The sequence below is a fragment of the Cydia pomonella genome, chromosome 16 (genome assembly GCF_033807575.1).
Source record: "Cydia pomonella isolate Wapato2018A chromosome 16, ilCydPomo1, whole genome shotgun sequence".
Lineage (NCBI taxonomy): Eukaryota > Metazoa > Arthropoda > Insecta > Lepidoptera > Tortricidae > Cydia > Cydia pomonella.
Genome location: NC_084718.1, coordinates 79,695 through 151,783, shown reverse-complemented (window position 1 = coordinate 151,783; position 72,089 = coordinate 79,695). Strand labels below are relative to the sequence as shown.

Below are 72,089 nucleotides of genomic sequence, written 5' to 3'. Positions count from 1 at the left end.
AAAGCAATAACGATTTTTATTGTTTTTTTATTGTTGTTTGTATTTTTCCTTTAATATAATAGCTTGTAGAGTCTGTTCGGAAAGAGAAGAGTCGTGGGCCCCATACAATCCACGACTCTTCTGCTAGATAAAAAATAGTTTAGTGCACGATTGTTCTTGTGTGTGCGGATCTCCATATGATTAAAAAGCACATAGCTCATGCTGAGCGAACTTATCGCGATAATAAATATGCTTTATCATGACACGCGGCGGCGGCGGCCTCCAAAACACGTCGCTCAGCGGTATCAGGAGATTCTGCAGCCTAACCTAACCTAGAGATTACATGACGGATATGGAGACTAGGATGTGTCTGTGGTATCCTGTGTATGTACCTATCTAGCATAGACTGAGATAATTCGAATATGATGGTTGGCTGCTTAAGGACCGCACGCAAATCATTTGAGTTATGTCGTGTTAGCTGTGCTAATCATTTACTCGTAAGGTACAATCAGCGTCGAAACATTTCCTGCTACATACATTTATCTTTCGATAATGCGTTCATAAACCGCAAATTGAAGCCAGTGTAAAGATAAACTGTTCTGATACAATAAATTACTTAGCCCACTTGCACCATTCCACTAACCCCGGGTTAACCGGTTAAACCTGGAGTTACCATGGTTACCAGTACAATTTGACACTGGGTTAACGGTTTAACCGGTTAGGCCGGGTTAGTGGGATGGTGCGAGTGGCCCTTATCTGTGAACATGTCATTATTATTATTATGCGTAATAATAACGTCGTTCGTTATCCATTTAATAATGACATTCGAACATCTCTGAAAAACAAATTAATTTGTTTTGACCTCATTTCTATAAAATATCAGTCCAGATGGCGTCTTATTGAGTTTGTTAGACAAAATCTTCATTATATCAACTCATGTTCATTTTAACTTATTCATTGCGGTTAAATCTTAGTATTATCAAATTTTGGAGGCGTTAATGTTACAAAAGTGCCAACACATTCCAGAAAAGTATCGATCACGTGAACGCTATTTTGTTAATACTTTTGATGAACCTAAGAAATTAAGAATGCCCCAGGAAAGTAATTTAATTTTCCATCCAATAGAGATCTGCTAGTGCGAGTTACCATGGGCTATATAAATAAATACCCCGCAATTAAGGTGATTGACTAAAAAAAGTAAGAAGGTAAAGTGAAGTTATGAGTTCAATTTGTTATCAACGTATCGATAATCTATGCAAATTGATTAAGCTGTCCGATAATACCCTGAGTCAAGGTCGGACGGCTCCTTAATTGTGGCGTAATACAACCCGGATACGAGGATTATAGGATTGAGTGTATTGACGCCTTTGATAATACAACGAATATTTTTGATACTGATAACCACAAATTGAAACGAGACGTAAAAAGATTTTTGAGGTATGATTTTGAAAAAAAAGCGGCCAAGTGCGAGTCGGACTCGCCCATGAAGGGTTCCGTACCATTTATGACGTATTAAAAAAAAACTACTTATTAGATCTGGTTCAAACCACAATTTTCGGTGGAATTTTGCATGGTAATGTATATCATATATTTTTTTTTGATCTTTCATTCTGTTAGTTTAGAAGTTACAGGGGGGGGGGGACACATTTTTCACTTTGGAAGTGTCTCTCGCGCAAACTATTCAGTTTAGAAAAAAATGATATTAGAAACCTAAATATCATTTTTGAAGACCTATCCCTAGATACCCCACACGTATGGGTTTGATGAAAAAAATTTTTTTTTAAATTTTTTATGACGTATTAAAAAAAACTATTTACTAGATATCGTTCGAACCAATTTTCGGTGGAAGTTTGCATGGCAATGTATATCATATATTTTTTTTAGATTTTTCATTCTGTTATTTTAGAAGTTAGGGGGGGGGGGGGGGGGGGGACACTTCTTACCACTTTAGAAGTGTCTCTCGCGCAAACTATTCAGTTTAGAAAAAAATGATATGAGAAATTTAAATATCATTTTTGAAAACCTATCCGTAGATACCCCACACGTATGGGTTTGATGAAAAAATGTATGACGAATACATGACGAATCTATAAGGGTTCCGTTTTTTGCCATTTGGCTTTTTAAGTAATTAAATCTTAAGTACCACAAATAACTACCAGAGCGTAATAAAATTGTTAATATACGTAGTCATAAATTGTGATGGTTATGACGACGTGTCGTGAAATATATTCTTTTTGGCCTTAGCATTTTTATCGATGGAGCCATCAAAAATATCGTAAAGTCGAATATTTTTAGTAAAAAAGATCAAATTGTTCATTAACGGTAGTAAACTAGCCTTTGAATATGCGATCATATCAAAAATTGGCGCTATAGAAGGAGGATTACTTAATTATTTTCATTTTATTCTTCTTCTCCCTAGCCTTAATCCCATCTACTTGGGGTCGGCTCTCCTAATACGTCGTCTCCAAGAAAATCTATCCTGGGTCGTCTGCGTCGATATTTGGGCATTTATTTATAAACTACTTTTACTCGTACACCTAATATAATATGTAATTTGGGTGACAATGACAACGCAATATTATGAGACCATCGAGCTGATCTGATAATGAATGCAGGAAGGTAGGAATTCTGAGAAAAACAACGCAACTTAATTGTGTTTGGGTTTGTTAGAATTGTCTCGATGAGTATTAATTTCCTCTTAAAATAAAAGTACAGTCAGCAATGAAACCTTGTATCAAAAATGAAATTTTCGACAACCAACTTATTTCAGGTACATGTGTAGTGTTTTTGATACAAGAACACTCTCGCGGTTTTGATTAGAAACAGATAATAAGCGAAGCCGCAAGTCACATGTACGAGGGGGCTTATCAGTTGTCACCTGTCGCAAACTTCCGCACAGCTGCGTCGCCGTCGCTCTTCGTGTTTGTTTATCTGTGTTGCTACCTGTACCTACCTGCCTAATGTTTATCGAATCTTTCTCGTTTTAGAAATGTACATAGTAAATAATTAATTTGCTTTTAGAGTTGTTGGTGATTGTTGTTAAGTATAGTAGTTAGTAGATTCCATAATTCTAGTGCGCTCTCTACACACATGCCTGGTAGATTTTTGTTAAGAATACCTTATTATGGTTCAATTAAACTGCATTAATATTGATGATGAAGATCCTTCCGGTCGATTTCGACCATGGCGACCACTTCGACTCCTAGTTAGCTCGGCGCTCATGCACCCGAAGATGGCTGACGTAGCCGATCTTGGAGGTGAACCCCCGTGCACATTGAGGGCACGTGAGGACACCAGCTACGTAATGGTGGTGAATGGACGCAGGCTGGCGTGTTTTCAGCTCGTCGCGTTTAGCGTCGAGGTCAGCTTTACGCTGCTCCTCGAAATCGCGCACATTGCCCTGCACCAGCCTGCGCCACTCAGGACGATGTGCTGCCAAACCTTCCCACTGAGAGGGCTCAAGTCGCATCTTTCGTATTATTTTATCATCAATACATCAACACTACAAGTTGCTTAATACTTCGATAATCTTATCTTGTCTCACTTCACTTATGACTCGCAGGCCAATTCGACATACAGTGATATCCGAATGACATCTAACTGATGTCTTTCAGTTATCGTGCATGTCGCTCATACTTGTTCGTTAATGTATTGGTGGGGAAAATCTTTCGATTCTGAATGCATTTCCCCTCATCTATTCCAAGATAACTCAATAGTTTTCAAAAAGTTTACCGTATGGAATCTGGGGCTCATTATTAACGAAGTTAAGATTTCCTTAAAAAAACAAAATTATGAGATACAGTCATCATCTGAGAATAAATATTTTATTCATAACTATATAACCCATGTGGCTAGCTGTCCCAGAATAAAGTTATGTATATACAGCTACCCATTTTAAACAAGGCATACAGATACACGCCCGCGCCATAAGGGTACAGTGAGCCTGGATTATCCTGGATTAGTAGGGCTAGCAGTCGTTACATCCAATCAAATGTCAAACAATTTGTGAGATCGGTATGATGTCCTCATCTTATTTATCAAGATATATCTGTCCTTACCGAGTAAGTATACTCTAGCAGCCTAACTATTATATCTATACAATAATGATCTGATCGATGCACTTAAAGCAAATTTTTAGTACTCACTAGTAGCATTTTTCGTCACTCATGCGACATGTTCCGGATAGCCTACACAGTAGGTGCGTGGCACGTGGCTATCGTGACTGCAACTCATGCACTGTTGGTGCTTGAAAATGGAGACCCTTTCCCAAACATATCGAACAGATGACTAAAACACGTGAGTTAGTTATGCACTTGGCTGAATTTGGCCAAATATTTGTCACATTAGGCCAACCTTGTCATTGCCTCCCTGTCTGTCTTGTTCTTTAGAGTCACGTCGTGGGTAGACACCCAGAGACTGAGGACAATCTGACGGCCTCGAGGAAGCGATCAACGTATTAACGGTGTCTCCGTCGTAAACTTGCCGGCGCCGCGGCTGAAGCCGATGTTCTGACCGGGTGCGCGAGCTCTGGCGGCTCAAGATTCAAGATTCAAAATATTCTTTATTCATGTAAGCCCAGCCCAGCAACAATCACTTAAGAAACATTTATGGTGGTCAAATAACGAAACCTGGAAAGCAGCTGTGTTCATACTCACACACAGTAGTACCTATGTTGGAACTTGGCCTTGGCCTTTTTAATTGTGATACTCGTATGATAAGCTGGCAGAGAATAGGATTACTTCGATTGGCCTAGTCATAAAGTATCAGAAGTGTAAGACTCTAGTTACATACATCGGACCTATTATCCTGCTAAATTCCCAAAGGTGCAGTGCAAAAAACTTTCTCAAAATATGTGTTCAGAGGGACGTTTACAGACGGAGACGGCCTGTAACACATAGTTAACTAGTATGTGATGCAAATACTTCAAACAAAGTGTAAATACCAAGTCCCGGTGGAAAGTGAAAGGTGTTTTGTTAGTAAGCTCATTTGGTGGTTATGCCGCGAATCGAGAACGGCTTCCGTAAAAAAAGGCTGAACTCGCCGGACTCCACCGGGATTTGGTAATTACACTTTGTTTTAAGTATTTGTAATACGTACTAGTTAAGTATGTGTTACAGGCCACAGGCATTATGATTAGTGTTCCCGAATGACGCGCGCTACAAATTATCTTAAAAGGAGTATTCAACACCACTGTATTAACCAGAGCATATTATATGAATAAATAATATTTATGATATTTGATATTTGAAATCACCCTACAGTAGGCAGCTTCTGTCGCAGAAGCCAGTTTGTGTATGCCGTTTTTCGCCGAGACTAGGTAAGCGAGTGTAATGGAGCGAGCTGCGACCACCCGGACTGTAAACTTCCGGCACACTCGTTAATCCACTCAATGACCACTTTATGACCGGAGACAATATTGCACAGTCTAAGAGAGATCACTTCACGATCAGAAGAGTAGTGTAATTTTGATTAAGATCTGGGAACAAAGTGTGACTGCGTTGCAATGTGGCTACTTCAAAATAAATGTCTAAACTGCATTTAGGATTTTTTAACAGTAGTGTAGATACCTATACAATGTTACAGTTTGTCCGGTGTGTTTTAATAGTCTTATAACAATCGATAAGAATAAATATATTATCGGAAGATGTTACATACCAGTAGGGCTAATATGGTGAGCTTTTTATCATTTGTCACCATGCTTGTCACGTTCTAACAAGTATATAAGTGCAAAAGTGACGGGCATAGTAATAAGCGATAAAAATGGAACCATGATGCTACCGCAGTATTAATTGAGCTTCAATAAATCGATAAAGGATCGAAATATCAGAACAAATAACAAAAGCAAGGCACACGGCAAAGTCCCGTTTTGGTTTAAATAATATAATTCATTCCCTCCGATTTGGTTATATTATTAAAGAATTAAAAGGCTCATCCGGTTTGTCCTAGCCCTAAGTACCTAGTCAATTACATATATTGTATGTTAGGTTTTTATGTAGGTAATTGCTTAAATATTAATTTTTATTATGTATGTTACCGACACATATATGGGTTATGCCTGAAATATATTATTATTTTATTATTATACATATAATTAAAAATCCATCGTTGTTGTTGTTGTCCTAAAGCACCCCAGAGGTGCAAGGGGCCTTCACCAGCTCGCGCCACGCCTAGATAGATAGGAATCTTTAGCTCGCTTTCTGGCCTCGCTCCAGCTCAACCCGACCGCTCGTAGCTCTCTTAGGACGGACGGTTGCCAAGAGTGTCCAGGACGCCCGGAGCCACGGCTTCCATCCGGCGGTTTCCATTTCCACGCGAAAGCTATGGAAGCATTATTCGTTTCACCCTCTTCGAATAGTATGTCCTATCCATCTCCATTTCCGTGTCGCAATTTCTTCGTCAATGGGTGTTTGCCGGCATTGCTATTGAGTAATAGGTCTTCATTTCGATTGATTTTGGCCAGAAAACGCGAAGGATCAACCTGAGGGACTTGCTGACGAAGACCTGAAGTTTATTGGTTACGCCTTTAGTCACTCCACGTTTCGCAGTCAAAAAGCAACACAGATTTCACAGTGGATTCGAAGAGGGAAAGTTTAACCCGTCGCGTGAGCACATTCGACCCCCAAACCGCCTTTAACTGAGCGATCGCAGCCTTCGCCTTCTTTATCCTGTTGTCGATGTCTTCATTCGCTCCACCTTTGCAGGATAGTACGCTCCCCAAGTACACAAACTTCTACTGACACTGAGTCTAGGTTCTCACCCCCCAGCGACAGCGGATCCGTTGTACTTGACTTAACTCGCATACTAACTGTCTTACGTCTGTTGATTCGCAGGCCCATTCTATCAGCCTCTTCTTTAAGACGTTCTAGATGAGCAAGAAAATCCATCGTGCTTACAGCTAATATAGATGTTATAGTAAATAGAAAATAGAAAACTTATGGACATAAACATGGTCAAAATATTGAGTGGACGTTTTGGAAGCATAAGATGTTAGCGCAATCCATCGATAGTCGATGACTTTATCAGTATATATGTTATCGTAATCCGCGGACACGCGGTGGCAACACGCCGTGTCAATGTCACGCGATTATCGATAAGATTACCGCGATTAACAAAATTTAATTACATACACACACGTATACTACGACCACATACCTATTATTTCATAGATGATATAACAGGAAATAATGTGGGATTTATTTAACTTTTATTGCATAATAAAAAATAAGTATAAATGGCGTGGCGGACTTAATGCCTTAAGACATTCTCTACCAGTTACCCATAGGGCAAAACAGAAATTCTTTAATTTGAATTATCTGGATTTCACTATTTTTTGTAGTCCATCCCCTAATTGAAAGGAAGGGGGGTGATTTAGTAAAAATTCTTAAATACGTGTTTTATTAATAAAGTATATGACCTTTGCAACTAAAACTTTTTTTTTTTAATAGGTCTACTATTGACATCATTTCCCGAGAATCTTGTTTACTTGGGATAATCTAAACCCAAGTTATGAGGGTTCAAAAAAACGATGAAGCGCTTCGACAAGAGGTAGGTAGTGCCCTTGTGCTTCTCTTCTTCTTGGCGGGGTCACTACCGTGTTCCCAGAAAAAAATACATACTAGATAAAGCTTATATGTACTGCAATAGATATAAAAAGATCCCCGTGAAATTATCGTGTTGTCTATCTAGGTTAAATTATCATTCCGACGACTCTAACAGCAAAAGTCTTTGCATTTCAAAGCGTAGATTGAGTTACTAAAGCAAAAGGCGAACTCGGTGAAAAATGTCGCCATCATTAATTATATTTAATTACTCTTCCCTCCCTTGCGCGATTTTTAAAAGGCGCTCAGGAAAGAAGTGTGATTATTGACTTAATTATTCTCTGAAATGGAGTCTGAAAGCCAACCGGCGGCGGCGGCGGCTCCGGGCCTCTTTGTGCTGACTGATGTAACAAGAGCAACGAGACGCTTTCTTGACGTATCAGCATTACAAGTTGTTTTACCAACCGCGACATGAAACGGGAGAATACACGTAGTACTTTTGGAATGGTGCTTTAATAAGGTGTAGGTAATTTGGTTCTGCGCACTTTTTTTTAGATACATTAAGCTTAATATTGACAAAATTCCAATGGCCCAAAATTTTAACTTAATCGACCACTTTTTTACGTGGGTTTACAAACATAAAAAAAAAATAGATTTATCCTAGGTCTCATAGTAAGATAGTAGAAAATATGAAAACCCTTCACCGCCGTCGAAAGTAATTATCAATCGTCACGGTCAAAAACACCTCATGGTGTAATTTGTACGGTATGTGTTCGCATAATAATGGCACTTGACCGTGTCTGTCGGTCGCGCGGTGTCACATGATACGTAAGATACTCTTACGTCTGTTACATCAATAATAGCGTCCATCACAACATGCTGAATGCGGAATGGTGGCCGCTTCCGGATGAAAGAAGCGTTAGCGCCTGGCGTCCGTTGGGTGGACGACATTCGGAAGATTATGGATCACTTCTGGATGAGATTAGCTTAGGACCGAGACAAGTAGATTACAAGAAGAGAAGCCTATGCTGAGCATTGGGCGATAAAGAACTGATAAGATGCTATCTAGGCTAAATATAGATATCATCTCGTATAAAATGTGTACACGACCTCATTGCCTAGACTTTAAGATTAAGAGAGACCGTACGTCTTGCTGGAGCCAATACATGAACGGACAAGTACGAATGATAACTAAAGGAATCACTTTGTTTTCAAAATGTGCATTTGAATTGGCCGCTTTGACTGTACATTGTACAATGCGATACGACATACGCGACAAACGGCTTTTCACAACTGCCGCTCGCCCCGCACGAGTCACACGTGCTCCCATTATCCCGCAACTCGCAAAACATGAAATTACCGCCGCTCGGCTCAAGAGGTGCTCGTGACGTCACGGCCGCTTTGACGTCGCCTAACGAGCATCTTCTTAATAACCGCCCTCCCTTTCCCCCCACGCGGGGAAAGATCAACAACATGCGAACTTTGTTAATATAACGTCTTTAAACGTTTTCGGTGTAAGTACGTATCTTTCCATTTAGCGTGTACAAGTTTGCAGTTGGTTTGGAACAAGATGCAAAGTAATTATGGAACATGTTGAACATCAATGAGTGAAGTGCATTAGATCAGGGAAAATATCCGTAGAGGTGTGATACTGAGGAGATAAACCTATTTGTTCAGCTGAATAGCAATACTCAATGAATTCCTTTCTACTTGAATAGGAACTTGTGGATGTTGTCCTGCTTTTTTTGCTCGTCCTCCGCCAGGGCTTGCCTTGTTCACTTTTACACGCTTTTCTATTTTTACGGCACCCACTTCGTAACTACAAGCTATGTTAGCCCACATAGATACATGCGACTTCAACAATCAATCACACTTTTTGAACACACGCTTGTGGTTCAATTTTACAATCTTTCGCTTGGTCGTGTATCAATATCCCTTACAAGGGGTGAACAACAACTTTGCCCCCTTGTAAAACAAATAACTATTTCTACATTTAGTTTTTAAGCAAATGCTGCTACAACACGAACGACAAGTGTGACACTTACCTTGTGATTAATAGGTAACTAGTAATCACAGCTTCTAACCAATCCAAGATGGATAGATAAGTACGGTATACTTCCTTCATTGTCGTACTTACTTGCACTTACTTAGCTACTGTCCTCCTTACTGGCACAGGAAAGCCGACAGCTGAAGCGAGGCGCCCGATCGCACCCGACGTTTTACACGTGTGTTACCTCGCTAGGACAAAAGGACATAAACATGCGTTATTACCATGGGACTTACCTCGTTCTTCCCGAGACAGATTAAGCCTAAGCTAGCTCAGAGCTAAGATAAAACTATTGTGCAGTTTACCGTAGGAATCACTTTACAAGCTCACAGTATGGCTTCTTCATTTGTGTAGTTGGTTTATTTATACAAAATTATAAAAAAAAAAAAAAAAAAGTAGTTGGTTTTTTTATACAAAATGCATTCAGGTGTACTCTTCTAGTACAGTCTTCGCAATACATTTTTCAGTGGTCATGAAAGATGCACTGCAGTATTGTGGTGACCGTATTCAGCTATATGTCAGAACTCAGAAGGGTGTGTTTGACATTTCGAGGTTTAGAGCGAAGTTCAAAGTTCAAAGGATCTTCATTTTGGAGATTCTTTACGCTGATGACATATGCCTCATGTCCGACAGCATGGCGTATCTCCAAGGCTACGTTGACGCACTACATCACTCATGTCAACAGTTTGGTCTCGTTATTAGTGCTTCCAAGACTCTAATTCTCAAGCAAACGCCAAGAGGAGGAGAGGCTGACCCAGCGGTACTGAATCTAGATGGGAGACCTCTGGATGAGGTCTCACACTTTAAATATCTTGGGAGCACTATCCGGCGTGATAACACCCTGGCCTCGGAGATACCTTCACGTATCGCCAATGCCGCTGCTAATTTCGGACGACTCACAGATCGCGTCTGGAGCTCCCATGATCTCAAGTTCGAGACAAAAATAAGCATCTACAGGGCGCTAAGTATCCCTGTCCTGTTATATGGAGCAGAGACATGGTGCCTCTACAAAACAGACATAAAGAAACTGGACGGCATCTGAGCGCTTGCGCCATCGACCCTGAGCGTTGGGAGGAGCTTGCTGGAAGAAGGTCTTCTTGGCGTTCTACCATCCATAACGGTGTCAAAACATTTGAAGATAACCGCCTCACTAGCCTAGACATAAAACGCCAGTCACGGAAAGAGAGACCTAAGCCCTCCTACGTGTACACGTTCAACGCAGCTGGCCAACTTTATTGTCATGTGTGCAATAGAGTATTTAAGAGCAAGTTCGGCCTGGCCAGCCACATTAGGGCTCACGCTAGACAACGCCCATAATGTTTATTTAGGGTCGCCGTCATCAAAAACGATGAGGAGGACTATACTAGTACAGTCACCTGCAATAATATGTTACTCTTCGAAGGCCGCAAAAATATGTGACACGCTCTTATGGCTCTACAAATAAGATCGTGTCAGATATTTATGCGGCCTTCGTTGTGCAACATATTATTGCAGGTGACTGTACACCATTACCACAGAATAAATATAGTGTCTACATTAAGTTTCCATTTACTAAAGTTAGTTATAAAAGGTATTGAGATGAGAATTCTAAACTTAGAATGACAGTAATGACATGTCACATTCACAAAATGTCTGAACAAAGCTTTTAATTTAATTATCAAGGCATTAAAGTGTTCAATTATATTTAAGCACCTCGGCCGCTCCGTAATATCGGATGGCAACCGAACGACCGTGATCATAAAACGTTCTAATAAAATTTAATCTGTGTTTTCAAACTATAAATAATTTGTTTACACGATTTGAATTTGGTTACCTGTTTGTTTTGTTTCGTATCACCAAACATCTAAATTAGGCGTACAGGTGCCCACTTAATAGTTTCAATATGTGTTGGCAATAAAGTGCCGTATTTGGTAAGTCGTAAAGAGGGTCGTTAAGCTTGTAATGTTGTAAATACAAACGGGAGTGGCTGACGGTCTGTGTGACCGTATAGTTGCTTCCGGCGCTTGTGATACTGAGCTAACATGGATCTGACATCATTTCAATATGAGATGGTTCCAGTCTCCTTACCTGTTCTCTCCAATCTCCTCCTGCTGAATTGCGCGTTATGTAAATCTTCAACCAAAAACGTCACCTTTGGCAGTGACAGATCAGTATCATATGGGAATGAGATTTAATAACTTAAACTCAAATTAGCCTGTCAGACTCCATTATGTCGAACCAAAGACGTTCACTGGCGTGTACGTGTAAAAGTGACAAACGGCCCGATTCGAACTTTAAGATATGTCAAATATTAGGTCTAGATACGACACGTAATTATTAGGTCTAAATACGATATTGACGGGATATGTCAGTGTCAAAAGTGACATTTCTTCAAACAAAAACGTCACTTTTGATACTGACATAGTATCCGAATAAATGATGTCAGTCGCGCGTGCAAGGCCTTTCGTCCAAGTCGCACGGGCAACTGACTACATTTGGATGTCATTTCGATGTCACAATGAAAGTTTGGATTGGCCTCGCCATCGTTTTACAGGCTCTGGAATTGTATCGAGCACATGTTGAGCACTTAATAGAACTTTGCCAATTTGAAGTGAGAAGAAGTTTGCTTCAGTGGTGTTTAACATTGTTGCAGCCGCTCGCTCAACACATCACGCAGGGCAGACGGCGGGGACGGAACGGAGAACAAATGCTTGTTCTCTGCAGTTCTGAAATACTACTTTAAAACGGTTATTGCGACCAGTTTGCTTCTCAGAATTTTAACAAAAAATATCCCTAATTAGAGCATAAGTATTATCAGTTTGCTTATTTACGCATTTTTCATAAATAAGTAAATATTTATTATGGTTCGATTATCATTCTAAGGTCAGTGAATCAACAAGTCTTCGACTTTGAATATGGTATCACGCAGACATTTACACCTTGCCTGTCTTCTCTTCGGTGTTATAAATTGCAAGTCACCCATGTATCTTCACTCGAAAATTAATATTTCTTCTTTTCACACTCGACACGGCACAAGATCTACTCGACGTTGCCTTTTAGAAGTACATCCTCATAGGACAATTGCCTTTACCGGTTGTTTCCGTTATCTTGCGACCAAATGCTGGAATGATATACCCCCGCCTTTGAGAGAGCTGAAGTCCAAAAAATCATTTAAACATAGTTTTAAAAAGATCCTCCTCGATAAACAAACCGCTGGTATTCCATACGGCTTTTTGGTCGCAGATTTCAGAATCTAACATGGTGGAGATGGCAGGCAGACACACTGTACACACTGTTCACACCCTTGCTGACTTATTTATTATCACATACGACTTATATATTATAAACATGTAACACACACATACCCTCATTTTATACATCTGCTGTGACCTGGGTTCCGGCAGAAAACCAGTGCTTTACTCGAAAGAGTGAAGAGTATCACTGAGCCGTGACCCTTTTGTCCTGCTGCAACGCACACAGTATGTAGGTAGGTACTTTTATTTTATTTTATTGTTTATTAATTATGCCTATTTTGTTGTCTCAATTTTCTTTTGTGCTATTTTTATTTTGTTCCTGTAATAATTTGTGTTCTTTATGATGATTTAAACTATATATTGTGTGTTTTTGCAGCTGCCAAATAAATTATTTATCTATCTATCTATCTATCTATCTAATTGGCCTGTAAATCTGCACACTAATTGCTAAGTTAAGCGCGACGCCGCAATACATTTCCACGGACACTTCGGTGCAAACTTTGCATAGACGGAGACGGGTTTTAGCAAGCCTATCTTTTTTTGATACTATTGGATGTCTTACTCGTAACAATGTCATATCAAATCTTATAACATAAACACTCTCAGAAAACTGGTTGAAAAACCGTTCGTACTTTTTAAGTGACACTCTGAGGGAATGTTCTGCGTGTCACGTAATCTTATTTTTCCCCAAATATAATTGCCTTCTCAAGCTACCCGGCTGACTATATTCTTTCCCCTTCATCATTAATCAACTTTTGGCCGCCAGCCCGAACACGAGACATTATTTGTCAATATTTCTGACTCGTAAAAAAACGGATCCGTTATCTATCATGAAGAGGAAAAGCTAAAAGAAAAAGTAAATTTTGTCAGGATCTTTTCAAGAAAATTGGCGTCCCTCCTCGTCATTTGGGCAGGTCTTGCGTCTCGCTCGCACTCGCGCTACTCATTAACCGTCTTTTGCCTCGCAGTCACTAATTAGGGTTGTTAAGTCAAAGAATAATGTCGTGCGATGATAAAGACGTGTCATTTGTAACATTTTTTTAAGGAAATCGTGTTGCTGTACGCGCTGAGCGGCTTCGTTGTTCAGTTTCAGCTTCGTTAATCAAAAAAAATTATGAACAACAGCTACTTAACTTTTTAGTATATAAATAGGTATGTACCTAGTTACCACGACGGGATTTCCATAGGTCAAATTCTAAGTTTAATTCCTAATTATCCTGTCGTGCTAATTTCCGAGTAATTGTAGCAATTCGATATACATTCACCTAAACGCCAATATGAAAGTAAACTGACGTCAGAATGACATTGACACATGACACATGTCATTCAGTTACCGTGCATTTCTCTGGTACTTTTTCGTACATGTGTTGGCGTGGGCGAGACGCACGATAACTAAATAACATTATTTAAACTTAATTCTGATGTCAGTGTATACGTTCGAATTGGCCTGATACTCGGAATCTCCAAACGAGACTACTTAAGCACCACATGCCATGTGAGAGGATTTTCTGTCTGAAAACTGAAGGGTTGAAAATACTTGAAATAAAACAAATTGTCATAGTCATGTTTTATTGAGAAATGTCAAGTTTGTTAACATTAGTTAAATATAAATTCAGTTGCTAGCGCACTCTACACAACCTGCACTATCCAGTCTTCCCGCGGCCCGCACCCCCCTACCCTCACCCCCACTCAACTAATATCTGCTACCCTTTCATTTGCTATTAATATCATAATATCTCGTAGACTAACCGACGTGGAACAATGTTGGCGTCCGCACTCGTTATTTTGGTTATGATAATTATAAAATGTCATGTAATTTTTCGATTAGCTTGTAGCTCGGCATTCGTTTCACTTTTGCTATTAAAGTAATTTTTGTTTTTATGGTTTATATTAAATAGTAAAAAATGTGTCAAAAGTTTATTTCATACTGCAGATTAAAAGCAGCAACACTACGATTATGAGAGTAATCATCTGAAAATCTGGGAAATCCTCGCCTACCTTTACAAGTACAAATTCAATTGTGTTCATGAAATCGGAATCATTCTTAATTACAGAATATACACACACAAAGGTGTTTTCTGCGAGGCATCTTCGTTATTAAAAATAGATAAAATAGAACTCTCTTTCCTGTATGTTTCTATTCTTATTCGATGTCGATAACATGTGTTACGATACCGAATACATAACAGATCAATATTTATTACAGAAAACTTGAAAAATATAAATTCCTATGGATCATCAATTATTAATGATCAGTTCACCCTTTTTTATTTAAAGAACATTTAAGAAATAAGTTAGGAGTCGTTATAGTTTCTATACAATATGCGGTCTCTTGCGGCCGCGGGCCGCTCGTTTCACTAACCGCTCTACGCTATATAATATAATTAACTATAATAAATATATTACACGTTCGATCACCTGTGGTTGCACTCTTATTGCTATGTCGAGTTCATGTACACTTGGACAGTCGTAAACCTCTGTATCAAAATATTACAACACCCGCCTATGTACACCCTAGCCTAGCAGCTACCCTCCCCTCCGAATCGAGCGCACCTATTTACATAGTATAAATGACTAGAAATAAGTTATATTTGGCTGAGTCTTAGGCTAATATAGTGTATTTGAATAAAAAATTAACAACTATTTATAAGACCTGTTTTGTAATTCGTTTAGTTGCGCGTCGCGCCGGTTTGTTTTATGGTATATTTCCAATTCGCACTGCAAGCGGCAGCAACTCATACTTCAAATTGAGCTTTTTACCCATACTAGTAGTCATTACCATTATCATACGAGTATTATGGTTCAATTCAATCCAGCGGCGTGATTATAATGATTGCAATTCGCCCAAGACGCGCGATTGGAATTGGAATTATACTTTTAATTACTAGACATTTCACTATGATCACATTTAATACAATTTCACTAGTGTTCATAGCGATTTATTCTAATAAGTATATTAAGAACCAAGTTTCAATTTATTTTACATATTTTGATGTACAAAGAAAATTGATAAAAATAAAATGAAAGCAGTATAAAAGAAGGCTCCGCCGGAGCGCTGCCAGTGGACGGACACACACACGGACAGAGTTACATCTACATACATAAGTACAGAAATACACAGTATTCAATTCACTTAACACGTTTGTAATAAAATTTAACAAATGATCTATCTCACTCATCCGACCATTGCACGGGGGCTCTGACGAAACATTATAATTACGAAAGGTTTACTTAAAAAAGTTTTCAGTTTGTTTTGTGAAAATTCACCAGTCCACCACGCAGGCGTCATTGTTATACTTAAAGGTATGTCATGCCAAGTATTTGTAACTGATCGGTAACGTATATGCAACAAATTTTACTTTCTTGTAGTAACAAAACGTTGAAAAATATGGCATAAATAGCCAAGATGACAACTGTTCATCGACAAATGACAATCGAAAAGTAAAAATGTATTGGTAATGTCGTATGACAGATGCGACAAAATGTCACCTTAATAATTTAGTTTCGGTTAGCATCTCCTATATATTATGTTCAGTAGGCCCCTCGCTTTAATCGATTTAAGAAAATTTGGCAGTGCTAGTTCAAGGTAGGTTGGAGTAGAGATGCGACGTAGCAGCCAGTCGCGCGCCGAGAGGTTGGTACTCCTTGCCTGACCGTGGTCTCAGCACGCTTGCACATTGCCGTCCCGCTCTGTAAAATACAATAGATATTTTAAATAATGCTGACAATGCCTGGATTGTTTACGAGTTGCGCTGGTTGCATTTTTTCCTCAGTATGTTAAACAAAAGTGCAGCAGCAACGCAAGACGCTAACAAAGCGAAGTTCGTTTCAAATGTTTTGACGACCGGTCTGGCCTCGTGGGTAGTGACCCTGCCTATGAAGCCGATGGTCCCGGGTTCAAATCCTGGTAAGGGCATTTATTCGTGTGATGAGCATAGATATTTGTTCCTGAGTCATGGGTGTTTTATATGTATTTAAGTATTTATAAATATTTATATATTATATATATCGTTGTCTAAGTACCCTCAACACAAGCCTTATTGAGCTTACTGTGGGACTTAGTCAATTTGTGTAATAATGTCCTATAATATTTATTTATTTATTATTTATTAAATGTACTACCATCACGCTTACGCGCAAGATTTTAGGCTAACTTCAGTTGATACTGCGTTGATGAAGTTTTAACTTATTTTGTTATTGTAGTGTATAGAGGTTTCGAGCGCTTACGTCATGGTGACGTCACTGACCGTTATAGTCAGTCGATGTTAGACCGCCGAGCAGAGCTTTCTTACCGCGTGATGTTGGTGTTGCCGAACCGTTGGAAATACATTATATCGTATGAATTACTGAGGTATTTACAGTACATTACAGTTATAAAAATGTTACCAAATTTAATGGCCCATATTGAAACAGCTATTTACTACCGTAGCAATGCATATTTACGTGAATTCAAATCCTGTACAGATCGCATGACATAAAAAAACTCACCGCATTGTGACCGGTGTGTCACTGGACGAGTGAGAAGAGCAGATGGAGAGCGTCTCAATGTAGTCCGACATGTCGGATGCACCGCTCGACGAGCTGTGCGTGTCCAGCACTCCTGTCAACAAATACTGACTAAAATCTTCTGCGGTTAAAATACGACATATGTTATTGACACGAGTAAAAGTAAAAACGTATTTTGAAAGTAAGCACTGTATAATACGTACCTCTAAGTGCCTTAAGAGATAACAGCGGCACCTCGGCTTCTGCCGACGACGACTTATGCGTAGGGTCGGCCGCGCCGAGTCGCGGCGCGTCGGAGGAGCGCGCACGGCGCGGCGGCGCAGTGCCGGCCGGCAGCGCGGCGCGTCGCGCTGAGCGGTAATGTCGCCGCGCCGCTGCCGTCGTGAGCGGCAACTCGAACTCGCCTGCTCGACTGCTGCTGCTTACACCTGAACACATATTAATAAATTACAAATATAATTACCCAATAATAAGACATAGGTATGTATTAGCATAGAGAAATAAGAAGAAATACTTCTTATTTCTCTATGGTATTAGTGAGATACCGAAAAGTAATAATTAACCTGAGTCGTTGCTGCTAGACGAATCTCTGTTGCCGGCCGCCCCCGGCGCCGCCGCTCGCGCCTTCGACGCCTCTGAACTATCAGCGTCAGATAGTTTGTGGCAGCCACAAGGCGACGCAGCGCGCGCTCTCAGCGTCTCCACTGATGAGGAAGACCCTCGACTGCCAGCGCTGCCTTCGAACTCCTTGACGTCTTCCAGGAATCGCGAGGAGTCGGCAGAGCTTGAACGCTTGCGGTATTCTACCCGTGCACGTTCGGTTCGCGTGGTCACTTGTGCTTCGCCTGTGCGTAGCGCTGCACGTGCGGCAGGACATAACGCGGGATTGCTGGCGGACTTCTCCTCGCCGAGGTTCCTCGCGGCACGCGCTGGGAGCCGCAGCGTATGAAAAGCGAACCCGCCGATGGGCGACATCGGCGTGTAGCCCGAAGGTGCTTTAAGCTTGCCGGGCTCAATACCGGGCTCCATGAGGAGGTATTCTGACGTAGGTTGGTGACAGGCACTGCAGGCGCAGCTTCGCGCTGGTAATCCAATAGGCCTCAAGTTTGCGCTGATAGCATCCAGTTCAGCCTGCGTTACGCCGGCTTTTCGTAACAACGCACGTGCGTTCTCGTAATGTTCTAAAGATAATGCGAAGCTCAAATTCTCGTAGTTGGCAAGAGGTCCATTGTCTACTTCGACGTTCCGCGCGTCGCCACCTAGTGAAGCTTTCCGTTTCGTCTTTCGAGAAACGTCTATAGTAGCATACAGCGCTGTCCGATCGCTGTTCGGCTTCACATTCTCTTTATTCGGTACTGACGCCTCGGTGGGTGTCGTAGCTTTCCTGCAGTAGGGCAGTTTTATCCAGCTGTGTGCCCAGTCTGTGACTCGCCGACATGGACAATTCGCTGGTTCCAGACCCTCCTCGGTCTCCACTACTGTTGCCTCTCTTCGTCGTTTGCCGAACTTAAGGAGACATCCGCAAGGTTTCTTTAAAATAATAGCGTTTGATGTTGAGCTCTTGGTTATTCTAAATAGCTCTTCGTTTAGACATTCCTTTAGTCTTTTAGGAGTATCGTAATATTCCCCTTCCACCTGGTAACAAAAAAAAGTATGATTAATTATAAGTATAAGTAATAGTAAGTATAAGTAATTTAATCGAATTAGTATTTTAAATTTAATTTAATTAGTAATTTTATTTTAATATAATTGATATTTAAATTTAATTTAATTCATTTATATGTAATACAATACCATACAAATCCAAAATGATGTTATTGTTACATTTGTTATTGATTACAATAGCTATATTATCAAAAAACTAAGCCTAAATTAGCCAGAGACATTGTTCCCAGGACACTGGCCGCGTTCCCTCTCTGCACAGTGAGGCTAAGTTTTTGTGCGAAAAAAGCGCCAGCTCGTAGGTCGCCAGACACCCAGACTAGTTTAGTAGAAATTTCTTTTACTAGTTTCTTGGTGTCGGACGACCAAGGACCGAAAGTTTCAATCGAAAGTGCCGCAAATACATAATTACTTTTTAAAAATGCATATTTGCGACACTTGGCAATTTGGGCGTCGTCTGCTGCCGTCCCCGGCTTCCTGGCAGAGCGCCGGACATGAGATGGGGCCAGCGTATGAACGCATGTTACATCCCACGCCAGGGGCCGCCCCAGGAACCAAGGTACGAGCGAGCAGCCGTCGGGCCTTTTGCCATCTGCCGCTGATAAACCAACTGGCTCCAGGGTTGCTGGTATGGAGACGGTACCGAGTGCTCTGCGGATTAGGTCGTTTAGGGCCGAGTGTCTATAAAATCGGCCGGCGCTTGACTGGCAGTGGAGTCCGTGGTGCCCATAAGCGTCAACAAGGCTTCCACAGCGGGAGCAAGCGTGTGGCTCGCAGGCTATGTAAACATTTAAATTTTCTGTTGTTTTGTATCTTGTCCGAAATAAAAGCTATTTTTTATCAATAAGAAAGTGCCGATAGAGAATGCAATTTTTTGCTTCACCGTATCATCATCATCAAATCGCAAATATTTTGTATCGAAAAGTTAATTAAAATCCAAAAATAAATGAGTCTCACCTCAGCAGGGTGAACTTTAGGCACGTCATAATTTTCATAAGGGCCGACTTTGGAGTCGTCTTGCTGACAGCAAGCATTGGGCGGCGGAGCTGGTGGACGCCCGAGCTCCAACCGCAAGGGCTCGGGCGGCCGCCCGGGCTCCAAGCGCATGGGCTTGGGCGGCCGCGGCGGGGCGTCACTCTCTTGCAGCGCGTCCATGGTCCACGCGGGGTTGAACGTCCCAGGCGTGGCGGCGGTGGATGAGCGAGATAGCGCGCCCAGCTTTGACATGCAGCTCATGCAACGCTCTAACGCTACACCAGGCGCCCACTCCCCGTGAACCGAAGCTGTATCGCCGTCTCGCTCAACCGAGCCCCAGGGTGAACCTGCTCCCCTGGTAGTTGATGTATCTTCTAGCCGCAAGTCTGCAGGGAGCGAGCGCTCACCAGCATTGAGCTCTGACAACCGCGTATCTGGTCGAAACGCCTTGGTAGACTTCGGGCTTTCGGCTCCTGAATAGAATGTTTCACATTAAATAATGCAGACTAACTGTTATACATTTATCTGAACATGATGGATTAAAACTTAAGTATGTTTGCAGCTGTAAGTATAAATGTTTGTACCGTCAGCTTTTGCAGCCTGCGGCCGCCGCCGCGGCGACAACCGGCCCTGAGCAGCTAACTCGAAGTCCCTCGCCAACGCCGCCGCTTGATCCGTCGTCAGCACGAAGAGACCCTCACCCGCTCCGCAATGAGAACCACCCTCGAAGCAGAACTTGCCTTCCACTACACCATACCGCCTGCAGAGATTTTAATATTATCCAAACAGTAGAAAAGCATCAAATAAATAGCACACGGGGAAAATTTTAAATTACATATATATATACTTTTAACAGGTTTATACACTTTTTTAACAGGTTTTACCGGGTTCGATGTGACTGATGTACTGTCTCGTATTTAAAATTTTCTTTAAAATCTTTTTCTGGTCTCGAAAATAAGCCTGGCGATTTTAAAGGACAAATTGTATGTACTCATAGTGTCTGGTTTTCCTTCTCTGGCTTATTTCAATTGAACATATTTTTTTAAAGCCGCCGTGCCGGTCCCCGCGCTCAACACCACCACGAGTAAAGTTGGTTACCTGAGGTGTTGCAGCTGCCACTCGCCCAGCAGCCGCGGCGGCACGCCGGCGGTGAGCGCGCAGCGGCGCTCGTGCAAAAGCAGCCGCGCCGGGCCCGCCGGCAGCCGCTTGCCGCCGCCCGACCCGGCTCCGGCACCTAGGACTACCAGGTATTGCCGCGCCTCGCCTAGGTGCAGATTCACTTTCACCTGCACAGAATATTAGAATACCGTTTCCAAAATATCCAGCACGGCACAATATTTAATTAATGCCCGGGAAAGGCTTCAATGCCTTTGAAGTGTATTAAAGTGATCTAAGTATCAAAGGCATTTGACTATGTAAAGCACGAGCATTTATTACAAGTTAGTAGATTAAAAAACAGTACCTACCTTTGACAGTGCCTCATTATCAAGTAAAACTTAGCGAGTAACTCGTTAATAATAAGTTAGTTTAGTTTAGTAAGTATTTTAAGAGTAAATAAGCATTATTCATGAAGCAGTTTGGATTACCTAATTCGAGGCTCCTTTCGCCTTAAGGTAAAAATATTTTTTTCGCTTAAAACATGTGTTAAATGTAGTTACTAGATTAAAAATACATTTTTCTGTGTATTTTGCTAAAACAAATAATTACCTGCCACTGTATGAGCCGCTCCCTGGTCTCGAAGGCGAGGATGGCGACGAGGTCGCGGCAGATGAGCGCCAGTGTGTTGGAGTGCTTGTCGAGCGTGAAGCCCGCCTCGGCGCCCAGGAACTGTTGTAGCGAGAGCGCCGCCTTCACGGCGCCCGCCGCGCCGGTGTAGCGCGAGCGCGCGTCGCGGTACAGCTGCAGGTGCACGCAGTCTGTCGGGGAAACACAAGGTTCATCATTTGTTTACACATGCACTAGCATTTGAGGAGTTAAAAAACGTAAAAATTACCAAGGTGTAATAAGATAATCCCTTTTGGTACATTACATGTGTGACTATCATTCACATAACAAAGTATAACAACGTAACTATAGCAAAATGTAAGTGTAACTTCCTTTAGAAGATTGTCAAAAGAATACATTTAATTTTCCCCTAATAAATACAACTAAAATGGTAAATGTCCCTTTAAATTGAATGTATAATAATTACAAATTTCAATCTGTCAATGTGTTTAAGGAAGATGCAACAGCTACAGAAAGACGTGGGGGAAGATTTGAATGAATGAATGTTTCTTTATTCAGGCAATATATCCATTACATAATTTTAAAGATTTCAATGATTTATATTTATTTAATCACAGTTCGTGATAGGTATTTATATATCTCATTACACGTACCTTAAGCAGGTTTTTGGTTGGAATTAAGTAAACATTATAGGTATAGTAGATTATGTAAAAAGATGATTTCGCGACAATTACTTAAACAACTTATTTATATCGAACGGTACTCACAGTCACTTTCGGCCCGATTCGAAGAATGATTAAGACACGTTTAAAATCTTTGAAAGATCTTGAAAAGATCGCGACATGTCAAAATTGACGTTTATTTCAATTTCGCTGTGATCCCAATAAGATCTATCTACGATATTTCTAACGTCAAAGTGACATTGGTTGCCCAAATCGAGTTGCTTCTGTCAAAATTGACGTTTATCTCAATTTCGCTGTGATCCCAATAAGATCTATCTACGATATTTCTAACGTCAAAGTGACATTGGTTGCCCAAATCGAGTTGCTTCTGTCAATTATTCGACGAACTAAACCAGAGCTTATCGTTATCGTATCTCATTCTTCGAATCGGGCCGTTAGTTGTTAATTCTTTAAGTTCACAGATTTTGATAACTCACATCAACACTCGCAAACGAAGTAATAATGATAATCCAATAACTGTAGATCAGCCAATCCCTGACTTAAATCACTTCGAACGGCAAAATAGTCAGTAAATATGGCTGCGACAACATAAGGGGGAGTAAATTGGAACATAATATGGAAAAGGGTAAAATATAGCCCCCCAGGTATGAATCATGAACTATTTCTTCAGCTTCACCTGTTCACAAAACCCTTTCAAAACTTGTAATAAATAAATATGCCGTCGACAAGTTATTATAGACAATGTTTTGTAACATTTTTTGTTGCACCCCTCGGCCCATAAAAGCTGAGAGCGAATGTACTGTAAGAATTTTTATTACACTTTAGGGTGCAGCGAACAATGGGGGACGGCGCGAATTCCAAAAAAATCGTTTCAAATCCGATGCCGGGTGCTTTATCGAGGAGAAAATATCGCGCCTTGGAGCGAGGAGCTTCTTCAAAGTATATGGAAACAAATGCCTAGTCTCGCCGAAGTCGCCGGCTTTTTATGAGTTGCGTCGGACCGAACTTTCGAGATTTATTGGATTTAAAACATTAGTTGGCTTAATTTAATCCCTTCGATATTTAGGTGCGCAACCTTCTTCGCAACTGATCAGCCAAGGTCCTTATCCTAATCACTTTATCATTAAATCTTATTATGTCTGTCCTATCAAGACAACAGCTAATTATTCCCCTCAAATGTTTAAAATCGATGAACTACATGCCGCAATTAATCCGTCATACAGCACGCATTGATTCGGTGATCGGAACACAGAATATTTTAGTGCAAAAATAATGTATGTATGTATGTATATACTTTATTGTACATAGAAATAAAAAAAACGAAAATTACAGTTACAGAGTAAATTAAATAATTTGCAAATCCGAATAATTCGCCAACTATTCACGAAAGGAATTGTTAACTTTGGTATTTTGTCGGTGTTCATCTTTCTTCTAGATTCGTTTTATGATAACTTTGCCACGAGGTACTTGTGTCAGCCTGAGAAGCAGGTATAAATAAATTCTCTGCGATGATACACTTCGCTATTCATAACTTAATATAATTTTAAGAAAGTCGGAGTACTAGTAAAGTTTTTTTTGATGATGTGTATGCTTGAATGTATTCGAATATTCAGCAGACACCGTACGAATGTTTAAAATCCTATCAACCATTAACAATTATAGTACTTCAATATGTACAGTCAGCATCAAAAGTAGCGGATCAAATAACGTTTCATAAGTAACTACCATTCTGTAACAGCTTAACAAAAAGTGATGTCTTCAATATAGAACAACTAAGACTGTAAAAGATATACTTTTGAACGCGAATTTTAAAAGTTTATCTATATTTGGAAAAGTTATCCGGAATATACTTTTGGCGCGTTGTTTCATCCGCTACTTTTGATGCTGACTGTACTACGTATTCTATATACTTACTTATCATATATACGTCCGAATTTTATTACTTATCTAAGAACGAAGAGAAAATACGATGAAGAGCGAAGATTAAGGCACATAGCAATTTCATCGCGATTTTATGAAATTGCATATGTGGCAAAATGGGAAGAATGATACGAGTGTACGAAAAAATTTAAGTAAAACCACTTGTTTTCTTGTAATACATATTTGCAAACTTTTTATTTTCAGTTGTAATTTGAAGTAATTTATTATACGCGTTTTTGTAAACTGTACCTAGACAACTTCATGCAATAAGAGCTTTTCTTCAGTTGTACAGTCAGCATCAATAGTAGCGGATGAAACAACGCGCCAAAAGCATCTGACACCTCAGATAACTTTTCCAAATATAGATAAATTTCTAAAATTCATGTTCCAAAGTTTATCTTTTACAGTTGTTCTCTATTAAAGACATCAGTTTTTATTAAGCGGTTATAGAATGGTAGATACTTATGAAGCGTTATTTGATCCGCTACTTTTGATGCGTATCTATAGCCCTATCTAAGAATAAAGTCTCAAGCTTTTATTACATTCAATTACTTGTAAACGACCTGGTTTTATAGCAATCATAGTGGGTGGTTCCGTCAGTCACAGTCACACACTGAATGTGTAGAGCTCTTACATTGTTCATTTATTGCTGCGCCCTAACTGCTTCCGCTACAAAGTCCTACTTTTGTAGGAGCTACGCTTGATCACTGGCGCATCGTAATAAAGTTACAGATATTGGAAATAAAATATAAATTTTACGAGATCGTTAAGTTTCAAACCGAAGAACAACAAAATAAGTTTACGAACACAAATAGCTGAAGTGCCGGCGCCGGGACTAATTGTAAGATTTGTAAGGCACCGCTTTATTGCCACATTCTTTAAATACTTTATTTATACTTAAACTTTGTTCACAAGTCTGAAATCTTTCCGAAGGGGACGTAAGGTCTAATGTCGCGCGGTCCAGACGACACGTTTAATGAATTTGTGGGGGTCTGCGAGTTAAACTGTAAAAGTGGAAGACGAGGGCGCTCCCTGTCCCACGTCGCTACGAGGGAGGCCGCTCGGCCATATTAAAAGTACCTATTTTGTAGTCACATTTAAAGGCATATACGTGCTAAGTGACAAAATATTTATCTTTATTCCGTGATTTCAAATGCATAGAAGGTTCTACGGGAACTTATATAACCTTATTTATATGTCGGTGAAGAACAGCATTTACGAAAAATAAACATTTGTAAAGTTTAATGTCAAAAATAAGCGCACTTCCCCCTTGACAATAAAATTCATGTCATTATAAAACTTTTGTCACTGACTGCATAAAAACATTTCTCCAATTTTGTACATGATGCAAAAGTACTGCACAAGTTCGTCTTATTAGGGTTGTCTGCGATGCACAAAGTGCAGCGATTCCGGGAGTCGCCCATTAAAGGGTCCCTCGCTGCGCTCGGCGCGCGCCGTCCCCCTCGCTGCAATGCGAGGGAGACTCTTATTGTTTCCGTCGCCACGCTAACCCAGTTCCCCATTTCTTTGAAGTTGTAACTATCTGGAGTTATTTGGATCAAATATAATAGGGCGAAGTTGTAAATTCTGTAATTTTCTACCAAACCAAACAGCTACCAGCAAGCATCTGTGCAGTCACAGAAAGTAAGTCTCTGACAGTAGTAAATTAATTTAGAATCATGTTATTTTGAAGTGAAAATTTCGCGTCGACAACCGCCTTGACCAACCCCTAAAATTATCAATTTTAGTAACTTTTAATAATCACAACTTTCTAATATAGCTGCGGTTTTCTTGGATATACCTAAAGTCAATCGTGAGTTTCTTTTACTAAAAGAAAGCACCTGTTTATTTTATGTTCAATAAATATTTATTCGGTATTCGTACATTTACAAATACCGCACCCGATTTCCATAACTCGTAAAATATCTCGCGCGCAGTCTTCTCGCTTATCGCTCCGACTCACTGACGTCTCCATCATCTCCCCTCTTATCTGCCGTATCACTGCTGTCCTCCCCCTCCCCTGCTTGCCTTCCACCCCTGCCTCCGCTAATTTATTTGTCACATCATCGGGCCGAATGGCGCGCGTTCGAGAATCAATTGGACACATGTTCGCCGCGCGACGCAATTATGGTTAATGACTTTTGTATTCTGAAACCGATTTGTCGGGCCGTAGCGAAATTTCTAATATCGATCATGACTACTTATAGCAGATATTTCTAAAGCCATTTTCAAAGAACAAGTCATGAACGAATTCTTTTAGAAAGTGTGGGGTGATCTGTTGAACCCAATAAAGAAACACGACTTTTTTTATAAACAACAACAACGTCGTGAAACGATAACCATGTCGTCGATTTTTTTTATGTGATAGTCAGCAAACGAGCAGACGAGGCGCCTGATGGGAAGCAGTCATCGTCGCCCATGGACATAAGCAACACCACAGGAGCCACTTAAGCGTTTCCGACCATTGAGAACCCTACATACCCGCTTCTTGAAGAATCCCATGTCGTAGCGCAAAGGAAATACCTCAGGAGGCAACTCATTCCATAAATAAATAAAATAAATTCGCTATAGACCCGGTTAAAAATGACGCGAAAGTTTTAAATGGTATATAATGGTTTAGCTATTATTAGCTGTAGTTATAATACCCAAAATCATGCTACGGTGGACAACAACATATCCGATATCGCGAGCTTCACAAAACTACTACAATAGTTATTGCCATATTCACTGCAGTTACACACTGCACCGCACTGCATGCACCGTGCCGTCCGCTGACACGCCATTATATTTAATGACATTCGTGTTCTAAACTGATTTGTCTCACTCCACTCTGCACTCACTCGCTCGAGATTCAATCTCGCGATTAGTGCCGGGCCGTTAAACGCACATCCGCTGTGCTTACTATGTCACGATAATGGTATATACAAGTTTTCAGTTTTATATTGTTAGTTGTGACTTATTCCAAAACTTAAACCAAGACTCCCTGATGTAGGTACATTAGACGATTGTAATCAACAATATGGTTGAGATATTTTTAAATATTTTTATCGAGTTGATAAAATAGTTGAATATCAATTGTAGGTACGTAACTTAAATATCGAATATTACTTTTTTTTTATTAAAAGTATATAAGTATTAGTTGGAAGTTACTGGAATATTGCTCTTCTGCGTGGAATCCAGGATATAAGGTACATTCTGATCGCATTGAACGAATTCAGAAACGCTTTTTATATACCCTGACCTTCGTCCTAAACAAATGTAAAATCTTTAAATCCTACGACGCTAGACTTCAGCACTACAAAATGCAATCACTGTTTATATAAAAAAATCTGTATAAAATCCTACACGGCTTAGTAAACAGTCCGGAACTGCTCAGAAATATCAAATTGATTGTACCTCGTGCGCGCAGTCGCCTGTGCAACAGAAAACCTTTCTCTCCCCCCCACTGTCGTACCAATATTGGCAGGCATGCACCTCTGTATATAATTATCGCATCATATACTAGCATCAGAGCTAGTTTAGGCATATTCTCTCATTCTTTGGCCTCAGTCAAATCTAAACTAAAAGTTATAAATTTTTATTATCCTTTTTTTTTTTTTAACTTAAATCAATCTCTTATTTTTCTCAATTTTGTTCATATTCTATTAGTAAACTGTTAATTTTAAGTATAAAAGGTAATTAGCTAACTGTTCTTTTTCATGCCTGTTGTGTCTGTTATTTTAAGGTGTACACAAGTTTTTGTCCGAAAATGTATATTCTTTATGATGTACTAGTTGTGACACCCAGTATGTAGACCTTTAATAATAAAAAATACAAATAAAACTATCTTAGTAAGAAATACGTAACCGTTCATGTACACATAATTATTTTTAACCAAGCTGTGTAGTAGCTGTATACCTATACAGCACACCTGCACTGAGCACCAGTCCAGTCTAGGTAGTGAACATGCGCCTGCAGTCGAAGCAGGATGTCTTGTCTGGAATACCGTTTCTCCAGAAGTCACTCCATTTAGATATTATCGATTCTCCTATCTCCCGGCGTATATGTAGTTTCGATGGGTGGCTTACTTACTCCATTAATTTTGCTTTTCGTAAAAAGAATTCCGTCCATGAATAATATAAAAAGGGACCGTCAGATATGTTTATGAAGTTATACCCTCGTTCGACAAATAAACAAGTTATATTTAAATAAACAAACGAATATAATCCTAATGGTATTCGTGGGGTAGCGGTGCGCGATTATCGATTGAAGCCGAAGCGCACCCTCCGGGGTTCAAGTTCACTCGGACCTCAAGCACATGTTGGTGATTGACAGGTTCGATGATAAGGTTTAATTGAAATCATTCAATGCCATTGTCGAGGTGTCGAATTGTGTGCTGTATAAGCTACGGAACTATACATACGTAATCATATGTATGTAAGCACCATATAGTTAGCCGTGAAGCAATGAATAATATATTAGTATTGGTAGTTTGACGACCGGTCTGGCCTAGTGGGTAGTGACCCTACCTTTGAAGCTTATAGTCATGGGTCCGGTCCGGTAAGCGCCTTTATTTGTGTAATGAACACAGATATGTATTTGTTCCTGAGTCATGGATGTTTTCTATATATTTAAGTATTTGTTTATTAAAATATATATCATTGTCTAATGATCGCAGTTGGTCTCTCAATAAAATGAAATTGAATTGTTGTCTGAATACCCACAACACAAACCTTCTTGGCTTACCATGGGACTTATTCAATTTATGTAAAAATGTCTCTATAATATTTATTTTTATTATTTATTTAGTATCTTTAAATTAAGTAGATTAAGTGGAATAACGGGCCATTTCAATAATGTGGGTAAAGATTTAAAATGCCGGCAGCAGCATTTTCACAAAGACAAAAACTTCATTTGAAACGAGTCATTCATCCCTTACAATAGATCAAAAGTTAATGGGAACGGAACATTTATAGCAAAAAATGTACCGATTAGTGAACAAGTACGGGAACAAGCACGTTTGCTCACACCGCGGCTGAGTGGCGGAGCGTCAGCGGTTTAATTACCGACCGCTCCGCGGCGGCGCTTAATCAGGGTTTCTTTCAGCAACAGGTCGCGGCGACATGTCACCTTGGCCCGACTAAACGACTAGTTTCTATCACAGAGGTAGAAATATTTCCGTCGCAATGATTCGCCTATTACCGGTGCTTGATTGGTCCTTCTTTCAGCTTAAACGTCTAGTTTTTAACCGATATACGACGAATGATATGCGACATAATGGTATTTCGAGTACTCAGCGAGTATAGCCTCACCGACAAACCATACGCGAAAGTACCTAAATAATCACAAAAGATCTTAAGGGAAACAAAGTTCCCAAACATTTTAAACTTTACAGCTCAGTACAATAGTTTGGATTTACAATAAGGAGGAGTATATTAGTTATGTTATATTAAAGTACAATTTACAAAGTACAGTTTGTTTCAAGAAATACAAACAAGAGCAGCAATAAAGCATAAAGCAGCTCAGACGTGTGATGTAACTTCCTCCGATACGGACCATGATAATAAAAATTATATAGGTACACGTGCTGCAGGTTTGAGGGCGTGACCATGACACTAAACATGTGATTAGTATGATTAGCGATAACGACTTAGACGTGCAAAGTTGAGCGAGTGTAAGCGCTGAGCGCATTTCGTCACATTAGAAAGTCCATTTGTCCAGCTGCCCATATGCCTACGCAATATGGAGAGTTCGGCACCTACGTACATGAAAAAAAACTCCTTTAAAGGCCTGTGCATACCGGATGCGTGCACGTGCATGTTGTATTGTACAAATCATTATAAGAGACGGTAGACCGCTTGCGTGGCATGTGCGTGCACGGCTCGAATATTTTACCGCACGTGCACGTGAATGGCTACGCGCACGCAGCCTCCAGTTAAACCTCATGAAAGATAACACTTACAAGCGATACATCGTAGGCGTTTTCTTGAAACAAAATGAATACACAGTATTTTTTGCTACTATCAGTTCATGATCACTTGATCAGTTACTTCAATACCGTGACAAACATTATTTGACACAATCGACGGATATCTTGTGGTGAGTATTTTGACATTATCATCGTATGATAGACACGATACGGTATGAAATCTGATACTACTTAAGATACCGAATCCATCATACACATGTTTATTGCGAGTCGATATATATTATATTGGCTACTTGCGTTTAGTGGCAGATTAATGAACTCACCCTAAACACTAATCAATGTGTCAACAGGGCTGGTATGAAGGCAAGTTACACTTATCCCGCAGCCACAGGAATCCGCATCGACCTTATCTGTCTATCTATCTATTCAGTCGATACGTATGCCGTCGTTGAGTACCCACCGCTCAAGCGGATTATTAAATTCGCAGTAGCTTTATTTACTTTAACCAGATAATTAAATGTTTTTCAAAGAAAATTTTAACAAAGAAGAATAACATGATTACGTTTACATAAGTGCATAAGTACGTGGCTGTTGTCGAAACAGACACCTACAGCCTGTAAACAAAGCGATATCAGATAAAGTAATCCAATCTTTTTAATACTGGTCATTAATCATTAATCTTGACAACCATCAACTTGGCTTCTGCAATAAAGATACCATTACAAAATTAAATATCGTGTTATTGATAAATACGTCCGAGTTGCAAAACAACTTGGCTATTTGGAATCAAACAAAACATCTGATTATTGGACTGGAAGTATTACCAAAGAGAATTATATACGAAGTTATATAAATCTTTGGTATTACAGCGTGCACAGTGCACATAGGTGCGAGTCTACATAGAGGTTAAATACGTATCCCAACTAAAATATTTTCATGTAGAATGTTGTCAAGACGATTCCATGTGGCTCGCACTGTCAAATATTTAGAGAGAGACAAAGACAAGTCTGCCTCGATTTTGATAGCCTACACAGTGCAAGTTATACGTCATAATTTGCAAGCTTACATTCAAAAGCAAGTTACGTAAGCACTTATTTGAAAACATTCGCGACTAAATGTCTGCGTGATATTGCGAGATATAATTATTATATATGTATGTTTATTTTATATATATTTAATTTGTATATATTTAGGTATATTTCAAATGTATATTTGTATAAATATAGTAATTATAGAAGGTAAAAGAGGTAAAGGAAGACCTAGAACAACATGGAGTAAAAATATTAGGGATTGGACCGGTACCAAGAACGCCGCCACTCTTTCTAGAACGGCAAAAATAAGAGAAAACGTTCGCATGATGATCGCCGACATCCAGGCGCGGATACAAGGGGGGGGCCATAGGGGCAATGCCCCCCCCCCTAAAACCCTGGCTCTCACATTACTAAATTGAGTAACATTTTTTTTTTACCTTATTTTCTGTGCAAAAATATATGATTTTCTCAAAATGGCCCCCCCCTAAGCCAAATCTTGTATCCGCGCCTGCCGACATCCGATAGGATATGGCGCCATAAGAAGAAATAAGTATAGTAATATATAGTAGTCTCGACTTGTGTCTATTTCCATATCAAATCTTTACAATCCTGCACCAAACTGTTTCTGTATAGCCAAATGGCTGACTGGTAGAGAATGCCTTAAGGCGTTAAGGCTTTTTTGTAAATTTGTGCAATAAAGTGTAAATAAATAATAATTTCATAGAAGTTTTACGTTTAATATAACACTTGCACTGCGTGTGCTATCAAAATTTTAGCAGACTGGTATTGGTCTGACTCCATCCTACCAGATCTCATGTAGAGCCCAGCTTCTAACTACGAGTAGCTCAAGGGGAGGTTAAAGAAGCTACAATTATCTGACTGATTAATTTCCCTATATTTCTATTGTATCTTTATATTTTTCTACTGATTTCCAATTTTTAGTGTATTTGCCCCATTCCTTTTTGTGTAATACATCTTTTATGTGATAATCATTCCTTCCTGATATGTTTGGCATGTATTCGAACCAGAAGTACAGATATTATTTATACAAAGTCACAAAGAGACGACAACGCCGTGGTAAGCACGTCAACAAACTGATTTAGCCGTCTGAAATGATTACTAGGTTAATTTCCAAGGTACATACTAGGGGGTCATACATAGTCTATTGCATACTTACCTGAATTGTCCACAAACAGAGGAGATCTTTATATGAAATGTGTATGAGCCTACAGCACCTGTGCAATTCAAGATGCGATATGTTTTTTGTGCATAAATCTCCTTATTTTTATCACTTTAAAATGGTTCTACGTTCGTCCGACCTGTGTTCCGATTTGGTGCCTATACGTGTACTTTATATTAATATATATAATGTGAACAGACTAATGTGTGTTGTGTGTAGTAAGCAGCGCTCACCTGCGACGGGCGACAGCTTCCGCATCACGCACCAGCGGGACTTCCACTGCAACAACACATGCCAATAGTTTACATTATATTCTTAGTCACGAAACTTCCGTGAGACACAGACATAGGTATTAAATATACTAAAACGGGTCATTTACGTATTTGAAGTCGATGATTGCTAGACATGTTCGACACCTTCGACTTAAAATATGCCTAACTTCTACCAACTATAGAAGCAATGAATACTTTGTTAATTGAGTGTAAATTTTAAGAACAAAACTTCCATGAGATACAGACAAATCAAGTATGTTGAAACGGGCCACTCAAACTCAACTATTTTAAATTGAAACGGGCCACTCAAGTATTTTAAATCGAAGATTGCTTGACCTATTTCGTGTCCCAAAATATTTATTTATTTATTAACAACAGATGTTATTATGTTGTGTCTAAATCTATTCTATTTGTCATCATAATGCGCACTTACAGCTATATCGACTAATACGGTAATCCTTTAATCATAAACTTTATCACATTGGTGTTTATTGTAAATATAAGTAGGTAGGTATGGCCTGTCCGATTTTTAAGATCAAGTTCGTCATACATTTACTATGACGTACTTGATCTTAGAAAAACCGGCCAAGTGCGAGTCGGACTCGCACAGGAAGGGTTTCGTACCATTATCTATAAAACGGTCACCCATCCAAGTACTAACCCCGCCCGACGTTGCTTAACTTCGGTGATTGGATGAGAACCTCGAGATTGGAAAGAAATATTTATTTTATTCTGTTTTTAGTATTTTTTGTTATAACGGCAACAGAAATACATAATCTGTAGAAATTTCAACTGGCTATCTATCACGGTTCATAAGATACAGCCACACACGGCAGAAGACAGACGGACAGCGGAGTCTCAGTAATGGGTCCCGTTTGACCCTTTGGGTACGGAACCCTAAACACTTACAGACTATGTGTATAGTAACACATATACAGTAGTCTAGCCTTCAAGCACGTTCCGAGAATGTAACCCAACTCTCAACACTGAGGCGGGAGGGCTATCCTATATCATGAGTTAGTTCCGAAATTGAGATGTCAAATATGATGCAATAATATAGGTACAGTAACCTGCAGAGATAGTATCTAGGATCAACCAATTGTATTTAGCAGCGATGGTCAACTATTCTAATTATAAAATCGGTTAAGGTTTTGAAATAGATATGATAGGATTGCTCGCGTTGTGTGTCAAGATCGTATTAGAAAAATAATTATATTAAATAATTAATGTTTATTAGGATTTTACAATAAGAATCGATATCTGGAATCGTGTGTGTGTACACACATTTCCGGAGGCCACGTATCTCACCTTCTTGCCATCGCGGAACTTGACAGTGCCCTCGATGATGGTGCTGTCATCCGCCATCCTGCTCGTTCTTACTGCATGTCTGTCCCTGTCCCACTCCACCTCACTGCGCCCCCACTCACTGCACTCACTCACTCACTGTCACCGCATCACTCATTACACGACACTTCGAATAACAAGATCTGAAACAAGGAAATTGAACAATTAAAGAACAATCTCACGCTGTCAGCATAAGTCATAAGTTATTTATTAGTAAAACCAATTTACACGTTATAATTATTATAGAGCTTATTTACATACGTCGCAAAATATACAATTCCAAATCAAAATCAAAAACATTAATATTAATAATATAAAAAAAATACACATTACTTAACATCCTATTCGCGGAAATTTAAGTATTCATTATAGTCGTAGAACGGATGCTCAACAAGCCAGCGTTTGAGGCGACATTTAAAAATGGCCAAGTTTGGGGCGCTGGTGATGGTGTCAGGTAGTTTGTTGTAGACGGCAGGCCCCATGACATGGGTGAGCTTGGCCGATTTGGCCAACTTGCGGCTTACGCCCACGAGCTTATGGGCGTTACGCGTGTTATAATTATGTACCATACTATGCATTGTTACGTTCACTTGTAGCATAACGTCCGCCGACGATAAATAAGTAAACTCTGTGGCGTAGGTGAGAGGAGACGTGCGAGAATCAACCAATAGCATTGCATCCGCATCTCTTCTCTGCTCCGCTGGGTTAAAACCAATGTTACTATTGGTTGATTCCCGCACGTCTGCTCTCATCTGGGGTCTCATCAACCTACCTCGGTACCTACATTTGCTTCAAATAATTTCTGAGTTCATACGTGAAGTTGTGTAATAATTTGAGTAATAGGAAGCTTCTTGTAGGTAACGAAATGTACAGAATAAGCAACCAATTGTCACCAACGCCTGAAGACGACATTGCACCTACTAATTTTTTGCACAAAGTCAACATATCGACAATACCTAATACATGTTGATTTTAATCAATCCACAACAACAAAACACAGATGTCACTCTACGATAAAATCTCTCTGTTGTCGTAACGGAGGTAAACGCCTGATACTTGATAGTGATAGTCGATAATTATAAGGTTAATGTATAAATATCCTACGAGATATTTTCAATACGTTAAGAGTCACCCTTATTGAAGAGGCAACCTCATCGAGTCTTAAACACCAAGTTCGAAATCAAAATGCATAATGTTTTTTGATAGGTATGTAATGTAGTGTGCTGTCTGTAGACAGCAACAATAGTAACGGATGAAACTCGTTAAAAAAATCTACCGTTCTCTAATAGCTCTGTAAAAAGAGATATGTGTCACTATGTTAAAAAATTAGAATTCGGAAGAAAGTTCTGAACGTTTATATTTGTAAAAATATTAGAAGATGTCAGAGTCAGAATAATGAATAGAACCAGGCGTTACAAAAACAAAAATATTACTTTGCTAATTCGCCAAAAGATAACATGCTGATCAATCAGTGTTAACTCATTATACTTACTTACGTATTTTTACATGCAATTTTGGCGGATTATCAACGTTATTTTGTTTTAATTGTAATGTCTTTTTTTTTTTTTTTTTTTTTTTTTTTTTTTTTTTTTTTTTTTTTTTATTAAGAACTGATCGGCGATTGGCTCTAGTCACACCTGATGGAAAGTGAAGACAGGGCCTAAGATGGAGCTCACCGATTCAGTAGTAGCCTATTCACTCTTGCTTTAAAGAGACCGAGGTCATATTTATCAGGGAATACAGAGGGCGGGAGCGCATTCCATTCTTTAGCCGTCCGTAACAAAAAAGAGGAGGCAAACCGTTTAGTGCGAACAAATGGAATGTGTACCACGAACGGGTGCATTCGCTCCCCACGCCTGGACGTCCGATGATGGAAAGGGGAAGGTGGGATCAGATCGTGCAGTTCCTGTGCACACTCCCCGAAATGTATCCGATAGAACACCGATAGGCTAGCGACTCGACGGCGATGCTCAAGGCTCTGTAATTTTGACTTGATAGATGGGTCATCGCCAAAAAGTCTATGAGCCCGGCGCTCTATCGAGTCCAGGGCCGCCAGCTGATATTTGGCGGAACCGTCCCATAGGTGGCAGCAGTATTCCATGCTCGAGCGGACCTGTGCTTGGTATAGGGAGAGAAGCTGTTTCGGCGTGAAATACCGCCTCACCTTAAATAGGACACCAAGTTTTTTGGCAGCAGTTTTAGCCCTGGACTCAATAGTCAACTCGAAGTTTAAGTTCGATTTTAAACTTAGACCAAGAAGCTCTAAAGTGTTAGTCACGGGAAGGGACACATTTCGGAAAGTGGGAGCCAAGGTGAACTGGCTCCGTTTTGCGGTGAAAAGACACGCCTGTGTTTTGGTGGCGTTGAATCCGACCAAGTTGGCCTCGCCCCATTCGGCCACGGCGTTCAAGGACAGATTCAAACGTTCCACCATGGTCTCCCTGAGGATCTTGGTGTCACCTTCACTGGCCCTCGCGTCAGAGAGGTATCTCTCCGTAACTGTGCTGTCATCTGCGTACCCAAAGATGCCGGGCTTGAGCAGATCGTTGATGTGCAGCAGAAAAAGGGTTGCGGAGAGGACTGAGCCCTGAGGTACCCCGGCATTAATAGCCAAAAGATCAGACGAGCATCCGTCTAGGACAACTCGAATAGATCGGTCCCTCAGGAAGTCAGTGATCCAGGAGCGCAGGCCAGACGAGATCCCATACGTGGAGAGCTTACTTATTAGGCTGTCGTGCCAGACTCTGTCAAAGGCCTTGGAAATATCAAGGGACACGGCGATAGCCTCACCCTGTCTCTCGATGGCCTCGCCCCATAGGTGGGTGGCATAAATCAGAAGGTCCCCAGTTGACCGGTTCCGGCGAAAACCGTATTGCCGATCACTGAGGAGATCGTTACCTTCGAGATATGCCAGGAGCTTGGTGTTCAGTACACGCTCCATAATCTTGCAGAGTATGGAGGTGATCGCGATAGGCCGATAATTAGACGGGTCAGCACGACTACCTTTCTTAGGTACAGGCTGTACGTTTGCAAGCTTCCAAGACTCGGGGACTTGGCCCGATCTCAGGGAAAGACGATACAGGCGTGTTAGTACTGGAGACAACTCAGGCGCACAAGTCTTCAACACAATCGCTGGAACTCCGTCCGGCCCACTAGCTTTGTTCACGTCCAGACAGTGTAGTGCTTTCAATACCTCCTTTTGATGTATTTTTACTTCGGCCATTGAAGCACCTAAGGAAGGTATGGAGGGAGGCTTAGCGGCGCCAGCATCCAGACGCGAATTTTCAGCAAATAGAGAGGCAAACAAGTTTGCCTTTTCTTTAGCTGTATGTGCCAGTGATCCATCCGGCCTCAGCAATGGAGGTAAAGAGGGGCGACAGAAATTCGACTCCACCGACTTTGTCAGCGACCAAAAAGCCTTACTCCCTGACGGGTAAGAGGCTAGTTTGGCGCCAACACGACGTACGTGAAGAAATCGAGCTTTCCGTATAACCTTCTTGCAAGACTTAGCTGCTCTGTTGAACGACTGTTTCTTTGCATGTACATCCGGATCTTTACGACTACGAGCATCAGCCCACGATAAATAGGCCGCGTGCTTTAGGGCTTGTCAGGGCATGTCATATACTTTTGACGTGTTGTTTCAACCGCTACTATTAATACTGACTAAACATGCAGTGAGACAGCATTTAATGGCTAACATTGTGATTTTTGGCATACCTATCATCAAATAGTGAGTAGGATGAAAAATATTATACACAGGGAGCGTACATGAACTTTACTGTAGGGGCCATGCAGTACAGAAGCCCCCTGTTTATTGACACGAAGTAGCAATGTCAAGTTGAAGTCGTCGATTCAGAAGTAGATTGCCAAACACGCATGATGATAAAAATATAATCGTGACTAAGTAATCAGCGTAATTAATATGTACCTATTGGGAGCGTGCACGACTGTCACGCAACCTAGTGTCCGCAATTCTAGGGGAAAACGTCAATTCACTACATCTTATAAAACTACTCCAAAACTAAAAACTACTGAACGGATTTTCATACGACTTTCATCTATCAATAGAGTGATTCTTGAGGAAGGCTTAGGTATATAACTTGTTAAGGTTTAGTGTAAATTGTTTGAAATATAACGATGTTATCGGAAAAAATCACGCTGGCTAGGAGCTTTAATCGAAAACGCTGCCTAATCCGTTTGAGCTATAACAACACAATGTATGGTGGGGTTGTTTCTCATTCATAGGTCTACAAAAAAGTCCGCGATGTGAAATGTCTATCTTTTAAGGATAACTTACTATATCCATTCTTAACTTCTAGAAAAAGATCACGTAATATGTGGCATTTTCAAAACTATTTACATGGATACATTATTAACAATTATCAAAATAAATACGTTAGGTATATTAAGCATTTCATACAGATTACAATGGTCCCTTACACCATACAATTTAAATGAATATTTCAGGAGTAATCGTAAATCAAAGTTTAATTTCGAGCCATATAATTGTACGAAATGTTAAAGACGCTATCCGCAGTTAGTTCAAATTTTTACCACCTTATGCGCTGGGATCGCTTTACTTACCCCCACCACGCACTTCGCACGGTCCCAATAATCAAAACGCTGATATGAGTAATCCCCTGTGTCCCGAGGTTTCCCGCTCCTGCGCAGCGAGCGCCACCGGCGCCGTGTGTACGTGGTAAAAATACCTAGAATATCGCCGAGTTGTTATTTAGCGAAGCCAAGCAATCTGTCTTTGTAATACATTGCTGCTCGGTAAATTTCAAAAAATTAATAACGGAGCCACGATTAAGTGTAACTTAAAAAACTTCTTAATTACATATTGATTACACGGATAAATTCTATATCTGGTTTAACTTAACGTGTGTCGGGAGACAATTAAGCCCCACGGAGCAGTCTCGCAGCTTTGTCGCGCCTCTGTCTCATCTAGCTTTTTCACAAATTACCCTTACCTTACCTTAATCATGTCATGACTATTTTCGATTTCGACTTGAAAATAGTAGTCCTTCTAGTGCGAACGTCTTAAGTTCCATTCGAAGTTTCGAAAAAATGAAATGTGATACTTGCCAAATTTATCGTTTTGTCATAAAAGAACTCAGTCATCAAGTGCGTGCCGTGAGCCTCCGAACCTTATCAAATCAGCCGTTAATATATATGTGCAATCAAAGCGCTGATATGTGTAATCCTTTTTGTCCCGAGGTTTCCCGCGCCTGCACGGCGAGCAGCGCTCGCGCCGCCCGAGGCATCCGACGCGATAAAATCCCCACTATCCTGCCTACCGGCCGGTATAACTTTCTTCCCTCTGCCCCGCTATTAACCCTTATCTTTACGTCACAAAGGGATTAATCGACACGTTATCTCCGTTGGGCCAATATTGAAAAATATAATCGTATTAAAATTCCAAGTACTGAAGTTATCTTCAGTTCACTTGCATAAGCCTTGATCGTACGCTTTTCGCGGTACACTGTTAGGTACAGTATGTACACCGTACACCTGACACATTTTTCCATGCCTTGTTATTAAAGAAAGTTTTAAATAATTGTTAGAGATACATATCACCTTCCAAGAGTCAAACGAAATCAAAGCAAGATCGATTTAAGTAAAACGTAGCATGTAATGCCTAATTAATATTTATACATTATTTTAGTCAGGCCTAAATAGAAATAGATTCTAGCAAGCTTTATTACCCCAATATGCACCGTGCGGTATTTTACTCCGCAGACAGTACGCATTCTGCGAGAGGAAGGTACGTGCCAGGGAGTGCGGATATCATGTTTTTTTGTACGTTTAAATAAATAAAATAAATAAGTGCGATTAGTAAATCTGTTATTAACAACCTAAGTTCTGATCACTGTGGATTAAAAGCGTCTTTCAGCGGGAAAACTGAAGAAATTCCTCAAGATGCCATGTGCAGGCCGATTTCCGAAAAGCGCCTAGATTTATTCAATCGTAAAATCACTAAACAATTATGTTGTCTTTCATGTAATCAGGATAACCCTGACTGTTTGAGTTCCGAGTTGTTTAACTGTATTAAAACGGAATTTGATGCCTGTTTCGTTCAGAAGAAGGTGCAAGGCAAGGCCAAGACTAAATTTTGCGACTGGGCTACGCCGGATATTCACGAGAAAAGACGCCGACTATACGACTTGTATGATTTAAAAAGCAACTGATAAAAGGCCGGAATTTCTGGAGTACGTTAAGAATTTTTCTAAATCTTTTAAGATTATGTGTGTCGCCGCTAAAGCTGATTATTTGTCCAAAAAGATCCTAAGTTCTAGTGATAAAGTTAAAACTGTATGGCAAGTAATCGGCAATGAAACTGGAAAACGTAAGATGAAGGATCCGCACTACACCGTACGAATTGCTGACACTTTAGTAAGTTCTGACCGTGAAGTGGCAGATCATTTTGAGCGGTTTTTCTCGAATATACCGGTAGAAACAACAAAGTCTCTTAATTCATCGCCAGACGTCGCTGAAGAAATTTTGAAGACAAATGTGGCGGAATGTACAGAAATTTTCAAATTTTCGTATGTCACTCCGAACATAGTTCTTAAGACTTTTAGGTCATTAAATATAAAGAAAACAGAAGACCTATGGGGTCTGTCAGTCAAAGTATTACATTCCATTATTGAATCGATTGCACCATACTTAGCTGAGATTTTCAACAGATGCATTGATGCTGGAATTTTTCCAGATATTATGAAACATAGCAAAATTATCTCGTTGTTTAAATCAGGAACAAGAACCGACTCCACAAACTTTAGACCTATTTCAATACTACCGGCATTAAGCAAAGTGTTCGAGAAACTTATTCTAAATCAACTATCGTCACATTTTAACAGAAATAAACTGCTTGATAGCAATCAATTTGGTTTTACCAGAGGTCGATCAACTACTGACGCCGGTGTGGTACTTCTAAAACACATCTTTGACGCTTGGGAAAAAGCTCAAGATGCTATTGGAATTTTCTGTGATCTGTCGAAGGCATTTGATTGCGTTGATCACGAAAATTTAAAGAAAAAATTAAGTCACTATGGGATAAAAGCTAGTGCCCTTGACCTTGTCTCATCGTACCTTTCGAATAGAACTCAGCGAGTAGTTATTAATGGAACTCAATCGGCTGGGTCCCCGGTAGCCCTCGGAGTGCCGCAAGGTTCAATTCTTGGTCCCTTCCTGTTTTTGGTATACATCAATGACCTACCAAAAGTTGTGCAAGAAAGACATGATATAGTGTTGTTTGCAGATGACACTTCCCTTATATTTAAAGTGAACAGAAAGGAAAATAGATTCGAGAGCATTAATGACGCGCTATCTACCGTATTAAACTGGTTTACGGCAAACAATTTGCTTTTGAACGCAAAGAAAACCAAATGCATAAAATTTACGCTACCTAACGTCAAGCAGGTAAATAACAGCAAGATTAAAATAAAAGGTGATACGCTGGAATTTGAAGATCGAACTGTTTTCCTGGGAGTCACTTTAGACTCAAAACTGCAATGGCATGCACATATAGCCACTTTAGCCGGCAAACTTAGTTCAGCAGCCTATGCAGTGAGGAGAATCAGACAGCTAACAAACGTAGAGACGGCCAGGCTGGTATACTTTAGTTACTTCCATAGTGTTATGTCGTATGGAATTCTGTTGTGGGGAAAAGCGGCAGACATTCAGACAATATTTGTACTGCAAAAGCGAGCTGTACGTTCCATCTATGGACTAGGCGCTCGAGTATCCCTAAGAGAGAAATTTAAAGATGCAAGCATTCTTACCGTTGCATCTCAATACATACTTGAGAATATTATGTATGTTCGGAAAAACATCAACGAATTCAAGCTTAACAGTGATATCCATAACTATAACACTAGAAACAAGCATAAACTTGCTGTGCCCGCCCACCGCCTCCGTAAGGTTAGTACGTCTTTCGTCGGGAACTGTACACGTTTTTATAACAAAGTTCCCACTGATATAGTGAATTTGCCTCTTAACAAATTTAAGTCACACGTTAAGAGCTCTTTGTTAAGTAAGGCGTATTATGCTGTGAATGATTTCATAGATGATAAGGATGCCTTTAAGCCAGTAGCTTGATCTTGATAGTATGATAAAAATGTAAGTAATAGTGTTTTCGTTTTCTTTCTGTGAAATAACCATACTAGCGTCCAGTAGAACTGACACAAGAGAACATCATGTTCTCGTTTGATTGTATTATTTTAGTTTTGGACACTTAGAGACCTTATACACCTCTAAGATTTTATTTTATTTTAAATTTTATTTTATTTTAAATTCAATTTTATTTTAATACCTATTTTAATGATTTGGACACTTAGAGACCTGTACATCTCTAAGTCAATTTAAATTTATAATTTAGTTTTATAGGTAGGCACTCCTTCTGAATAATATGTAGTCGCGTTTATGTGGCGCTATGCCGTCTTTAATGTAACTTACAAGCACAAATGTTGTATCTCACAATTTTTTATTATATTTTTATTAATACAATCCGGCAGCTTGAACATGTCATGCTCGCTTAAAAGTCTTTACTTACGGTGGCGTCGTTGATCGGGTCGCCACTTTCCCGAATGAAGGTTGAGGGAGGCGATGGCTGAGATACACGTCATACTCGTGAACGGGTGCTGTTTGTGGAGACCGGTCTGTTTAAGCTTACACGGGGTACAGGTTATGTTAAAGTATGTAACTTTACTTTTGAGTGACATTAACGTGAGACACTTCATTCGGTTCTTGTCTGTTTTATTTTTTTTGTCTTTTAATTATTTATATAAGAATTCAAGCCTTGGCGACCCTCTACATCTCTAAGGATAATTTAATATATTTTTTATATTTTATCTCTGACACTTAGAGACTTATACATCTCTAAAGAATTTTAGTATTTTATGGTTTTATTTTTTTATCATAGTTTTTTTTTTGTGTAATTTGACATTTAGAGACAGTATACATCTCTAATAAAGTATTTATTATTTCATAGATTCGATATTTGTAATTTTTTTTTTTTTTAATTTATTGTTTGTAAAAATGGACATGTAAAAGTGCCCCTGTGGCCTATTTGCTGAATAAATGTTTGATATTTGATATTTGAAGTAATCAATACGTTCCCTCAAACATTTGCCGATTTTTACAAGCAATTTTCATTTGTGTATAATTTGGTTACTTTTTTTTTCATATACTACGCAGGTGGCAAACAAGCATACGGCCCGCCTGATGGTAAGCAGTTTTCGCAGCCTATGTACGCCTGCAACTCCAGAGGAGTCACATGCGCGTTGCCGACCCTAACCCCCTCCCCCCCTCGTTTAGCGCTAGCAACCTTACTCACCTGCAGGAACACAACACTATGAGTAAGGTCTAGTGTTATTTGGCTGCGGTTTTCTGTAAGATGGAGGTACTTCCCCAGTTGGGCTCTGCTCTAGATCTGGAATGACATCCGCTGCGCTGTGCCCTACCACACAAAGCGAGATGACATTCACAATGCCCATACCTCTCTTTTTGATGTAGTTTAAGAACGTAACCGGGTCTAAAAAGGTTACTAATTATTAAAGTGCATTTTAGACATATGTTCGTGATATTTACCTATCAAACGAAAGTCAAAACTCAGGATTCGAATCAATACAGTCCCTCGAGAAAGGCCTCGTGGTTGCTCATTAGGTAAATATATGACAGCTTTATTGTGATCCAAAAAAGCGCAACGACCTTTTAAAACTATGTTTTTTGAACTTACTGCGCCTTAAGTTTTCGATATTCAGGCTACAAAATGGCAGTCCATAACGCGAACATCCGACCTCCCAATCGAACTTTCGTAAACATGATGTGTGACACTTGCAAATATTGCCTATATTTCTGTCGTGCAAGAAGGCACTCGTCAGGTCGCTACGAGCCTACAAGTCTAGTCACATCAGCAGTTAATACGATGATAAAAAACATGATTAATACCATGATCAAATAATCAGCATAGCTAATGATGTCCAATCAAAGCGCTGATATGCCTAATCCCCTGTGTCCCGAGGTTTCCCGCGCCTGCTCGGCGAGCAGCACGCACGCCGCCTGCGGCATCCCCTGCGATAACATCCCCGGTATCCTGCCCATCGGCCAGCATAACTTTCTTCCCTCGACCTCACTATTAACCCTTATCTTGACGTCATAAGGGAACTTACGATCACTATCTCAGTTGTGTCAATATTCGAAAATATAATCGTATCAACTTATCTTACCGGACCGATATGGCGAACATTGTTTGGATTTCATAGATAACGTGCAGCAGCATAGCAGAGTGAACAGCGTGCGACGAGGGCGTGAACGTTATCTTCAATATATGTTTTTGTCTGTCTAAGCCAGGGGTGGGCAAAGTACGGCCCGCGGCCCAGCTCCGGCCCGCGAAAGACATCTATCCGGCCCGCCGCCGGTCCTAGGAAATAATTAGTACATGGCACTGGCCCACGATAATCGCAAATCAAAATACAGATTTGCTGCAATTCTGGTCCTCCTCTTAAATTTCTTAACTTGTCTGGCCCTTATGAAGAAAATTTACGCACCAGTGGTCTAAGCTGTGATAATAATATAATACTTTATTGTGCACTACTAAAAAGAATACACAGGGGTAATAAAAATTTTATTATATGTCCTGTCTAAGACATTATTAGTCGTACAGGGTAATTCCAGTTTTAGTTCGATCTGTTTCCGATATAATACTGATTGTCAGTGTCAAAAGTGACATTTCTTCGACCAATGACCTCACTTTTGACGCTGACAGATCAGTATCATATCGCAAACAGGTCGAATAACTAAAACTCGAATTGGCCTGTTCGAACCTAAACTTAAACAATTATTAACCTCAGACGTCGCCGACGCTGAAAACCCGCCTCTCCATCCCCAACTGCATCAAAAATGTGGGTGGCTCCCCTTCTAGAAAACATCTTAGAAACAGAAAAATTAACGGTCCAATTTGAACAGTCTCAAAAATGACGCTTTTGGTTGAAAAAATGACAGTTTTGACACCGACAGATCGATATCGTATCGCTGTGACATCTTATAAGCATTAAAATAAAAAAATAAATAAATAAAATCATTATTGCTTTAAACCTTACATTACAATTCATATTGTAAAATTTTGTAGGTAAGACAGGTGTATTAGGTTTGTAACACATTTAGGTAGTGGGGTTGAGCCTCTGCCTCCCGAACTAGGCCTAAGCCTGTGACTCGGGAGTCAGCGATCCCTCCTTGATTTGGTAACAATGGTATCAGCAATAGAAATCCGTAGACTGGAAAAAAGGTAAATGACAAAGATTAATTGTAACTAATTAAAGCCAACTAATGCAGATATGTGTAATTATACTTCGTATCCAAATCCAAGACAACAAATATAATTTACTAGCAGCAGTACACGTTATCGTGCAGTCCAAGTCACACATTTTAGAGATTATAGTATTTAAAAAACAAGTTCGCGCTGTCCCTCTCACTCGCTACGCTGCGTTCCTGCTTTGACATCGCTCCTCCAGTACTCATTACATGTTTTTGTGTTAGTCCGAGTCACACGTATTTTCGCCAAAATAGTGTTCCTCTAAATATGTGTACCTAATTGTGTTTCGATTAATGTTTATTGTGCGCTGAATAAGAAGTATAGAATCAAAACATTATTTGAACTGCCGACCGCCGTACCCTCGAACAAAAAATTGATGTTTATTCAGCTCGGCAAGTCTAGTCTCGTTTGCCATACTTACATGGCAGTTAAACTTTCAATTTGAAATTGTAGGTATATTCGTTTAGCGTAATAAACTTATTACCTAAGAAATCAAGTAAGTAATTTTTACGTTCATACGAAATCACTTACTACAACTACCTTCTTTTTTGAATAAATAAATTACGGAAAAAATAAGTATGGGGCTACAAATAGATTACAATTTGAAATTTAAATAATTGTAATACGTACTATTATAGTATTATTTACTAATATAATATTATTTAGATTTCATTTTATGATTGCATAAAATGCAATGTTCACTCACAATTTTTTTTTTTTTTACGAGATGCTTTCGCGTACAGATTTAAATATACAAACCATATCTGAATAAAGTTAATATATACTAGGTAATCGTTTCACGAAAGCGGCTTTTACCATGTCCGATCTACCCTACCATACAATAAAACAGATAACAATGGTAATCCTTGCAGATTGGTAATAAGTGCCTATGAATGATAACAAAACGCGTCTTTATGCAAATGTACATACACAGTACCAACAAGTTTAATGAGCGTCTTATGAGGATACCTATAGGTATAAATATACAGGAGTAATGTCAATCAATACACAATCTATAAGACATTGGAAGACTATTTAGTCTGACTGACAGTTTTAAAGTGTTTAATGCCATTAATCGACGTATACAAACGGGACGTGCTATGCGTGCTCCGATACCGTGCGCCCCATGCCCCATATGAGGGCCATAGTGAATCTATCGCATGGATCATGACGGATTAGGTAGTAGGCTTTAATCGGACATCGCGGTATCGTCGAGTCTTGGGTCCAATCGATGTGGTCGCCTCCTAAATTTGATCATCAGTTAGTTACCCGCTTTGTTATTATTAGACAGCTTTGATTAACATAATATAATATAATTTTAAAATGAAATATATTATGGAAAGATATACTTGATTTGTGTAATATTGTGGACTCCGTCTAATAATAATTCTCCTATCCGTGAGTACTTAGAAGCTTAGGTTTACTGTGCAACAAGATATTCATCAAACAGAAAATCGGTATTAACTGTGTTGATTAAAGTTTTAATGTAATTTTATAATTCACATTCATTAATAGTTCAAAATTAAAACACATATTAAATAAATATTTTCTTATAAATGAGATGTCGACATGGTACTATATTTGCCCCACTTTAATAGTGAAGAGGCTATCATTACTCCACAATCATTGTGTCGAGGGCTCCGCTTTCACAGCGTCGAGGTTATATTTGCCCCACTTTAATAGTGAAGAGGCTATCATTACTCCACAACCATTGTGTCGAGGGCTCCGCTTTCACAGCGTCGAAGCTATATTTGCCCCACTTTAATAGTGATGAGGCTATCATTACTCCACAATCATTGTGTCGAGGGCTCCGCTTTAACAGCGTTGAAGCTATATTTGCCCCACTTTAATAGTGATGAGGCTATCATTACTCCACAATCATTGTGTCGAGGGCTCCGCTTTAACAGCGTCGAAGCTATATTTGCCCCACTTTAATAGTGATGAGGCTATCATTACTCCACAACCATTGTGTCGAGGGCTCCGCTTTAACAGCGTCGAAGCTATATTTGCCCCACTTTAATAGTGAAGAGGCTATCATTTCTCCACAATCATTGTGTCGAGGGCTCCGCTTTAACAGCGTTGAAGCTATATTTGCCCCACTTTAATAGTGATGAGGCTATCATTACTCCACAACCATTGTGTCGAGGGCTCCGCTTTAACAGCGTCGAAGCTATATTTGCCCCACTTTAATAGTGATGAGGCTATCATTACTCCACAATCACTGTGTCGAGGGCTCCGCTTTAACAGCGTTGAAGCTATATTTGCCCCACTTTAATAGTGATGAGGCTATCATTACTCCACAACCATTGTGTCGAGTGCTCCGCTTTCACAGCGTCGAAGCTATATTTGCCCCACTTTAATAGTGAAGAGGCTATCATTACTCCACAGTCATTGTGTCGAGGGCTCCGCTTTCACAGCGTTGAAGCCATATTTGCCCCACTTTAATAGTGAAGAGGCTATCATTACTCCACAATATTGTGTCGAGGGCTCCGCTTTCACAGCGTCGAGGCTATATGTACCCCACTTTAATAGTGAGGAGGCTATCATTACTCCACAATCATTGTGTCGAGGGCTCTGCTGTCGTAGTGTTGAGGCTAAGTTTGCCCCACGTCATAGTGAGGATGCTATCATTACTCCACAATAATTGTGTCAAGGGGTCCGCTGGCGCAGCTGTCGCAGTGACGAAGATATATGCCGCACTTTAAGTTATATGTACTATACAATTCCACAATAATCGTATCGAGGCCTCCATTTCCGCAGCGTCGAGGCTATATGTGCTTCATTTTAAGTGTCGAGGTTATAATGCTTCGGTCATTTGGTTCTTCGGTTGCTTTGCTCCTTTTGGTCGCTTCGCTCTTCGGTCGCTTCGCACTTCGGTCGCTACGCTCTTCGGTCACTTCGCTCTTCGGTCTACAGTCGGTCATTATACATATCTCAAAATGATATCGTCAAAGATATATAACGTTGCTCTACTATAACAGTGTTGATGCCAATGTAATGATTGAAGACTTTAATAGTATTGGAAGTAGCTTTACGCATGTAAATATAAGGGACTAAAGAGCAAAAATATTTAAGGTTGAGCTAAAGTTTACAGGACTTGTAAAAATAATGAAATATAAAGGAGGTTCTTGTTACGCTGAGGTAATTTAATAGGTGTTAATGCGGCCTAAAATACCTTAAACAAAATGTACGCAATGTCATTGCCCTTACAGACAAAGAAATGCTGTATGTAAACAACATATAGGAAAAAATATATCTGTAAACCCTTTAACCCAAATTTATGATTCGTACTCATATCACGCTGTTATATACTCCTAATAACTTCAAACGTCAGCTTTGATATGCTGTCAAGAATATACCATATCAACGAGCCTAATGTAATAAATCCGGTACAATTTACTTACGGATTCTCAGCTCCAAACTTCAGGGGAACATCGCCGCATCAAACAAGAGGTGAACCGCCGTTGATGCACTATCCCGCGACGCGAAATAAGTGCTGTAAATTGTGCAACCATGCAACTAGAGTTATGCTGCCACGTGTTGCAGTCGCTTGCGCTAAGTAGCTAGATTAATAATCGCAATAAAGGGTTGAAATCCTTTAACAATAACATTATTATTGTCTGAAATGTAAATGCTCGGGTTGTCATATTGTCTTGCTGTAAAAGAAAGCTTAAATAGTTTTCTATTCGTCGCAATGCACACTGTACAGTTTTATTGTAGGTAACGTTAAAAAATGTTACTCCTTAAAATGAAGTACAAGTTACAAGTCATGCCAGATATTTTGTTCACAAATATATCATAACTCAACACATAATCTACCTAAGTTCCTTGCCACTTGTTAGCGTAGTAGCCATCATCGTTCAGATACGCATAAGCAGATGAGATTAGCTATTTAGTTATAAATAATATCATATTACTATTTCTTGATCTGTGGTAATAACTAAAATTAGTCCATCTATATTTTCAAAGTGATAAGTTTCAAATACTTAATACCTACAGGATACTCTACTAGTAATTGTCCAGACTTAGTTTTAAAGTACTTACATATAGCCTTGATATTTATGGTAGCTTTACAATGAAGAAAATTCTCCTTTATCTACCTCACTCAAAGGCTATTTACCGAGGAAAGTATAGATTGCTGTATTCAAAATTAACTTTAAAGTGTCGTAACATAAAATTAGATTATATTTTGGGGTCAGTAACGCGCATGTAATATACCTCTGCAGTAGCGGGCATTCATAGGCTACGGTGATTGTTTACCATCAGGCAGGCCGTATGCTTGTTTGTCTCCGTTGTAATTACATCCAGAGAATGGTTGGTAAATTCTAAATTATACAAAATGGTTTGTTTATATGGTTACAGACAGAAAATGCCCATCTAAAACTTATTTAGAGCCAACTAAAGCTTGAAAACACATTTACACTTAATGGCGTCCTGGCTTGTAAATGACATAAAAATAGTTGTACCTTGTGAATATTAAGATATATACAACTTTATCAATATACTACAGTGAAATCAAAGAAAGTTTTATACTTTTTTAATATTAACGAAATGAAATACCAAGAGCAATTTCACTCCTTAATTTTATTATGCTATACATACATTTTACATTTATACTATGTGGATACATAAATAATTATTTAAATTGGATATAAATTAATAACTTCTAGGTGGTACGTTGTTCTCTTTAGTCAAAATCAATAATATCAGTATGTTCGTAACATACTGATTTGATATCGATATTTTATTTTATTTTCGCATTCAGGATTTGAATTTAAATACAAAGCTCTGAACATCTGCTAGTAAATTATATTTGTTGTCTTGGATTTGGATACGAAGTATAATTAATAATCAAACGAACTTACCTGTGAAGTTTGATTACAATTATGCGAGTATCCAAATCCAAGACAACAAAGACCCGCCCCCCATCCCCAAAAATGAAAATAAAATAGTCTCTGTTAATAACACAAAAATAACTCTGAAATAATGAGTACTGGAGGAGCGATGTCAAAGCAGGAACGCAGCGTAGCGAGTGAGAGGGACAGCGCGAACTTGTTTTTTAAATACTATAATCTCTAAAATGTGTGACTTGGACTGCACGATAACGTGTACTGCTGCTAGTAAATTATATTTGTTGTCTTGGATTTGGATACTCGCATAATTGTAATCAAACTTCACAGGTAAGTTCGTTTGATTATTAAGTATGTGTGTAAGTCGTGGTGGTGTGGATCAGGTATGTGCATGTGTGTGTGTGTGTGTATGTGTGAGTGTGTGTGTGTGGGTGTAGATAATGAGGTAACTGAAAAACATGATGAGCAAGAAGGATAGCAAAGGTTATTTCAGACATGACAAGATGTTTTCGGTTTCCTGATAAGATAGTGTTTGTAAAAAGGTAGTTAGTTTTGCTTTGCAGTTATAGGAGTTTAGAGGGTAAATATTTAATTGTTTATTAATTTTATTATAAACACGGGCACTCATTGATATATATTGGTGGTTAGCAAATACTGTTCGCTGGGGAACTACCGGGCAACAAGTTTGCTTACTTCGCTTGCTTATTACTTTGGCACAGAGAGGGAGGTGACGATGTCGGCGAAGAATAGCACGAAGAACGAATAGTTGTCTAACTGTATGGACCCTACACTCTGCGTATAATTGAGCGGTGGGGAATCTAAATGGTTTGGAAGTTGCCACTTTTAGCAATGCTCTCTGTGCACGTTCAATTGTTATCATAGTTGTCTTACCAGCTGCTCCCCAGAGTGGTAAACAGTACGTGAGGAGAGTTTGGCATAGCGATTTATACACCATCATCAGGATTCTGGAGTCGGCTGAATGACGAAGTTGCTTAAAGATGTACATCAGTTTCCTGACTCGAGCACTCACAGAGTGTATGTGGGTACGCCAATCTAGTTTTTGATCCAGAACAACTCCAAGATACTTTATACTAGAGGTCAAAGCAAGAGAAGGACATAGGCAGTTAGACGAAGGAGACTGACATATGTGGCTTTGTATTGAAAGTGGTTGAGTGGGTAGAGATGAATTGGCAATGACGAAAGGCATGGCTTTAGTTTTATCTAAATTAAGAGTAAGAAGGTTATTCTTAAACCACTGCATTACTGTTTTTAGGCCTTTCTCTGCATGCATTTTCGTTTCGGCCCAGTCGGAGCCATAAAATAGTAAGGCCGTGTCATCGGCATATGCGATGATTTTGCAATTTGGTAGTGACAGCTTACACAGTTCGTTCAAATTGGGCCATAATTTTGCTAAAGGAGATCTTTGGTTCAGAGAAAGCCGTATTTGGCAGTGTAGACACACGAATTTATACCAATAATCAGATTAAACTTAAATAAATACCTAATCTTAAGGCCTGAATCAGCAACATACAGGCGAAATCTGATTTTAATAACAGGTTCTGAATTAGGTCTTCAACCAGAAACGTCACTTTTGACACTGACAGATCAGGTCCATAATTGACCCTCTTTTTACAAGCTTTTATTTAACTTGCCCTGTTAGTATGTATGGGACAAATATTGCAAGTTAAATTTGACCCACTTCCCGGTTTCCGATGAAGCTGAAAATTTGGATACATATGTAAGTTTGGTGACAATGCAATATTATGGTATTGATGGTACCATAATATTGATCTGATGATGGAGACCTGTCTCCACCTCCTGAGGTAGCCATAGGAACTCTGTGATAAAACAACGCCACCTAATTGTGTTTGGGGTTTTTAGAATTGTTTCGATGAGTATTAGTTGCCTGTGGAAAAAAAGTACAGTCAGCGATAAAAGCTAGTACCAAAAATGTATTAACTTGTTATTGAAATCAGAATACGCCTGGTAGATAAGATAAAAACCTTACCGTGACGCAAGACCATATCGCAAGTGACAAGCAAAACTCACTAACTACAACCACAAGTTCATAGCCATAATGAACCATATTACTATACTAAAATACGGTTGATTTTTGTTTAATATTCTTTTAGGTGTTAGTGAGTTTTGCTTGTCACCTGTCGATATTATTTTATAAATGTAATAATGTGTAGGCACTATTTGTGTCCTCGTAACGTAGTGGCACCAAATGACCGACAGGAACCAGTGACCGGCACTTTTGTACTTTATCCAAGAAAATAAGTTTTAGAAACCTATCTCTTGATATTATTTATTTATTATTTTCCAAAATAGTTGTACAGCATAACAGTATATACTAAGTCACTGCAAAACTACAAACAAATTGAAACAAAAATAGGTTAACTAATAATATTATGTACAATTACTAATTAGGCATCGACAGTTTCTAGGCAGGTTACCACACTAAGATATAACAACCACATTCAAACAGTTGAAGGACGTGCATCCATCCTCTCACAGAACCTCAACAATTCATCTCGCACTTCGCTCCACCTGCCAGCAAATAAATCACACTCGGGCGCTGATGCTAAGAGCGCATTCAGAAGGGGTAAAGGGCGAACTAGTGGGGATTTTCTGTGAGACACGGTTCGCGAACTCGGGCCTACAAGTAGACCACGGCAAAGCTGTGCAGTCACTGGTTCCTGTCGGCCATCAACGCCACTACGTTATATTTATATCACAAATACTCGTATTGGTACAAATACACTTCAATTTAAAATGTAGATATTCATAGCTTTTTATCATTAATTCGCATAGTCAAACTTTCGAGAAGCCAACGGAATAAATTTAAGTTAATATGATGAATCGTTAATGGGCTCTTTGATTCCCTCCGTTAATATTACATTAAGTCCGTTTATCGTTTGTCACGATTGTCGGGAAATTAAGGACTATGTATCCACGAGTAGCTACTTTCTTCCATTCCGTAAAAAAAACAGAGCTTATTATAGTTGTACCTAATTTTTGTTATATTTGAAAGATTGTGTTTTAGTGTAACCAATCTAATAGACATTTGAAGTCACCCGAAAAGGTGGTTAAATTGTAAATTAAATTTGGAAAGGTTTTTTTTGATAATAAAAACAAGATCAAATTTTTCCTGTAAAATTTATAATATTATAATTCGTATGATATAATTTTAATGTTATAATTCGAAAATAAGGGGGGAAATAGTATTTTTTTTTATTTTCCTTCACATTTTTTTTAATTTTCGCTGTAAAAAAAATATGAAATTGGTTTAAAATGTCAAACATCAAACATTTATTCAGCAAATAGGCCACAGGGGCAGTTTTACATGTCAATTTTGTACAAACAATAAAAATAACAAAATAAAATTACAAATATAAAACCAATTAAATATTAGATACTTTATTAGAGATGTACATAGTCTCTAAATGTCGAATAACACAAAAAAACTATGATAAATAAATACAACCAACAATTACTAAAATTCTTACATTACCTATTTATTACACACTTACAAACATAATGCCCTACACATTATAATTAAACTAAAGAATAAATAATTAAAAGACAAGGAATTAAACTTGACAGACAAGAACCGAATAAAGTGTCTCATGTTAATGCCACTCAAAAGTAAAGTTACATACTTATAACATAACATGTAGTCCGTGGAAGCTTAAACAATCCCGTCTCCACAAACAGCACCCGATCACGAGTATGACGCGAATCTCAGCCATCAATTTACAATTCTCAGCAATGTACAATTTAAGCTCTTTCAAATTATAAGTATCCTATTTGATCTAGTAACTAGATTTTAAAATATTGTCGCCTCTAGTCTGTATATTTCGTCATTATCCATAGTAAATAAAAATAAAATATAAGAATATCACTTTCAATGTTAGCGTTGTTCATGACTTTTTGGTACAGAATTGGCTACGAAATAGCCACATTTCAGCATGAATCATGTCAACATCACATGACAGTGAGGGCTTGCCGATTATCAGTCTACAAATAATGACATAATTTTTCCAGTTATATCCTGAAGGAGCCCGGGACCTGCCCAATTTCAATGTTAGGGAAAAGGCGTAGTTATAGATATACCTTACCTTTGAATCCAATGAGGAGAATCTAATCTATTCCGAGCACCCAAGGCAATTTGGTATTGAGATTCAATTGCTATTTAAAAGGCACCAGAAAATAGGCCCTAAAGAGAGCATGACCCGTAGTTGTTTGTCCAGCACAGTTGATTACGTAAACCTCCCTTTTTTTGATGATTTTTCTGTCGAGCATCAAATTATTTTAAATTTAACTATCGTCATTTCACTCAATACACATCTCATTCTCACGACCTGTCTGGCCTACTGGGTGGTGGCCCGGCCTATGAAGCCGATGCAGATGGTCCCGGGTTCAAATCCTGGTAAGGGCATTTAATCGTGTGACGAGCACGGATATTTGTTCTTGAATCATGCGTGTTTTCTATGTTTTTAAGTATTTATCGTTATATAGATATATCGTTGTCTAAGTACATATCCACAACACAAGCCTTATTAAGTTTACTGTGGACTTTTGGCAATTTGTGTAATAATATCCTTACACATTTATTTATTTGTGATTTCTCCATTGTGTAAGCGCATTATGTACTTACTGCATGGGGCCCGATTCGAAGAATGATTAAGACACGTTTAAGATCTTGGAAGATCGATAGCTAAATACATGACAAAATTTACCCAATAGGATCTATCTACGATATTTCTAACGTCAAAGTTACATTGGTTGCCCGAATCGAGCTGCTACTGCCAATTAAGTATACGACATGCAAACGATATCTAAATGAGAACTTATCTAAACCAGAACTTATCGTTATCGTATCTCATCCTTCGAATCGGGCCGAGAGTTTAAAATAAGTTTTTGCCAAAAAAAAAAATAGTTTTGGTACAAGCTTTTCGCTGATTAAACTTTTCTAACCACAGGCAACTAATACTCGTACTCATCAAGACAATTCTAAAAAAAACCCAAACACAATTAGGTTGCGTTTTTTATCACAGAGTTCCTAAAGCCACCTCCTGTCTCCATCATCAGATCAGCTCGATGGTAGCATATTATTATTGCATTGTCATTGTCATTGCCGACTTACATATGTATGCCAATTTTGCAAAAAGGAACAGTGGGTCAAACTTAGCTTCCAAGATTTTACCCACACTAACTAACATCATCAATCGCATCAAAATCGGTCCTGACGTTTTCGAGTTCATGGAACATATAAAAACGAAAAGCTTTTGATTTATTTAAACCAAAGACAATAATTATCTTATCTTTTTGCTGAAGCCTTCCATTCTCTCATTCGTACGACCCGATTCGAAGAATGATTAAGACACGTTTAAGATGTTGGTAAGATTTTTAAAAGATGGATAACTAAACGATATGTCAAAATTGACGTTTATTTCGATTCCGCTGTGATCCCAATAAGATCTATCTACGATATTTCTGACGTCAAAGTAACATTGGTTAACTGAATCGAGCTGATTCTGTCAATTATATGACATACAAACGATATCTGAATGAGTACCTATCTAAACCAGAACTTATCGTCATCGTATTTCATTCTTCGAATCGGGCCGAAAATGATATTAGTTGGCCGAATCGAGCTGCTTCTGTCAATTATTATACGTCATACAAACGATATCTAAATGAGAAATTATCTAAACCAGAACTTATCGTTATCGTATCTCATTCGTCGAATCGGGCCGGTAGGCTTTAACAATCGGTGTCATGGTTCGTAAAACGCTACGAGTCGCGCGCGCAGGCTGCGTAGTGGGGCTACGAACAATGCCTTCGTACTACAGCGGCTACGCGTGCTACAAATGTGTAGCACATAGCAGCGACGTTTCTCGCAGCTATCATGATCTACGAGCTTTTCCGTTAATCTACTAAAGTCTCTTAAACGTAGTAATTATTTATTTTAAGATTATTATAATGTAATGTTTACCCAGGTATTGGCTGTTGTATTTATAAATGTTGTTATGTATTTTTCATGTCACTATATGATGTTACTATAAATGTTGTATTGACTTGTAAAAGAGCCCTTGAGGCCAACTTGCAGAATAAATTGTTGAATTTTGAATTTTGCATGTAAACGTATAAAAAGAATCCTGTTTCTCGATGACAATCCGTTTAAAGACATACTTATACATAGAGAATTGTTGGACTCTCAAACTTAGGTCATAACTCCAAATCTGCACACAATGGCTCAAAAGCCAACATGCGTTTGGTTAAGTCAACCTATAAAGTCAACATTCTTTATTATTGTGTTCGATCTGAATGACAAAACTTAATAAATACCCGCTTGGAACTTTTTTTATTTTGCCAATGATGGCCGTTACAAACGGCGCTAGGGCTTTAAGTTCACCACCTTATAACTAATATAAATCTAAGCAAAAACTTGCCTTACAAAGGGTTTGTAATCCAGTAACAGCACAACAAACTTTCCACCAAGCTCACTTCACGCGCGTCGCGAACGTTCGCGAGTGCCGCAAGTTCGGCGTGATGCGCGACGTGCGGCCGCCGCGCGAGCCGGCCGGGACTGCCCGGGAGCGTCCCGGGCGGGCGCCCAAGGGGTGGGGGGGCGTGCGCCCGGGGGGGGGGGGAGCGAACTGCCCCCATTCCGCAGCCTCCGCGCTGATTCAATTGCAAGTTTTTATCAATCAATGTCGCTGCACGACAGTGCACTTGCACCCTTATCGTGCAATTATTGTTTACACTTGACTTTTGTTTGCATTTAGAGGGTATATAGGCAGCTAAGGAATCTAGATTACATTTTTTAATTTGAGCTATAAGAACTCTAATATACCATGCCACGATCAGTACGGATCGAATTAAAGACAATGGTAGAATGATAGAGATACTTTAGAGCTTCTTATTTTATTTTTATTTTTATGGTCAACAAAAATAAATTATTTCGGAGAAACCGTCAATTTCTTGTTTTTCTTGAACCGGGCTAAGACTAGACCGAAAATATGTAACATGGTCCTTTCAAAAAGTATGAATGAAAATAGAATTTTCCTTCCATAATAATGGCCAGTCCATTTTGCGTTCTAGAGGTTCTAGACATCCGTTTGAAACCATGCATGCTTTAAGCGTCCGTCGCACCATCAGAGTCATTCTTGTGCGGCCTTGACCGCGGCGGTGCGTGCTCGCCGCCTGACGACAACGTGGTCCACACCCCTTATTACAAGGATCACGCATTACAAAATCCTAATGATACCGATTATCATGAAACGAGATAATAAATACTATAATTAATCTTCAGTAGCGCTTGCAATGATTAGATACACCGCCGGTAATTTAAGCAATTAATTTTGTCTGGAATTGCAGTCTCAAAGATACCGCTGCTGCTCGTGTATTCTTCCATCTTACCAGCACTTTGTACGATGTGTCCCTTGCTGCTGGTGCTGTCGCTTGCGCTGCTGCTGCCGGCGCGCGCCGACCGCTACCACCCGGAGCGCGCCGCGCGCCCCGCCGCCGCCGGGAGCTCGCGCGCCGCCACGCCGGACGCGGCCGAACGTGGCGCGGCCTACTGGTACTCGGAGGCGTTCGCCGCCATCGACGAGCGGCTGACGGAACCCACTTATGACGACGTGGCGAAAAACGTAATCATGTTCCTAGGCGACGGGCTGTCAGTGCCGACGCTAGCGCCGGCGCGCACGCTTCGCGGCCAACTCGCCGGCCGCACCGGTGAAGAGGAGCGGCTCGTTTTTGAGCACTTTCCTATTACCGGACTCGCCAAGGTACTTTAATCGTGCTCACACTGTCGTTGTGATCTTAGTGCATGTAAAAATACTTCACCTTACAATATTTTTAGCCAAACAATCAATCAAATAATTTATTTGCCAGAATACAATTTTTGATTAGTTGGTAATACAGTTTTTTGTGCACAGTGTATTCGGCCCACATACAGGCATGCAAATATTGAATTACAATTTTAAATCAATTTAATCAAAGTTCATTAAATAAGAATATGTAATGTCAAATAATAAAAAATAATTAAAATTAACAATAAACAATACAAATTACAAGATAGTCCCATTACATTCAATAAATTTCTTAACACTATAACAACATTTGTCCAATAACCAATTGGTCAGTGCACGCTTGAGGAGAGGTCCGTGTAGTGACCTTATTTCTTCAGGTATGCGGTTATAAATATTGATGCACATGTTAAAAGCATTTCGTCTGTAAATATTATTTTTTCCGAGCGGTTTAACTAGTCCATTTAGTACTCTCTCTTGTCCTTCTTTCCATGTTTTGAGTCCTGGTTTTAAAGTAATGTGGATTTGAAGTGACAAATACACTTACTTCACGTATATGAGTAGTAGCGTAGCGTAGAGGCATGGCAAGGGTAAAACACGCATGCGGCGCATTGGCAGACTTTTAAATAGTGGGCCGCAACAGTCGTCAATATGTGTTGCGAATATCTCTGACACACTGGCCTTTTTATGGATTATGAAGACTCTATTCATATCAACTGCATTGCCCCACAATATCAGTCTATAAAGTAGAACAGACGATACAGACCATACATAGCCGTGATAGGCTGTGAGTGCAGCTTCAGATGATACAGTACTTCGTAACCTTTTGAGTGCAAAAGCAAATCTATCAAGGTTTACAAATTTGCTCAATATGTACCTTCCAATTCAAATTGTCCATGGTTATTCGTAAAAATTTAAAAGTGTCAACCTTGTCATCAGACTTACTGCCTAGATGCGCAAATCCCCGACTCAGCGTGCACGGCGACGGCGTACCTCTGTGGCGTGAAGGTGAACCGTGGCACCCTCGGCGTGAACGGGAACGTGCTGCGCTGGGACTGCCCGGCCTCCACGGACACTGCCACTCATCTTGAGTCTATCGCCGCCTGGGCGCTCGCTGATGGCCGCAGCGTCGGTTAGTACATCATTAGAATATAGCAGAATCAATATTGTCAACTGACTATTAGTAAATGGAATCGAATATTTCAATTGGAGAGATTTTTGTCGTCAGTTCCGCTTTTCTGACATCTTTATCTCGTTGCAGGTATCGTGACGTCGACGCGCGTGACGCACGCGTCCCCGGCTGCTGCATACGCACGCACCGCCAACCGTGGCTGGGAGAATGACGGCGAGGTCCGCGCCGCCGGCTACGACCCCGCACAGTGCCCTGACATCGCCGACCAGCTCATCAACTCATACCCTGGGAACCAGTTTAAAGTGAGTTTTTCTATAACTGCTTCAGTTTGAAAATCTACATATATGATCACGAAATTGCTAAGGATATTTTTAATTGCTCAGGTAATCCTGGGTGGTGGACGACGCGAGTTCCGCCCGAATACAACCAGAGACGAGGAGAACGCATCGGGTCTCCGCTGGGACGGACGCGATCTGATCGAGGAATGGCACACGCAGCGTGAAGAAGCTGGAGACTTGCACGCGTACGCCTGGAACCGCACCCAGCTGCTCGACGCCATCGCCAACCCGCCTGACTACCTACTGGGCCTGTTTGAGGCCTCACACTTACGATACGAAGCGGAAGTACGAGAGGCGAACCTGGATAAACCGACGCTAGCCGAGCTCACGGAAGCCGCCATTCGTGTTCTATCCAAAAACCCTCGCGGCTTTTTCTTGTTCGTTGAAGGTGGTCGTATCGATCACGCGCATCATGACACTAGGCCGGCGCTGGCCCTGTACGAGACGCTCGCCCTCGACGAGGCGGTGGCGCGCGCGGACTCGCTGCTGCCGCTTGCCAGCTCGCTGCTCGTGCTCACGGCCGACCACTCGCACGTCATGGCATTCAACGGCTACTCGCGCCGCGGCAACGACATCCTCGGCGCCTCCGACGCCCTCGGCGATGACAGCGTGCCCTACATGACGCTGTCTTACACCAACGGGCCCGGCTACCGCGACCACGTCGATGGTAAACGCGTTGACGTCACGCACGATTCTAACTTCCGTAAGTTAAATTGAATTTCGGTCAGTCATTTTTAAACTATCAATTACCATAAGTTTATCTTCTCTCACTACCTGCTTTTTACTATACAATCAATCTTTAATGTCAGTAATTCAAAAAAACTAATCTTCAATATCCGCAATAACGCAAATACATACATATTTGCTGATACCATTGTACTTAAATTGTAGGATGTCTGGTTATGCAATTTTATGTCTGTCTGCGATTAGTATCTAAATACAGTGTGCTTAATAAAATACAATATAAGATTCGAACCAATCAACAGCTCTAAAAACTTCTCAAAAGTTATCCCTGTCATTGTAGAAGCCTTACGCTGGCGGACGCACACGGACGTCCCACTGGATTCGGAGACGCACGGCGGCGACGACGTGGCGGTGTTCGCTCGCGGGCCGGCGCAGGCGCTGTTCACGGGGCTGTACGAGCAGAGCCAGCTGCCGCACCTCATGGCGCACGCGGCGTGCCTGGGCCCGGCCGCCGAGCGCCGCGACGCCTGCAACGGTTCCGTCATGCTCTCAACTTCTGTCCTCGCGTTACTGCTCTCCGTAGTCGCCGCGCTCGTCCATTAGCTTTACACATTGTGATAATTACTTTTAAATATAAGTTTACCTTAGCATTATACTTATATATGGGATAGTAATAATTAGTATATGTCTATTTTTAGGAGTACCAGAATTTAGATAGGTTCATGGAAATGTGGTATTATTTAATACACGATCACTTGATCAGTAAATGGAATTATGACCTGACTTGAAGAAAACTAACAAGGGAAGGTACCCAATTGTCCGGTTCCGATTTGATTTATTTATTTATTTTCTAAAAAAACACCCGTCTGTATGTATACCTATCTTTAGCGATAAGATATTATTATTAATTGACTACCTTGACCTTTTGAGTTTTGAAATGTGTTGCGTTCAACTCTTCACTAAGGTGCTCAAGTTTGTTTGAGACTGGCACCGACTCCAAAAATAACAGATTGTAAATATATTTGTGTGATTGATTCAGAGGTATGTATATAGTTAATACTTTCTAGATGTAATTAAATTGATATAAGCCTAGCGATTGTATTAGGCATATAGAAAGTGTATAGAAATAGATTATAATTGTAATTGTAGGGTAGGTATTCACTTGCGTTATTGAAGACAAAATTATAATTTTTTTCTTTTCAGTGCGCTATTGTTTTTTTTGTTGGTCGATTCGTTTCGTGTTAGTGCCGATTTTTTTATTACGTTTTAGTTTTCTTTCGGCGGATATTTTTTTTAAAGTTTTTATTTCATAATTTTCTGTGGCTATAATTTATACAAATTATTACATGCTTAATTTTTGATTTCTTTTAAAATAGTTACCTACCTTGCTTTAGCTATTAACCTTACAATCGGTGAGTGAAAAATCATTCATCCCCTATTTTCCTACCCTTAATTTTGGATTTTTTCCATATTTATATGGGACCAACTTCGGGGACCCTTTTCAATAAAAAAATAATTATCAAAATCGAACTACTCTGTAAAATGTTATGCGTGGTCATACATAAAAATTAAAAAAATATACGCGTCGACTTGAGAACCTCCACCGTTTTTTTCGTCGGTTAAAAACTGTTCCTTTAGAGTTATAATCACCCAGATCTAAATAAAACGACATCTTCGCGGTTATTTCGTTTTTTGACAACAAGATCACAAACTTGGATTATTCATTGGGCAAATATCATAAACAAGTCTGCAAAAATCAGAACTACCGTAATTTGACGCAAACGAAGCCCATCATAAAAGGCGACAAAGTTACTGGATTATGAATGTGTTCTTGCGCAAGACTCCAGCATCTAGTGCGACTTGAATCATGAAGTCGAGAACGCAAGTCATGCTAGCCGGTCTTATAGGTAGAAAATGTACGTACATTACTCTTTACTGCATACGCAATCATATATGGCAGTTTAATATTCAACTCTATTGACAGCTATCAAAGTTCAAATTTAAATATTTTTGTGTTTAGGGGTTAATCGTGATTACGTAAAAACAAAATATTAAGTACTGAATTTACCTAATAATACAATTTCATAGCATTCTATCCCTGACATTTTTATATCTATAAGCACTCCGGCTTACATACTGCTTACAAAATACCCATTCCAATCTTTAGCTTATTTATGATGCTTCCATGCTTCAAGCATCCGACTTGGCATAAGTGCCGTGCGATAGGTATTTCACACTTGTGCCATGTAAATTCCATGTAAAATGTTGCCAAGACCAAACCATAAGGCTCGCACTGTCAAAAAGTTATCAGATCTCTTGTAGAGCCAAGCTTCTAACTCTACAAGCCCTAACTTTACAAACTTTAAACCTTAATCAAAATATATGGCTTGGCCGTTTCGCTACCGTCACGTTTCGCTTACGCCCGGAATGTGAAAAATGTATTCACTACTTATACAATGTGTTTTTCCACGTAGTCGAGCCGTTAACCACGTATAGTACGATGGATTTTATCGACAAATCACCCCCCTATACCATACCTATGTTTTTCTTAACCATTTTAAAACTGCACCCCGTCAAAGTTATATGCTGCCAAGCATGAGTGCACTTGGTTAATGTCTCATTATCTATCCATTTACTTATCGTACATTAAAAAAATAAAAGCGGCCAAGTGCGAGTCGGACTCGCGCATGAAGGGTTCCGTACAATTTAAGACGTATTAAAAAAAATCTTCTTATTAGATCTTGTTCAACATTTTCCCACTTTGGACACACATTTTACCACTTTGGAAGTGTCTCTCGCGCAAACTATTCAGTTTAGAAAAAAATGATATTAGGAACCTAAATATCATTTTTGAAGACCTATTCATAGATACCCCACACGTATAATGTTTAATGAAAGAAATTTTTTTTTAAATTTTATGACGTATTAAAAAAAAACTACTTACTAGATCTCGTTCAAACCAATTTTCGGTGGAAGTTTGCATGGTAATGTATATTATATATTTTTTTTAGATTTTTCATTCTGTTATTTTAGAAGTTACAGGGGGGGGGGGACACACTTTTTTTCACTTTGGAAGGTTCTCTCGCGCAAACTATTCAGTTTAGAAAAAAATGATATTAGAAACCTTAATATCATTTTTGAAGACCTATCCATAGATACCCCACACGTATGGGTATGATGAAATAATTTTTTTTTTTTAATTTCATGACGTATTAAAAAAAAACTACTTACTAGATCTCGTTCAAACCAATTTTCGGTGGAAGTTTACATGGCAATGTATATCATATATTTTTTTTAGATTTTTCATTCTGTTATTTTAGAAGTTACAGGGGGGGGACACACTTTTTTTCTCTTTGGAAGGTTCTCTCGCGCAAACTATTTAGTTTAGAAAAAAATGATATTAGAAACCTTAATATCATTTTTGAAGACCTATCCATAGATACCCCACACGTATGGGTATGAAGAAAAAAATTTTTTTTTTTTAATTTCATGACGTATTAAAAAAAAACTACTTACTAGATCTCGTTCAAACCAATTTTCGGTGGAAGTTTACATGGCAATGTATATCATATATTTTTTTTAGATTTTTCATTCTGTTATTTTAGAAGTTACGGGGGGGGGGACACACATTTTACCACTTTGGAAGTGTCTCTCGCGCAAACTATTCATTTTAGAAAAAAATGATATTAGAAACCTCAATATCATTTTTGAAGACCTATCCATAGATACCCCACACGTATGGGTTTGATGAAAAAAGATTTTTTGAGTTTCAGTTCTAAGTATGGGGAACCCCCAAAATTTATTGTTTTTTTTCTATTTTTGTGTGAAAATCTTAATGCGGTTCGTAGAATACATCCACTTACTAAGTTTGAACAGTACAGCTGTTATAGTTTCGGAAAAAAGTGGCTGTGACAGAATCGGACAGACAGACGGACATGACGAATCTATAAGGGTTCCGTTTTTTGCCATTTGGCTACGGAACCCTAAAAAGCATTCAATAGCTTATGAATTAGGGCATTAATTCCAAACATAAATGTTACAGAAAATTTTCCACAATTACTCGAGAATTGATAACAAAGATAAAAATTGTCTTCAAATATTTACTTTTTTTTTCTAAAACGAGGTCGTTGACCTGTACTTTTTTTATTGTTGTACAGGATATCCGCTAAAAGTTGACATTAAAATTATAGCCCTAGTTAAAACATTTCACAAGTTACACGAGTCTAAACATGACCTTCTGTAATGTGCGTCGAACTAAGTTGCTTAAGTTCCAACAACACCACAAACTCAAAAACATACCACAAGAATATGTATGTTCCCGGATTTGCATTTATTACAATTAAAATTTATGAAACTAACTTACTTTATACAAATTATTAATTACTTTATATACTATTGTATAAATATTATTAATATTGTGATATTTAAAATGTGGTGACCCTTAACTCTGTTATTAATAATATATTTCATTTTCATTTCCAAATGATAATTCGGGCGGCGGGCAATGTTTCTTTGGAACTAAGTTGACGCTCATTACAAAAGGTCTTGTTTGGACTCGTGTAACTTGTGAAATGTTTTAACTAGGGCTATCATTTTGATATCAACTTTAAGCTGATATCCTGTACTACCATTTAACAATTAAAAAGCGGCCAAGTGCGAGTCGGACTCGCCCATGAAGGGTTCCTTTATGACGTATTAAAAAAAACTACTTAAACTACTAGATCTCGTTCAACATTTTACCACTTTGGACACACATTTTACCACTTTGGTAGTGTCTCTCGCGCAAACTATTCACTTTAGAAAAAAATTATATTAGGAACCTAAATATCATTTTTGAAGACCTATCCATAGATACCCCACACGTATGGGTTTGACGAAAAAAATTTTTTTTTTAATTTTATGACGTATTAAAATAAACTACTCACTAGATCTCGTTCAAACCAATTTTCGTTAGAAGTTTGCATCGTAATGTATATCATATATTTTTTTTAGATTTTTCATTCTGTTATTTTAGAAGTTACAGGGGGGGGGGGGACACACTTTTTTTCACTTTGGGAGGTTCTCTCGCGCAAACTATTCAGTTTAGAAAAAAATTATATTAGAAACCTTAATATCATTTTTGAAGACCTATCCATAGATACCCCACATGTATGGGTATGTTGAAAAAAAAAAAAATTTTTTAATTTCATGACGTATTAAAAAAAAACTACTTACTAGATCTCGTTCAAACCAATTTTCGGTGGAAGTTTACATGGCAATGTATATCATATATTTTTTTTAGATTTTTCATTCTGTTATTTTAGAAGTTACGGGGGGGGGGGGGGACACTTTTTTTCACTTTGGGAGGTTCTCTCGCGCAAACTATTCAGTTTAGAAAAAAATTATATTAGAAACCTTAATATCATTTTTGAAGACCTATCCATAGATACCCCACATGTATGGGTATGTTGAAAAAAAAAATTTTTTTAAATTTCATGACGTATTAAAACAAAACTACTTACTAGATCTCGTTCAAACCAATTTTCGGTGGAAGTTTACATGGCAATGTATATCATTTTTTTTTTTTGATTTTTCATTCTGTTATTTTAGAAGTTACGGGGGGGGGGACACACATTTTACCACTTTGGAAGTGTCTCTCGCGCAAACTATTCATTTTAGAAAAAAATGATATTAGAAACCTCAATATCATTTTTGAAGACCTATCCATAGATACCCCACACGTATGGGTTTGATGAAAAAAGATTTTTTGAGTTTCAGTTCTAAGTATGGGGAACCCCCAAAATTTATTGTTTTTTTTTCTATTTTTGTGTGAAAATCTTAATGCGGTTCATAGAATACATCCACTTACTAAGTTTGAACAGTACAGCTCTTATAGTTTCGGAAAAAAGTGGCTGTGACAGAATCGGACAGACAGACGGACATGACGAATCTATAAGGGTTCCGTTTTTTGCCATTTGGCTACGGAACCCTAAAAAGGACAAGTCAATGACTTCGTTTTCGAAAAAAAAATGTAAGAAAAAAGTAAAGCAGTTGAGGCAGAAAATAACACTAGGTGTAAGTTAAATATATTTTTATATAATCTTTGTACATATAGTGATAAGTTTAGTATAATTGACACTAACAAATTTGTTAGCAAATACCATATGCCTATGGTTTTTTGGACTAAAGGTAAGTTATACCTTTCAAATTATTATAAAAGACAAATAGCTTTGTCGCTATCATATTTGTTTGACATTTCTGCCAAAAATTTGGCAGTTTATCCTGCTTCTATTGAGCAGACCGGTATGAACTTGGTTTTGGTTCCAGTCATAACCAATAATTTAAATTAGCTCTTAAGACAAAAGAATCTGTCTCTGGCAATTTAGCTTTTAGTAAATCTAATGAAAAATACTGCAAACATGGAATGTACATCCACCTGGTGCATCAAAACATTCAATGTATTAGAGGAAAAGATTTACAGATTGAACTTTTTTTGAATGATTATAATATTGATATTTTATGTATTACTGAACATTGGTTGAATAATAATGAATTAATGCCTCAATTTAATAATCACCAGGTGGGCAGTTCATTCACCAGACTTAGTTCCATACATGGTGGGTCATTAATTATATTAAATAGTCAGTTAAAATTTAAGGAACGTAAGGACATTGTATCCATGTCTGTTGAGCGGACTATAGAACTAAGTGCAGTAGAATTGGAGCAATTTATTGTTGTCTGTGTGTATAGGCCGCCTTTAAGTAATTTTGAAATATTTGAAAGCATAATGGAATCCGTCCTACTTAAAATATCACCTTCTAGTAAGAAATTACTTATATGCGGCGACTATAATGTAAATATTTTGGAAAATTCAACAGTAAGTTGTAGATTGTTGAATCTTTTCAAATCATGTAATCTCAACCACATGTTTATGGAGCCTACTAGAGTGACTGCCACTAGTGCCACCTGTATAGATAATATTTTCACTGATATTTTTCCTACCGCTAAAAATGTAATCAGCAAGTTAGAATCAGACCACTTAGGCCAATTAATGGTGTTTGAGGCTGTAAGGAAAAATACCTTGCGAAAACAAATAACTTTTGTACCAGTAACCTCTGACCGCGTGGAACGAATGAAACAAAGTTTAATTCAGGCGCTACCCTTTCTGTCTTCCAACATGAGTCCTAATGATATGTATAATTCATTCTTTCACACTTTTATGGAAAATTATAATGCGATATTTACTACAAAATCGGTCATGGTTAGTGATGCATCAGTTTTTAGTGAGTGGGCTACTGCAGAGTTACATCAACGAAGACGTGCATTGTATGCCTTGTATGAGGAACGGCGGTTCAATACGAGTGATGAATTTAAGGAATATGTTAAACAATATTCGAAGAAGTTTAAAATAGATTGCCATATCGCTAAGCGTAATTATTTAAGTCAAACAATAAAAACTAGCTCTGATATAATTAAAACAACGTGGAAAGTAATTAATGTGGAGACTGGTAGATCAAAGCAAAGGATGAAAGATCTTAAACTAAAAATTGATGACAAAATCGTAGATTCCAGTTTAGATGTAGCAACAGAATTTGAAAAATTCTTCACCGAGGTACCAGCTTCCACAACTAAGAACTTAAATTCATCACCCTCGTCTGCCGTTACACTGTTAGAAGAGAATGTCCCAGAATGTACTAGAAACCTTAATTTTGAACATGTGAGTGCCTCAGATATATTAAAGGCGTTTAAATCAATTAATGTAAAAAAAACTAGTGACCTTTGGGGAGTCTCCGTTCATACTGTCAAATCCTTAATAGAAGTTGTAGCGCCTGACCTGGTAGTTATATTTAATAACAGTGTTGACTGCGGTGAGTTTCCTGATCTAATGAAACATAGTAAAGTCACTCCTTTATTTAAATCAGGTAGCACATCCGACCCCACTAACTTTAGACCGATATCAGTGTTACCAACATTCAGCAAAATTTTTGAAAAAATAGTTTTGAGTCAGTTATTGAAACATTTTAACATTAATAATCTAATGCACAACAAACAATTTGGTTTTACACGGGGTCGCTCAACAACCGACGCTGGTGTTGAGCTAATTAAACAGATCTTCGATGCCTGGGAGGAGTCACAGGAAGCTTTAGGTATCTTCTGTGACTTATCTAAGGCCTTCGATTGCGTCTGTCATGAAACATTGATCAGGAAACTGCACTATTATGGAGTAAGAGGCTCGGCACTGAATTTAATAAAGTCTTACTTACACGGTAGAATACAAAGGGTTGATGTGAGTGGACAGCGATCACCGGGGTCATTGGTCTCTATGGGTGTACCGCAGGGATCAATATTGGGGCCGTTCCTGTTCCTTATCTACATTAATGACCTGCCTTACCTTGTAAAGACCCACCATGACATAGTATTGTTTGCAGACGATACCTCACTTATTTTCAAAGTCAAACGACAGCAACAAGCTTGCAGTGATGTAAACAATGCTATTTCTAAAGTAGTAAATTGGTTTAATGTTAATAATTTATTGTTAAATGAGAAAAAGACTAAGTGCATTAAGTTTGTTACAAGTCACATAAGGAATGAGCAAACAGGTGTCATTGTCAAGGATGAGGAATTGGAACTAGTAGATAGCACAGTTTTTCTTGGTATAACTTTAGATTCTAAACTACAATGGGGTCCCCATATTGCTAATCTCTCGAATAGACTGAGTTCTGCAGCTTTTGCAGTGAGCAAGATCCGTCAGTTAACAGACGTGAAAACAGCTCGATTAGTTTACTTTAGTTACTTTCATAGCATTATGTCATATGGTATTTTACTATGGGGTAGTGCTTCAGAGATAAATACCATTTTTGTTCTGCAGAAGAGGGCTATTCGTGCAATATATAAAATGTACCATAGAGACACACTTAGAGATAAGTTTAAGGACATTAACATAATGACAGTGCACTGTCAATATATTTATGAGAATATTCTGTATGTACATAAAAACGTTGCCAGTTTTAAGAAAAACTGTGAAATACATAATATTAATACTAGAAATAAGCATAAGCTCGCAGTGCCCTTCACTAGGCTCCATAAAATTAAGAAATCATTCATGGGTAATTGTGTAAGATTTTACAATAAACTTCCTAATATTATAACTGAATTGTCTGTTAGTAAATTTAAAAATTATGTAAAACGTAAGCTTATCTCTAAAGCCTATTATAGCACACAAGACTACATGAATGATGAAACACCGTGGGATTAAGTGTGATTGTAAAGAATGAATTATTTATTGTTATGTTATTAATGATGAAATTGATAATTCAATGTATATATATACCGTATTTTTTGACATTTAGATTTTATTCTAGAAAGGTTCTAGACTAGTATTTTTATACAATTTTGATGTATGACGATCTTTTTGTGAAATTCTTGTTATTAAGTTTACCATATCTATAATAGTTCCATGTTTTTTTTAGAACAATAATAACTGCATCAATAAATTGCTCTGATATTTAGATTAAGATGATATTTGTAAAATTTGACGATTTAAAAGTGCTTGTTGCTAGGCCTATTTGAATAAAGAATATTTTGACTTTTGACTTTTTAAATTTTTGAGGACAATTTTTATCTTTCTTATCCATTCTCGAGTAATCGTGGAAAATTTCCTGTAACATTTATGCTTGAAATTAATGCCCTAATTCATAAGCTATTGAATGGTTTTTATTTATTTATATGCGATAGGTAAATGGACAGATAATGGTACTTTAACTATGTGCAGTCGTGTTTGGGAGCATAAAACTTTGAAGGGTGCAGTTTTAAAATGGTTGAAAATGAACATAGGTATGGGGGGTGATTTGTCGATAAAATTCATCGTATTATATGTGTTCAACGGCTCGACTGTACGTGGACAAACACATTGTCTTATACATATTATTATTATACAATATATTCTTTTTTATTATACAATAGGTACTTCTTCAAAACCGTGACACTGCATGTTTTATATGGGAATTTCAGTTTAACGTTTTTACAATTGTCTTAAATATAATATTGTTTTTTGTGTGGCAAGGAAGCCATTGAGGTAGCAACAATACCTAATTACGTATGACAAACAATTGGCCAGTAGAGGCAGAGGCAGCTGATGGTGCTGCTACTGCAAATTAAATTAAAATACATGGAATGATAATTTGTTGAAATTTAAATTAAAAACTTAATTTAATAATTCAAAAATGGTTGAATAACGTTGATGGTTGAATAAATCATAACTATTTCTATAGTTATGATTTATTTCTTTGAGTTGTTTTGTTATTGGCCTATTTGAGGGTCCCACTGCTAGGCAAAAGCCTCTCCCCTTGATTTCCACGACTTCCAATTTGGGCGTGGTGACAAAACGGCCAAGCCACATATTTTGACTAAGGTGTAGAGTTTGTGAAGTTAGTGCTTGTAGAATTATTAGCTTGGTTCTACAGTGCGAGCCTTATGGTTTCGTCTTATCAAAATTTTACATGGAAATACAATACAATACAATTCAAATACACTTTATTGCACACCTCAATACAGAAACAGTACAAATAATACAACACATAAAGTAGAGGTAAACAACAGGCGGTCTTATCGCTAAAAAGCGATCTCTTCCAGACAACCTTTAGGTAGCGGAATAAAAAAAAAAGGCAATGTTTTTAATGTGAAAATTTTGTGTCTGGTATAATCCAAACACAAGTTATGAGGGCTCAAAAAAACGACAATGCGCTTCGAGAAAAGGTAGGTAGTGCCTTTGCGCTTCGCTTCTCTCTTCTTTATCTTGGCTGGGGCACTGCCGTGCCCCCATATGTCACACAATTATCATCATATATTATGTTTAATCATCAGTATGGACAGCTTGAATTGATTAGATATGCAACCGGTAATTTAAGCAATTAGTCTCGTCGAAACATGCAGTATCAAAACTACCGCTGCTGCGCGTGTATTCTTCCATCTTGCTAGCACCTTGCATGATGCGTCCCTCGCTGCTGGTGCTGTCGCTGGCGCTGCTGCTGCCGGCGCGCGCCGACCGCTACCACCCGGAGCGCGCCGCGCGCCCCGCCGCCGCCGGGAGCTCGCGCGCCGCCACGCCGGACGCGGCCGAACGTGGCGCGGCCTACTGGTACTCGGAGGCGTTCGCCGCCATCGACGAGCGGCTGACGGAACCCACTTATGACGACGTGGCGAAAAATGTGATTATGTTCCTGGGTGACGGGCTGTCGGTGCCAACGCTGGCGCCGGCGCGCACGCTGCGCGGCCAGCGCGCCGGCCGCACCGGCGAGGAGGAACGACTTTCCTACGAGCACTTTCCTGTCACTGGACTTGCTAAGGTTCGTCTTTGCTTTGGATGGTAATAGTTTTCTTGCAGTGACCTAATTAAAAAAAAAATATATATAAAAAATTACTTTGTACTACTATACTATCAGGTTTAGTAGTAGAGCAAGTAAATTCAGCGGTGGTGGTCCAAGATGTTCATATTATTTACAACAACTCAGCTGGCATAAAACTTCTTTACAACGCCTTATATTTCATCTTGTTTCGCAGCATATGAAAAGTATCTAGACACATAAATAAAGAAGTTTAATCATAATCAGTACCGTAAGGCCAGTTCTAACGGCCCAATTCGAAGAATGAAATACAATAACGATAAGTTCTGGTTAAGATAAGTTCTCATTTAGATATCGTTTGTACGTCGTATAATTGACAGAAGCAGCTCGATTCGGGCAACCAATGTCACTTTGACGTTAGAAATATCGTAGATAGATCTTATTGATTATAACAGCGAAATAAACGCAAATATTGACATGTCGTTTAGTTATCGATCTTTTAAAGAACTTTCCAAGATCTTAAACGTGTCTTAATCATTCTTCGAATCGGGCCGATAGTGACAATAAGACATCAAAATGATGTCTATATATTATCATGTGTCTCACTCGCGCTTATATATCGAA

General features: G+C 39.0%; 3 protein-coding genes across 4 annotated transcripts in view; 2 read left to right on the top strand and 1 right to left on the bottom strand.

The window, feature by feature from the left end:
- Nucleotides 1-15,063: 15,063 nt before the first annotated feature.
- On the bottom strand, nt 15,064-56,753 carry LOC133526244 (uncharacterized). 2 transcript variants are annotated; one of them, XM_061862781.1, is made up of 11 exons: nt 56,634-56,753; nt 33,968-34,146; nt 32,621-32,666; nt 21,648-21,856; nt 21,039-21,226; nt 20,525-20,700; nt 19,923-20,413; nt 17,867-18,938; nt 17,507-17,731; nt 17,286-17,397; nt 15,064-16,487 (listed from the first exon to the last, which is right to left on the bottom strand). In XM_061862781.1, the coding sequence occupies exons 2-11, from the start codon at nt 34,022-34,024 to the stop codon at nt 16,379-16,381; spliced, it is 2,685 nt and encodes an 894-aa protein (XP_061718765.1). In that variant the 5' UTR covers nt 34,025-34,146; nt 56,634-56,753; the 3' UTR covers nt 15,064-16,378. The 2 variants fall into 2 exon arrangements, with proteins under 2 accessions (XP_061718765.1, XP_061718766.1); XM_061862782.1 differs by lacking the exons at nt 32,621-32,666; nt 33,968-34,146; nt 56,634-56,753 and adding an exon at nt 26,914-27,384.
- A 70-nt stretch (nt 56,754-56,823) lies between these two features.
- Nucleotides 56,824-60,799, top strand: LOC133526507 (membrane-bound alkaline phosphatase-like). Its single transcript, XM_061863173.1, has 5 exons — nt 56,824-57,969; nt 58,930-59,122; nt 59,252-59,424; nt 59,506-60,163; nt 60,485-60,799. The coding sequence occupies exons 1-5, from the start codon at nt 57,613-57,615 to the stop codon at nt 60,745-60,747; spliced, it is 1,644 nt and encodes a 547-aa protein (XP_061719157.1). The 5' UTR covers nt 56,824-57,612; the 3' UTR covers nt 60,748-60,799.
- Nucleotides 60,800-70,396: 9,597 nt separating this feature from the next.
- LOC133526161 (membrane-bound alkaline phosphatase-like) overlaps nt 70,397-72,089 on the top strand; it is a 5,249-nt gene continuing 3,556 nt past the window's right edge. Inside the window, exon 1 of the mRNA XM_061862647.1 lies at nt 70,397-71,468. Within this exon, the coding sequence (XP_061718631.1) occupies nt 71,109-71,468 (360 nt within the window). The 5' untranslated portion in view covers nt 70,397-71,108. The remainder of the gene's footprint in view (nt 71,469-72,089) is intronic.

Coding starts and splice junctions, on each gene's coding strand:
- LOC133526244 (XM_061862781.1), bottom strand. CDS start 34,024: ATGGCGGATGACAGCACCATCATCGAGGGCACTGTCAAGTTCCGCGAT. Junction 20,414..20,524: donor GCAGGCTGCAAAAGCTGACG/GTACAAACATTT, acceptor CATTCTATTCAG/GAGCCGAAAGCCCGAAGTCT. Junction 17,732..17,866: donor GTCTAGCAGCAACGACTCAG/GTTAATTATTAC, acceptor ATATGTGTTCAG/GTGTAAGCAGCAGCAGTCGA.
- LOC133526507 (XM_061863173.1), top strand. CDS start 57,613: ATGTGTCCCTTGCTGCTGGTGCTGTCGCTTGCGCTGCTGCTGCCGGCG. Junction 59,425..59,505: donor ACCCTGGGAACCAGTTTAAA/GTGAGTTTTTCT, acceptor TTAATTGCTCAG/GTAATCCTGGGTGGTGGACG. Junction 60,164..60,484: donor CACGCACGATTCTAACTTCC/GTAAGTTAAATT, acceptor CTGTCATTGTAG/AAGCCTTACGCTGGCGGACG.